Source organism: Gossypium arboreum, chromosome 13, assembly GCF_025698485.1.
Source record: "Gossypium arboreum isolate Shixiya-1 chromosome 13, ASM2569848v2, whole genome shotgun sequence".
Taxonomy (NCBI): Eukaryota; Viridiplantae; Streptophyta; class Magnoliopsida; order Malvales; family Malvaceae; genus Gossypium; species Gossypium arboreum.
Window position 1 is genome coordinate 24,807,953 of NC_069082.1, and position 60,849 is coordinate 24,868,801.

At 34.7% G+C, this 60,849-nt stretch overlaps 1 protein-coding gene and 1 non-coding gene across 2 annotated transcripts; both read right to left on the minus strand.

Annotated features, from left to right (window-relative positions):
- Positions 1-32,713: 32,713 nt before the first annotated feature.
- LOC128287422 (small nucleolar RNA R71) lies at positions 32,714-32,820 on the minus strand. Its single transcript, XR_008278122.1, has one exon. It is a non-coding gene; the product is annotated as a small nucleolar RNA R71 (small nucleolar RNA).
- A 24,382-nt stretch (positions 32,821-57,202) lies between these two features.
- LOC108462854 (26S proteasome non-ATPase regulatory subunit 4 homolog) lies at positions 57,203-58,678 on the minus strand. Its single transcript, XM_053024509.1, has 6 exons — positions 58,478-58,678; positions 58,189-58,398; positions 57,792-58,062; positions 57,554-57,674; positions 57,264-57,349; positions 57,203-57,220 (listed from the first exon to the last, which is right to left on the minus strand). Exons 1-6 carry the CDS (start codon positions 58,582-58,584, stop codon positions 57,203-57,205), a joined length of 813 nt encoding a protein of 270 aa, XP_052880469.1. The 5' UTR covers positions 58,585-58,678.
- Between the last annotated feature and the right edge of the window lie 2,171 nt (positions 58,679-60,849).

A 60,849-nucleotide genomic window follows, 5' to 3' on the forward strand; every position in this document is an offset into this window, starting at 1 on the left:
CTAGTACTACAAATTCCCTTAGCTCTAGGATGCTGACAAATACTCGGATATCTTCATTCAAGCCATCCTCGAACCCCTTACACATTATGGCCTTGGTAGATATATACTTTCGGGCGTACATGCTGAGTCTTACAAACTCACATTCCTATTCCATCACTGTTATATGGCCTTGCTTCAGCTCTAAAAATTCCTTCCTCTTCTGGTCTATAAATCTCTGGCTAATGAACTTCTTCCGGAACTCTTCCTAGAAGAATTCCCAAGTTATCCTCTCTCTTGGTACAACGGACACGAGAGTATTCCACCATTGGTAGGCCGAGTCTCGTAGGAGTGATATTTCACACTTCACGCAGTCCTCAAGCATACACGATAGCTCATGAAATACCCTAATGGCATTTTCCAACCAGAACTCTGCTCTCTCTGGGTCGTCATCAATATTAGCCTGGAATTCCTTGGGCCCTTGCTTTTGAATCTTGTCTACTGGAGGTTTCTCTCTCCTAGCCATATCTACTCCTTGAGGAGCTACAAGGATATACTGAGGAATTGGAGGAGGTGGGGGAGGTGGAGTATTTGGATTCGCACGAATAAACCCCGAGTACCATGTATCCATCATGTGGAGGTAAGCTTCTCTAGCCCCTCCGCCCTGACTCATTTTCAAGGGCCCACTATCTACTGGCGCGGTCCCTTCAGTGGGAGTCGGCGCATTACTCTCCACATCATCTGCCATAGCCACGTCAGGATCCATTTACTATATAAATGAAAACACAATTTATCTCATCAAGAGTCGTCACACTATTAATATACAATTATTCCATGTATAGCCAGACTCGTACTCACGCTAGTTAGTCCTAGAATTGACTAAACCATAGATCTGATACCACAAATATAACATCCCGAACCCACGCCCTACACTGAGATGGAATACGAGGCATTGATAAACTTAAACACATACATTTAAACATTTTCGAATTTTCAAGACTTGATCAAATTTATAACTTTTTCGAACTTTGTTAAAACTCCTTAATATGAGCCTACGGGGCCTCAAACATTGATTAAAAGCCATTTGGAACCAACTCGGGTCAGTAAACTGACTTAATAAAAATGACCCTTGAAATAGGGCACACGCCTCTGTAGAAGGGTAACACGCCTGTGTGTTTATTATAACATGGTCGTGCTGATAGCCCGTGTGACATACATGGCCTAAGCATTTAGGGACACGCTCATGTCCCATGCCCGTGTGAATTAAATCTTAAATTCGAACCTACAACGATTTTCACACATCTTGACACACATCCGTGTCTATTACCCGTGTCTCTCACACGACCGTGACACGCCTGTGTCTTGGCCCGTGCCTAAAAACCTTGACATTCTGTTTCTGATGTCAGCATCCAATTTAGGGCACACGGCCAAGGCACACACCCATGGCCAGAGGCCGTGTCCTCCACACGGCAAACGGTCGTGTCTCTGCCCGTGTGTTTACTACCATTCATTCTGACTTGCAAGTTTTACGTGCAGGGGACACACGGCCGAACAACATGCCCATGGGGCTAACCGTGTGTCACACACGGCCTAGAAAGACGCTCGTGTGTTTACCCGTATGGACAATATAAGGATATCTACCAAGCCTTTTCCACCCTGAAACACAATCTAACATTAACCAACATATCAAAGATTAACTTAATATGATTTCTCAATCAAGCAACCATAGTTAGGACCTATATACATTACGTATATTCAACCATGCTAACAATTTCACATTCATGAAAGACTAGCTTGCATTCACAAATAACTTTCAATATTAGCCATTTTCCATGGCCTTATACAAAATGAATCAAATGCTAAAGTAAGCCAACACATTTGACTAATTAACAATGACACAACACTCAAAAGTCAGGGTCCTATACATGCCATAATCAAAATAAAAGATCTAACTATACCAAGTGCTGTGGGTGATAGTGTGATTGATGCCTCCGACGTCCGATGGTCCTCGAGCTAATTAGGCGGCACTATAAGAAAATGGAAAGGAGAGGGAGTAAGCATAAAGCTTAGTAAGTTGCATGGAAGTAAATATAACAACAACTTTACCATTCATCATAATGCTTATAGTATAAAAGTAGGCATAAGCACAACTTACTCATCACTATCCAATACAATTCACATAGTATATATTGAGCTCACATCTCCTACATTTAAAATAGGTACCTATACCTCTCACAACATGGTTATACTTTCCTCGTTTAACTTAAACTATAACTCTCACAGTTGAACCATTTGGAATGCTATCGAATATTCATTAAACCTCAAACATAGGGTATGATGCCAATGCCATGTCCCAGACATGGTTTACACTGGCTCATCCATCAAGTCGATACCATGTCCCAGACATGGTCTTATATTGGCTATTGAAATCGAGGCCGACGCCATGTCTCAAACATGGTCTTACACTAGCTCTTACATATCTGTGCTGATGCTTGTCCCAGGCATGTTCTACACTAGCTCTTGTCTTAATGCCGTTGCCATGTCCCAGACATGGTCTTACACTGGCTCTCATAATATGGGCAATGCATGTTCCAGACATGTCTTACACTAGCACACAAAAAACCCAAATGTCATGGCATGAATATCCGATTTATTTTCTAAGGTTCAAACGGGAGTTCTACTATCTCAATATTCATCATACACAATCATTTCCACAAACATGCAATTTATGCTATATCAATTCAAACACATATAATAACAATGTAGTTGTATTATTTACATACAACTTACCTCGGTATACAAAATGTAGACGACTAGTTCGGCTTAGTCCACTTATTTTGTTATTCCCCGATTTAGGCCCAGATTTTGTAATTCTTGATCTAAAATGATAGAAATTTATTCATTTCACAAGAATATTAACCTAGACACTCAAAAATTCATAATTGGGCAAATTGACCATTTTGCCCCTAAACTTTCACAAAATGACCATTTTACCCCTAGGTCTGAAAATCAATTTTTATCACATTTTCTCATTAATCAAGCCTAGAAAAATACTTTTAATACTAGGAGAAGCCCACAATTCTCATTATTTCATACATTTATCAACTATTTTACAACTTATGCAAAATGGTCCTGAGTTAGGGTTTCCATGAAAACTACTTCAAAAAAATTGTTTATTTCACAACCATAATTAATTTTATTCCATAAAATTTTAGAAAAAAACATGAACACTCTCATGGTAAAATCCTATAATTTCAACCATTTTGCAAAATAGTCCCCTTATTTGAAAGCTCATGCTACAAGGGTTCTAAAAGTACAAAAATCATTAAGAAAAACCATCAAGTTCACTTACTTGTAGAGAGAATAAGTGCATGAAATTTCAAGCTTGAAAAAAGCTTCTAATGGCTACTATTTTCGTTGGAAGAGAATAAATAAAAGATGAAGCCTTTTGTTTTTATTTTAATATTATAACTAGTTAAAATAGGTCACCAAAACCTCACCTAATTTTGACTTCCTTGTCTTATGGCCGGCCAAGCAATATTCTAGGGTCTATTTTCCCTTTGAAGACCCCCAATTTATGATACATAGCAATTTAACACCCTTAGCTATCAAATTAAGACTTTTGCACTTTATGCGATTTAGTCCTTTTTCACTATCAAGCATGAAATCGCTAAAATTAATTTATAAAAAATTTCATACTCTCATATAACCATGCCACAACACATAAAATAATATTAAAAATAATTTCTCCACCCTCAGATCAGTGGTCCCGAAATCACTATTCCAATTGGGCCTTAAAATCGGGCCGTTACACGGCCAGCCTATATTTAAGGGTCTATTTACACCTTAAAGACCTCCAATTATGGTTCTCTAGCTATTTAACACATTTTACTAGCAAAACAAAACTTTTTCCCCTTATGCGATTTAGTCTTTTTTCGTAATTAAGCTCACAAACAGTAAAATTAATTCACCAAAATTTTCATGCACTCATATAATCATGTTATAATACCCAAAATAATATTAAAAATAATTTCTTCGGCCTCAGAATAGTGGTTCCGAAACCACTGTTCCTACTAGGCCCAAAATCAGGCTATTACAGAGATACCATTCACACGAAGACTAAAAGTACTAGTAATTACTGTCATTCTATTATTTAACCGATAAATTTGAGTGATTGATTAAAACTAAAATTAACTAAATTAATTAACTATGAATGAGACAAAGAACAATTCAGGAAAATAACTGATTAACAAACAAGAAACAAAACAATACCTTGTAAATAACTCACCTAGATTTCATCTGTCATTATCAATCTAAATTACGCAGTTTCTTCACTTAGTTTCTTGATCTATAGAAATCCCTAAATTATGCTAATATCTCTCTTTAAGAATAAGAGCAACTGGCTCTAGGTTGATTAATTGAAATTTCTTTCTAATTAAAACCCCTATTATAACATTAACTCGATTGATGGATTCCCCTATTAGATTTGACTCTAATCCAGTAGATTTATGTCGTCCTATTTCTAAATGAAACTCCACTCAATTACGCATGATCTACTCTTAACAGAGTCTATTCCTCCTCTGATTTAAACACATCAAACATGGATCAGTAGTCTAGAAATATTAAATCACGAATTAAGCACACATAATTGAGAACAAGATCTAAGTCTTTATTGCAGAAAATAAAAACCAAAGTACAAAATTCATCATAGGGTTCATCTCCCCTAGGAATTTAGAAAATTAGTTCATGCTTGCAAATAAAAAAATGCTAGAGATAATATAACTGAAAGAAATAAAGAAACTCATGATAATCTCCTAAGAAGTCAACTATGACTCTTCAATATTCACAGAAATCTGCTTCAGAATTGGCTTCAATGGTGTTTTTCGAGTTTTTTTCTTGAGTAATCTATGACAGATTACTCCTCTCTTCTTACTTTTGTCATATATAGGTCTCAAAATGCCTGAAAAACCATAAAAATTGTGTTTTTTCACTATTCGAAGTGCAATTCACGAAATTGACACGACCTGCCACATGGCTGTGTGACCTTCTATGTGGTCAACTTAGTTGTATGTCCAGGTCATGTGGAATGGTCCAGCCAGTGTGGCTCTTGTAACTTGCTCTGTTTTTTAGTTTTCACTCGTTTGTCGTACTTTTTGCTCCTAAATGCTCTCCTAAGTATAAAAACATGAATTTAAAGGATTAGGAGCATAAAATTCACCATTAACATCAAATAATCTCCCAAAAATGCATTAAGAATGAGATTAAAACATGTTAATTTAGCACCTATCAAGGGTGGTGTGCTCACCATCCCTCAATACCTTCGAAGGACAATGGATCCTTTAACTGCGATGGGTTTGTTGGCAAAGCCATAAATTGGGTTTGCAAGCTTAAGCTAGGCATCCTTGAGCCTTATCTAGTAAAAAGCTTTGGTTATCAGAATATTCACGGAACTGCCTATATCAACTAGGGTCCTTCTAACTTAGAAGGAGGCGTTATTAGCTAAGACCATCAGAAGATTTTAACCTTTCGCTTCCAGAATATCCTTTTCGTATAGCTTTGAAAATCTAAGGTCCTATGGAGAAGGCTTGGGTTTTTTAATTATCACTAAAATCGACAAAACACTTGCCCTGTCATTTTTCCGCTTTGAGTTTAAGGAAACCTATTCTATGTGCTTTCCCCCTACCAGAACATCAATGATTGCTCTAAATGGTTTCTTTCCCCTGTCACCACCCTGCGATCCTGATGTTCTTATTTCTCTATCTTAAGTCATGTTCACGATGTTCTTCAAATGCACACATTGCCTAGTCTGATGTTTTCGAGCATTGTGGTATTTGGAATGATAATTGGAGTTGTTGCTATGCTCACTGGGCGGAAGATACGGGGCCACTTCTAGGATTCCTTAGTTTTCTACCTAATCAAATATATGGGTTGGGAAGTATTTGAGCTCAAGGTAGGTTCTGATAGAGTTGTACGGGGTTCTGGTTCCTTAATCCTAGTATCTTTTATAACTGCAGATCAGTCCCTGGTGTTCATGGCATATACATTGTTCACCCACTGGTTATTCCTTTAGACTAATTGGTTATAATGTCCATACCCATGTCCGCCTACCCCTGAACTAGTCATTGGCTATTGGTAACCTTGAAATATCTTTAGAGGTGATCTTCGTGGATAGTTGTTCTGGCGAATGGCTAGTACGAAGGAATCAATGTGTACTTTTTTTACCTTATCTCCATCTAAAGACTTGTGCACCATTTCGAAGAGATAAGGGAGCTTGGTTGGAGTGTTCCTGATGATAATGTACCTTAGATGCTAATGAAAGGTCCTGACAATGAAGGCTTGAATTGTTTATTCATCACTGGCTTCCTTCGTGACCATGGTGGCCACACTAAATCTTTTGACATAGCCACAGAGGGACTCATTCATTCTGCCAAGGATTGTTGGAGTGTCTTAAGGCTCTACGCTTTCCTCCATCAGATGCCTCCAATATAGCTATGTGGTTGTTATACTGGGCTAAATGGTTTTTTGAATCCCTAATCTATTGTATAGGAACTTCAAAAACTTGAAAGAGTTGGAGATGTGGGTTTCTAAAACTTCAAGTGGCAACGATTCATTGGAGTAATTCCAAATGGATTAATCTATTTTCATCCCTTTCACTCATTGCATTAGTTTTGATATGAAAGCTTTGAGTTGTTCTTCCATAGAGATATTGTGATTACCTTAAGAATTTTGGGATATTGCTGGAAGGTCAGTGTTATTCTTATGAAGGTTTTCTAGATTATTACATTTGTGCTCATAGCAAAGGGTAGACTGAGCTTCATCTTCTCAGTGAGCCGAATTCTCTCATCTAAGAACCTTCCATATGTCCCTTAAGTCAACGAGCTACTCATTTTTGGCATTCTTCAAGTCAAGGATAAGCTACTGCTCCTTAAAGTGATGCTCTTGCTGAGAAAACTTCTCTTTAAAAGTCATAGTTTCTCTTCAATTTTTGAGATGTGGGGTTGAGGACTTGATGCTTGCTAGTGGGAACCTTAATCCACTGGGATCCAAGCCATGATTGGTAAGGATTGTATGGATGTAAGGTGCTGGAAAAATCCAGTTTGAAAAAGTTTTTCTTGCACAGTGGAAAATAATAATTTTGAAACCGACCCAGTTTGTGATATTTATAGTCATAAACCCTAGACCAAAATCATTCCTATGTTTTTGGATAGACGGATCCTTGTCATTCCCAGCTTTCAACCAAACGATTTTCTATGCTATTCTCGTACCATGAATTGCCTCGAGTGTGGGCTTGATCAAATCTAATCAAACACAGAAACTAGAAATAATTTTCTTTTCTTTTAGGGTTAAAACGAAAGTTCTCTTCTCAAAATAGAAATCGAAAGAATTGTTATTCCGAAAAAATATATTTAATAGTTGAGAATAAATTCTCTATATTTTTTGACAGAGTAACAATATCTTAAAGTTGTATGTTAATAGCCCTATCGGTGCCATCTATTTATAGGGAGAGAAGGTAGAACTTTTGTTGAATTAGAGAAGTTTATTTCAAATAGAAAAATAAAATCCTAGTTCAACTAGGATGTAGGGGCGGCAACCCTAGTTAAATATACTAGGGTTTGCCATTCCCCTTTATGAAGGTTTTTCTGCCTCTTCCATATCGAGTTTAATTACAAGTACGTCCAAGGCTTTTAACTCGATACTTTAAAATTTGATCCAACCCAATTTTTTTTTCTATTTCTCAAAAATAAACTTCAATATTAAATAAATTTCTCATCCTGATTTTACTCCTAGTAAAATTATGGTGATTTTATCCCTAATAAAATTTTTGAGAAATATATTAATATTTCACCATTCAAAATTTTTACCATGATCGTGTGGTTTATTTTCATTTTTGGGCTTCAAAATAACTAAAAAAACATAAACTCAATCTTTCGATCATTTTTGAGAAATCCTTGTTCATTTGTTAATGAATTCATTTCTCATTTTCATTTTCATTTTCATTTCCATTTTGAGTAAACCACATTAATTTTCAAATGATTCCATTTTCTCCATTTTCATTTTCATTTTGGAGAAAACCATAATAATTTCTTAAATGTTTTCCATTTCTCCATTTCTATTCATTATGATCATTTTGATTCAACACGCAATTCATTTCTAGTTTCAACAAGCTAGCGGTGGGACCCATTGGACATATGCAATTGAGGCTCAAATGATTTATAATTAAGTTCCAGCTTTTCACTTATTAATTATAAACTCATTTAGTCAAGAAGTCATTCAACTATAGTATCATGACTGAGCTTTCCCCAATGGCATACCATTATGAAAGCAACTTGATTAGCGCTCATCCAACGACCTTGTCATAAGTGTGTTATCCTCATATGATATCCTTAATCTCTTTAAGATAATATCTATTTTCCTAATATGATCATATTTTATCTAATGGTAACCATTACATCTTCCTTCATAAAAAAGTCAATTACTATCAAATAGCAATCAAGTCATTCATCACGAAGATGAATGACTCGTGGCCACATTACTTTTCATCAACCATGTAATGCCAAAAAAATGATATCATCTACCCATGTCTCGGGCTATGAATTCCATTACTGTGAATGACACTATATACTGCAGAAGTCGTACACCCAACGCACTAGCTTTTAGTTCCTTATCTATTCAAACTCATGCTTTTACTTACATAAAAGTGTACGAGTCACGTATACATAGTTCATCATCCACTCAAGATTTAGGTACGTCACACTATGAATGTCATAAGTGGATAAATCCATAAATGGATTCAGAATCTATTCTCCTTGAGTCTAGACTAATATACTATCAGTCCAGTCAGTCATATCTATATCTCTATTCTTTGGAAGTCATTTGCTCCGATGCCTAAGACAAAACATCTCCCCAATTGGACTTGATAGAAGACATATTAGTCTTTCAATTAATTTGCTCATTTTTTATTAAACTAATGACATGTTTAGGTTCGTCTACTAATATAATTTGTCTTTCTGTATTATGATCTGACCATGTAATACCACTTAATATTAGTTAAATATTAGACAAATAGTGAGCAACATTTGCTTCCATTTTACTTTGCATGCAAAAACCATGTGAGGACAATATACAAACTATTAATGTAATTCATGAATAAATTTATAAACCAATCTATTCAAAAAAATTAAAAGTGTACTTAGACAAAAATACTAAACTTAGGGCACCAGATCCAACATAAGGTAGGTTACAACTTCCTATACAAAACGGGCTATATGGTCCAAAGGTCTAGGGGGTGGGTACACCATGCTGTGGCTGAGGCATCGTAACCATTGGAGAGTTAAGGTAACAGGGGAAGTATTTCCTGTTGCTATAGCATAAAAGACAATGTTGGCTAGAGGATCTTTTAGAGTCTTTATCAGTTGCTCCAGGGTAGGGAGGAGAATACTTACGTAATGTAAAAAAGTTCCTGCAAGGGTAGAAGAGGGAGGAATACGAGTGCTATTCAAGTCAATGGAGAATCAAGAAACAAGTAGAATAGGTGTGCTGGTTAGGCAGAGGAGTTGATCCGATTGGTTGGGTAGTTATATGGCTGGTTTGATTTTCGAGGGTGCCACTTTGGGATTGTGAGATCATGTAGCCCACGTTCATCATAGCCCACGTTCATCATAGCAAATGTTAATACAGTGTACAATAAGGGATGGGTACAAATGAGAGAGGGGTGGTTGCTATGAAGGCCAGTTCACCCAGTCTGGGTGAAGAGTTAGAGGTTATGAGAGTGGAAGGAAAAAGAAGGTAAAGGCTGAGAGTTGAAGGAATATTGATAGAGTGCAAGCTTAGTATTCTTGAAGAGTCAATCTCATCTTCATTGTTTCTAGAGGTATTTATAGGCAGAGGTCTCATGTAGGATGGTATTAACGTGTTGGATTTGTCATCTAGCTAATATTATGGAGTGCGTGAGAGGGATATCTTCAATGGGACGAGGATACCTATGACATGATAGATCCTATCATTCACTGACTTGATAGGATAAAGAGGTTAAGTCCACATGATGTTTGGGGACCAACAATTTCATGTTTCTGATGAAGATTAGGTCATGCATTGTCCGGATGGTCACCTCGAAAGGGTGAGCTCGTAGGTGACCTCCAGGCTTGCTGATAGCAAGTTTATTGTTTGAACACTTTTCTTATCTATCACATATCTTGATGCGGATGAAAATTTAACAAAATTCATTCAAAATTTTTATAAAAACCCATTCAAATAGGACCTAATTCGTAGGGGTAAAGTTAAGTCCAACTTTCTATTTCTATCATTTTTCGACTTAAATTAAAACATTAAAATCATACGATTTTAAGGGATCTCTTATCCAAATACTAAATCATACGATTTTATTCAACCTTCGTCATCGTACAATATATCATCTCTATTACATCATCTTATATTATCAGATTGACCTACTTAAAAAAATACATGATATATTGTTTTATATAACAATCACGATACCATGTTATTTGCTGTCTATAGTTTGGGTTTTATATTGAAAATAATAATGGCCAACATCTTGTTACATTGTGAACGTTCCAATTTCCATTAATTTTCATTGATAATAATGTATGAGTGAACAAAAGAAGTTGATAGACACTTGAAAAGTCTCCTTATACAATTATCTAAACCCAATATTAGGGTAACATGCAAAAAAATTATATTGACATCCACCCTAAATGGTGTTATGAAAAATATAAAGTTGGATCGGGTCAAAGAATTTATTTTTTATTCTTTCATACCATTCGTCGCTTATGTAATGAAAATGATTTATTCCACTTACAAAATTATTATAAAAGGTTGGCTCAGCCTACCATTAGAAGCATGTAGAGAACCAAGCATTGTAGAACTCTCTCTCTAACCAAGTATTGTAGAACTCTCTCTCTTTCTCTTTGTTTTAAAATGTTTTCACCATATACTTTCATAAAATTTTTCCCTGTACAATATAAAGTGAAACTACTTTCATTTTATTTACAAAATATGAAGGTGTAGATTGAATTGCTGGCAGTAATATGTGCTAGTTGTTATCCATAGATAAGAAACAACCCTGCATCACTATCATACAAAATGAAAGTAGGGAGGTGAGATTCACCACTGAAGGTGCCAAGAGAGGATAGTATCAGATAGTTTTTAATGAATTGTATGATGCATTGACAAAGCGTGCAGATAAAAGTGAAGTTATACCAGTATTGCAATCTTTGTTGCCGGAGCCTGATGATCACTGACAATATGTTCTGGTGGAACTCTCGAATGAGTACTAATCCATCAAATTAGACTTGAATGTCAGCCATGTGTATATCTTGGGTTATCATCTAGTTGATAGTGATACTTCTTACTTTTTTGATGGTGTTGAGGAGGATGTATGTAATGCTTTATTCCCAGACAACATTGTAAGAAGATTTACTCCATTTGGTTATCCAAGTTTTTCAATGTGGTTGTTTGGCTTTGGATTAAGGCATCATTTTTCACTATGTATGCCTTCAACAAGTTTTCTGAGCCATTGGAAGGTTCAACTTAAGTTGGTTTCTAAATTTTTTGGGTAAATCTATGACGTTAGGTCAATCTGCGTTGTGCATAAGTGTTATTGGGTCCAGCCCATTGGTTACTCCAAGAAAAATTTGGGTGGTTTCGCCAAAATGAGTTATAAAAATTGGATTATAGTTCTTGTCTTCCTCAGTTCTAGTTCTGGTTACCCATGTAATAAACAAATTATGGGTTTGATGGGCATTCTTCAAATAAATGCCCTTCCTCACAATAAACACATGCTACATTTTCGAATTGATGTGGTAGCTGAGCTGCAAAATTATTAAACCCATTAGTAGTAAAGTTTTTAATCATTAAGGGTATCGAATATACTTGAGATGCGAGTGAAGTGAGAATGTACACTTCATGTACTCATGCAACATGTCTTGAAGCTTCTCTATTGGTTGGCCACTGGTAATTGTTGATGGCAATTCTCTCAATTATAAGCCTCATTATAAGACTTAGAGAGGAGAGCACCATTGGCAAAAACATCTACTACTATCCTCATGTCAGCATTGAGACAGTTATAGAAGGTCTCTAATTGGATGCAATGTGGGATTCCATGATGAGGGCACTTTCGTAGCAGTTATTTAAATCTTTCCCAGGCCTCATACAAGGACTTGTCATCTATTTTTTAGAAAGTAGTGATCTCATTCCACAACTTAACATTCTTGCAAGGTGAGAAATATTTCATAAGGAATCATTTTGCTAATTCTTTCCATGTAGTTATGGAATCTGGTGGCAATGAGTTCAACCAGGCCTGAGCTCTATCCCTTAGTGAGTGTGGGAACAATTTTAATCTTAATGCATCTTCGAGTACTCCGGCTAACTTGAAGGAACCACTTACCTCCATAAACAATTTGAGGTGAATGTTAGGATCTTCAATAGGCATTCCACTGAATTGACCCACTGTCTGAAATATCTGGAACATGACTAGCTTTAGCTTGAATTGTTGTGCCTCAATTTTGTGTCTCCTAATACCCATATCTAGCTAATGAAACAATAGAATGGCATACTATCTTAAGGCTCTATCCCTATCATCAATAATAAGGATAGGATTTTGAGCGTGATTTGCTCCATTTCCTTGATTCTGGTTTTAATTTTCAAAATTCATCTCTTTGGTCCTTTTTTGAGCTGTTTTTCTTTTTCGCCAAAAAATTATTTTGATTTCAGGGTCTAACAGGAGTAAGTTGATAATTTGATCAATACTCATAAAAAAACTTGAAAAAATCAAAGAAAAAATTAGAATTAAATAGAAAAATAGACCAAAATCCAAAATTAACAATTTTAAAAAATAATGTATGTAAAAACAGTCCCCAGCAACGGCACCAAAAATTTGGAACGATGGAATTGTGCAAGTGTTCACAATTGTTTCAAGTAATAAAGTGACAAGAATGTCGAGTTATCATACCCACAGAGATTGTGCAAGAAAATATTTATGAAATGTAAGAATTAAACAAATTGATAAGGAAAAATATGTTGGTTTATAAGAGGTGATCTAAAACTAAAACTAATTTAACTAAGTGATTATCTAAGAAAATAAAATTCCAATGCGTGATTTCTAAAAATGAGTTTAATGAATATGACATAAATGTGTTAGATCAATTTTATTCTTTAAATTAGAATTATTAAAACTATGTTTGTATTGTTACAAATAATTTCATGGCTCGATTACTTACTAAAACCCATTAATCTCTTGATTATATCTCTATGTCAATTCAAACAATTAATCAAATTTTATAAGCAAGTATAAGATTAAATGAGGTAGCAATTTAATATTGTCGTGAATATATCTCTATATTGGAACAATTTAATCAAAAAAATCTTACAAGTTATGTATGGCTGATGTATTGTTTAATATTGCCGCGAATTTAATCCTCAACTACCTTAGAAGATTAAACATGCACCAATTATATATTGTGTTAATTAATTAAAATTTCAATTCATTTAATAATTAATTCAATTGTTACCTTACAATTAAAATGCAAGCATAACATAAACATGATTTTATTTAATCGAACAATTTACTTAAGCCTAACAACAACACAAACACATCTTTAACAATCTAAGTGGACAAAATGCAATTAATCTAATACGAAATAAATTTAAGTAATTTTAATTAATTGAATAAAAATAACACAAATATTCATGTTCATGATCACAACATAAACGGGAAAAAAAATAAAGATAAGGGAATTAGAAAATAAATTTGGTGTTTCTCCGAAGCCAGACTAGTCCGATCCTTTCTTCTCTGTTCATTCTTTTGATCCAAGACCTTCACGAACACTTGAATGCTGCTACTCTAAGGGGCCTTCTAGCTCTTTTATAATAGGGAAAATTGACAAGAGAAGGAAGACAAAGAAAACGGGAAAATAAGAAAAAGGAATGGAAGAGACAAGTGGAGAATGATGTATGAAGTGAGGGATGTAAAATGAAGAAATGATGGGGGCTTTTTATAGTGGGAGATGGAAGCTAAAAGTAATAGCCAGTCCCCATTCCCATGGTCGGCCCAGTCCCCATTCCCATGGTCGGCCATGCTTGGTGGAAGGAATGGTTGACTCTAACTTGTTATTTTTAGCTTGTGGCTAAAAATAGAAGGCATGAAAAAGAGAGGGGTTTGAATGGCATTTAGGAAGAGTTCAATGGCTATTTTGCAAGTTTAAAAATCAGCTAAAATAAGCTGATTGGGTCAGCTATATGGGACAACTTGGGCTACTCTTTTGGGCTTGTCCATCCTCTCTCTTTACTTTCTCAATTCAGCCTTTTCCTCTACTTCGAGCTGCCCATTTTTTCCCGATAAAATCAAATCAAACCAATTGATTTGAGGAAGTCCAAAAATGTAAATTTAAGTCCTCCATGGCTGTTAATTCATCACCTTGTGCCCCCAAGGTGCCTCGTAAATTAATCCTTCAGAGGTGACTGTCAAACTGATTTTTCACTCTTTGTGCAAAATTGTTAAAAATAGATCAAATTGTGCAAATTTACTATAAAAATAATTAAAATTCAATAGGTTTCATAAATAAAGTACTATTTAATTATTTTTTAATTGAATTATGAAATTCGACAAAAAATACTTAAAAACTGCATGAATTAGTGCTTACAAGGTGCTAAAAAAGTCTTTATATTCTTATGTTTCCACAATGCCCCAACAAAATTCAAGTATGACAAGGACAACAAAATGGTAAGAGGTCACATGTTAAGCCATATGGCTAACAACTTCTTTGACTTGATTATCAAGAAGAAGTCAGTCAAGTCCATCTGGGATACCTTGGAGAAGAAGTATGAAGCTGATGATGTTGGGATCAAGAAGTATGTCGTTGGAGAATGACTCAAATTTAGATGACTGATGATAAGCCAATAATGGATCAAGTACATGCCTCTGAGAAGATAGTTTCTAACATCCTACCTGAAGGGATGAAGATGTGCAAAATTCTCCAAGCAAACGTCTTAACTGAAAAGTTCCCGAAGTCTTGGTCCGACTACCACAATCTTCTGAAGCATAAGAAGCGAGATATTTCTTTGGAGGAACTAATTTTTATTGATCATAATTTCAACTCAATACTTCAAGAATTGTTGGTGGAATTCTTCATAACTTAAACTTGTCTAATTATCTAGATTAAAGGGTGTTAAAATCTAAAGCTCATAGGGAAATTAGATCATTTATCTTCTCGTTATCCATCCATCTTCAACAATTTGGTTCTTTCTTTCCATAATTCATCTGATTTTGTTTCTTGCTAATTTCCTTAAAATTCTAAAAATTTATTCATCCTAACCTATCTACCTTGATTAATTTTCAAATTTTGTTAATAATTGAAGTTGACTTGTGCTCTAAGAAATATAAATTTTATTCTCAAGATTTAAAGATCTGTCTTCGATCTTGACTTTTGTTTTCTTCATTACTTTTCCATCTTATAATCATAACTAACTAAAATTCTTTTCTAAGATTTTCAAAATTAATTTAAATCTTGCACATCAAGTCATTAGAGAGTCGTTCATCCAGATCGATTTGAGTTTAATATTTCACGTCTTAGTATCTTCGATTTTTTAGAGGATGGGTAATTAGGTGGATATTTTCTTTAAGGAAATACCTTCAGAAGCATTCGTTCATCTTCAGTACAAATGTTGTAACAACCATAACTTGTATCTGTTGCCAGAACAAAGTTACAGAGCATTACCAGAACTTTCAGAACATTTACAGATAAATCATGTCACTCACTATTCATTTTCCAAGACTATTCAAAACTTCCCTTAAATGGACCATCGAGGCCTAAAATAAGTATTAAAATCAAGTCGGGACTTACTTGAAAACTCTAAGAATTTTTCACGACATTTCAAAATTTTTCTAAGTTACAAGGCTCACACGCCCATGTGGTCCAAGGGACACCCATGTGTGACCCTGGGACATGCCCGTGCTGCAGGTCATGTTCGACCCCGTGTAACTCTCTGACTTGTGCACACGGTCATGCCACACGCCCTTGTGGTTAATTTTATTTTTTGAATTTAGGTGCAGGTTTCACACAGCCAAGATACACACTCGTGTTTTAGGCTGTGTAGCACACACGGCTGAGAACAAGCCCGTGTCTCTGCCCATGTGCTAAATCCTAAGCATTCTGTTTCTCAAAATTTAAGGTGCAGGGGACACACGGCCTAACCACACGCCCATGTACCTGGCCGTGTGTCACAACCATTACCAGCGATTCCAATGGCTAGAATACAAACCACATATTTAAGCCATGTTAGGCCAAGTTAGCCTATACATGCCATTATACCAAAATGATTTTACTACATATACCCAAAATAAGCTAGTGGATAGTGTGATGATGCTCCAATAATCTCCAACCTTCGCAAACTTCCGAGCACTATAAAGTAAGAAAAAATAAAACAGAGTAAGCATTACATGCTTAGTAAGTTCGTATAATGGAAATTAAACTTGCCAATCTCGTTATTAAATCTAAGCATACAATGTCATGTTTTCCATCAACTTGGAAAAATTGCCTAAACACATACACTCAATCAAACATGTTAGTCACAAAATTTTCATATACATCAAGTAAACATAGATGAGCTCATCATGCAATATCCTTTCAAAACATTATCATTTCATCTCATAATTCTCTCATCTTGCCAAGAGTTGTATCTATTGAATCATTGAAATTCCGACGGATACTCGAGTAGTACACTCAAGGCGTACAATTCAATAACCCATCAACTTTTATTCAAGAGTACCCAATAGGGAATTTAATCAAAGAACACACTCTCAAGCCACATATCACATTTCAGGATTACCAGTTCAGGATAAATCCTTTATGTAACGTATGCTCAGAAAGGCTCAATTAGGATTACCAGTCCAGGCTAAACCCTAATTGTAGCATATGCTCGAGAGGGATTATATCAGGATTACCATCCAGGCTAAATCCTTTCTATAATGAGATCAATAGGACTACTCGTCCGAGCTAAATCCCGTTAGCAACAAATGCAGGACCTCATTTTATAAGGCAGTCACATTTATCCAATGAAACCCAATATTCAAACGAGACTTTACCCTTTTTCCAACATTTTTGAACATGTAATCATTTCACACATTTATAATATTCAAATAAATACAAATCATATTGCATAAAATCATAACATTAAAGTTAACATATTTACATGCTCGATTAAGTTACATGAATTTACCTCGACACTAGTTCGCGTATAAAATCTACTAATCCGAAACCTTTTCTTTTCCTCGATCTAACCTTGATTTGTGTTGTCCAGATCTATATAAATAACTTTAATCATCAATTTAACACATTTCATATTCATTTGGACTCAATTTATGTCCTAGGTAAAATTACCATTTTGCCCCTAACTTTTCCATAAATTCTAATTTCGTCCCTAGGCTCGGAAAATGAAAATTATGCAATATACCCCCTAGTCCAAGACTAACCAAAATTTCAATATAAAATTCACAGCACATTTTTCTATAAATTTCAAAATTTTTCATCAATTTTCACAACTTTACATTTTAGTCCCGAAATCATGTTTTGATCAAAATTCACTTTGTAGAAGTTGTTTATCTATCAACAACCTTTCATTTTCTACCATAAATTTTAAATTTTCAGCATATACATCCATGAACTAATTTCCATACTTTGATAACTCTTCAAATTGATCCCCCAAATAGATAGATTAAGCTATCTCGGTTTTAAAAATATCAAAATTACTAAAAACGAGACAAGAAAACTTACCCAATTAAGCCACGAAAGTTTCTTCTCTCTCTCCTAGGGTTTCCATGTATTTTTGGGGAAGAAGATGAGAAAAATAAGATGATATCTTTTATCATCTTTTTAATTAATTAAATTATTTCAAATTCTAATTTAGCCCTTGCCCTTTTTCTAAATTTCCATGGATGAGTCATCAAAATATTGACATACTTTTCTTTAATGGGCTAATTACCATATAAGGACCTCAAGTTTTGAATTCCATAGCTATTTAATTCTTCTAAGTACTAGAACTCAACTTTTGCATTTTATGCGATTTAGTCCTTTCCTTAATTAAGCACATAATCAATAAAATTTTCTTATTGGGATTTTAACATGACATTTCTAACATATTATGGACCATGTAATAAAATAAAAATAAATTTTAGTTTCCTGACACCACTGTTCCGATTTTCACTGAAAAATGGGCTGTTACAACTCTCCCCCTTAAGGATTTTCGTCCTTAAAAATCTTACCAGTAGAAAGGTTCGAATATTACTTCCTCATCGAATCCTCCGGTTCCTAGGTAGCCTCTTGTATACCGTGTCGTTGCCAAAAAACGTTTACTAATGCTACCTTTTTATTTCTTAACTCTTTTGTTTCTCGAGCTAAGATTTTTATCGGTTCTTCAGTATATGTCATACTGGGCTGAATCTCTACCTCTGTCGGGGAGATAACATGTGAAGGATTAGATTGATACCGCCGCAGCATAGACACATGAAAAATATTATGAATTTGATCAAGTTCTAGTGGTAAAGCTAACCGATATGCAATAGGTCCATTTCTTTCTGTAATCTCATATGGTCCAATGAACCGTGGACTCAGTTTTCCTTTACGACCAAACCAGATAACTTTCTTCCAAGGCGATACTTTCAAGAATGCCTTGTCACCAACTTGGAATTCTATTTCTTTTCGTTTCAGATAGCATAGCTACTTTCAAACTGTCCCGGATTACTTTCACTTTTTCCTCGGTTTCATGGACTAAGTCAACTCTGTGTAACTTTTTTGTCACTGAGTTCCGTCCAATACAATAGAGTTATACATTTGCGATCATATAAAGCTTCATACGATGTCATTCTAATGCTGGACTGATAACTGTTACCTTCAAACTCAAGTATACAACACCAAAGCATATCCTCCAAGATCTATATAACAGGTTCAGATTTACCATCTGTCTGTGGATGAAATGTCGTGCTAAAGTGTAACTGAGTACCCAGAGCTTCTTGCAATTTGCTCTAGAATTGAGATGTAAACCAAGGGTCTCTATTTTAAATAATGGAGATAGGCACTCCATGCAATCTGACAATCTCAGAGACATATAATTCAGCCAATCTGTCCAAAGAATAATCCATACATACCGAAATAAAGTGTACAGACTTTTTCAACTGATCAACAATTACCTAAATGACATCTTTCTTCTTTGGAGATAGGGGTAATCCTGATACAAAGTCCATGGTAATTCTTTTCCATTTCCATTCTGGTATCATAACTGGCTGTCATAATCCAGAAAGCAACTTATGTTCAGCTTTCTTTACTGACATATCAAACATTTAGACACAAACTCAGAAATATCCCGTTTCATTCCCGGCTACTAGTACATCTTTTTCAGATCATTATACATTTTATTATTACTAGGATGAATAGACATGTTACCATTATGAGCTTCATTCAAAATCTTCTGTGCTAATTTTAAACTTTTCGGTGCACATACTCTGCCTCTGAATAACAGACAATCATCGGTCCCAATCTGAAATTCTGAGTCAGGAGTCGATTCACTTTGTATCCGTTTTGCCTGCAACTTACTATCATTTTTCTGAGCTTCAAAGATTTGTTGCAAAAATGTTAGTCTAGCTTTTAACTTAGCCATAATTGAACCATCATTAGATAATGACAATCGAGTATTCATAGCTCGCAAGGAAAACAGGGATTTTCTGCTCAGAGCATCAACAACCACATTGGATTTTCCCGGATGATAATTAATAACTGGATCATAATCTTTCAATAACTAAAGCCATCTGTGCTGTCTCAAATTTAAATCTTTCTGAGTCATCAAGTACTTTAAACTTTTATAATCCCTGAATATGTGACATTTTTCACCAAACAGGTAATGCCGCCAAATTTTCAATGTAAACACTATGGCTACCAATTCAAGATCATGTGTCAGGTAGTTTCTTTCATGTGGTTTTAGTTGTCTTGAAGTATAGGCTACTATTTTACCTTATTGCATCAAAATACAGCCTAAACCATTCAATGATGCATTACTGTAAACTATAAATTCCTTACCAGATTCTGGCTAAACTAACACTGGAGCTTCTGTCAATAAAGCTTTCACTGAAATTTCACATCTTTTTGCAATAGACGGGTCATCGAAGAAGCTATCGTTGAAAAACCTTTTACAAACGTTCGATAATAACTAGCTAGTCCCAGAAAACTTTGGACTTCAGACACATTCTTCGGTGGCTACCAGATAACAATGGTTGAAATTTTATTCAGGTCCACCCTGACACCTTCAGTAGATACTATATGCCCAAGAAAACTAACTTCTCGTAGCCAAAATTCACACTTACTAAATTTGTCATACAATTTTTTCTTTCACAAAGTTTGCAACACTATTCCCAAATGCTCCGCATGTTCATTTTTATCTCAGGAATAAACCAAAATATCATCTATAAATACCACCACAACTTGCTTATATATGAGCTGAAAATTCTATTCATCAGATCCATAAACACTATAGGTGCATTTTTAAACAAGAATGGCATCACAAGAAACTCGTAGTGTCTATACTTGGTTCTAAAAGCTGTCTTTGGCACATTTGAATCTTTCACCCGTAGTTGATAATAACTAGAATGAAGATCAATCTTTGAAAATACAGTGGCATATTTTAACTGGTCAAACAAGTCATCAATACGAGGCAATGGATACTTGTTCTTTATTGTTACTTTTTTAAGCTGTCTATACTCAATGCACAGCCTCAATGATCCATCTTTCTTCTTTACAAATAGAACCGGTGCACCCCAAGGTAAGAAACTAGGTCGAGCAAAACCTCTGTCAATCAATTCTTACAACTGTACTTTCAGCTCTTTCAATTCAGTAGGAGTCATTCTGTAAGGGGCTATGGATATCGATGTTGTACCCGGAATAAGGTCTATAGAGAATTCCACTTCTCTATCCGGTGGTAAACCAGTTAATTCTTTTGGTAATACATCAGGAAATTCACATACAACCAGCACTGATTGAATCCTTGACTCAGATACTTTAGTATCCAACACATATGCAAGATAAACATCATAACCCTTCTTGACATATTTCTGTGCTGAAATTGCTGAAATCACATTAGGTAATCCATCCAGTTTATCAAATTCAACATGAAGTAATTCACCACCCTGACATTTCAATACAATATATTTCTATTTACAATTCACCACTGCATCATATTGGGTTAACCAATCCATTCCCAAAATCGCATCAAATTCATCAAATGGTAATAACATCAAGTCAGTCGAAAAGTAATAACCATTTACCATTAACGGACAGTTTTTACAGACTTTATCCACCATAACACACTGGCCCAGGAGCTTTGAAACTTTAACCACAAATTCAGTGAATTCAACAGGTAAATTTTTAACAGACACTAAGTTTGTGCATATGTATGAATGTGTGGAACCAGGATCAATCAAAGTAGTAATATTAGTATCAAGTAGAGAAAATGTACTAGTAATGACATCTGGTGCCGAAGCATCTTCTCTAGCACGAACAACAAATGTTCCTACAGGTACTCGTGCCTTAGATTTAACTATTGTATCCCTGGTAGTACCTCGATTACCACTAACATTATCACGGTGACGGGGTGGTCTGCCCCTCGAAATAGGATTACTCGGCTTTGGAGCTAGTTGTATTTCTTTTTCGACTCTTTCTGGATAATCTCTGAGAAAATGGTCAAATGAACCATATCGGTAACAAGCTTCACTTCTCAAATGACATTCCCTAAAATGAAATTTGTTGCAATGCTTGCACTTTGGTCTGGGATTACTGACACTACCCACACTTGTTACAAATGTTGATGAAGACCTCCGGTTGAGAGCTTCACTCTTTTCTAGAATACCCCGTAGCACGATCATAATACTTCTTTATTTTCTTAGAAGTAGATGATTGTGACTTACTCATAATCCTTTTTCCAAAAACTTGAGCCTATCTTTCAGCTTGTTTCTTTTATTTACTCAATTCCTTAGCTTTGTGAGCTTGACTGGCTAACACAGTAAATTCCCTTATTTCGAGAATTCTGATCAATAACTTATATCTTCATTAAACCCTCTTCAAAGTGTTTACACATCTTAGCCTCGGTTAGAACCCATTCTTTGACATATTTGCTCAATCGAACAAATTCTCGTTCATATTTAGATACAGTCATGTCTCCCTGCTTGAGTTCTAAAAATTCTTTCTTTTTCTAATCCATAAATCTTTGACTAACATATTTCTTTCTGAATTTGGCCTTGAAGAATTCTCATGTAACGTTCTCTCTTAGTACAACTGAAGTTATGGTATTCCACCAATGATAAGCTATATCTTTTAGTAGAGATAATGCACATTTCAGACATTCAGCAGGTGTACAAGATAATTCATCAAAAACCCGGATGGTATTTTCTAACCAAAATTTAGCCCTTTCTAGATTATCATCTGCAATAGCTTTAAATTCTTCCACCCTATGCTTACGAATTTTATCTACTGGAGGCTTACCTGTTCTAGCGGGTTCAGCACCCTGTGGTACCTCAAGAACCGATTGAGGAGCAGGTGGGAGAGATCGTTGTACGGCGGGGTTTGTTCTTAAATGCTCAGTAAACCATTCATTCATCAATTGAAAGAAGGCCTGTTTTGCCTCCTCACTTTGGCCCTTAGATGCGAGCCTTTCACAACTAGATGCAGATGCAATTCTTTGAACTGAAGCTGAAGCATTGGTCCCAGCTTCCTCGGATTCAGCTCTAGCTTGGTTGGATGACATTACTATATGAAAAGCACATTTAAAATGATCAGGAGACATCACACTATCACAAATTATATAATGGCATGTATAGCTAAACTCATGTTTGCTACGTTAAATTTGAGAATCGGCTAAACCGTAGCTCTGCTACCACTAAATGTAACACCCCTAACTCGTATCCGTCGCCGGAATAGAGTTATGGAGCATTACTAGAACTTTCAGAACATTTATGGATAAATCATGTCAATCACTGTTCATTTTTTGAGATTATTCAAAACGTCCCTTAAATGGACCCTCGAGGCCCAATATAAGCATTAGAATCAAATAGAGACTCAATCGGAAACTCTAAGAAGTTTTCGCGACATTTTAAAAAAATTCGAAGTTACAGGGCTCACACTGTAACACCCCTTACTTGTATCCGTCACCAGAACAGGGTATGAGGCATTACCAGAGTTACAAATTTATTTATCAGACATTTTATTTCATCTAGCATTCATATTTGGGACCAATTAAAATCAAACATATTATCCCTTAAACATACTTATTTTCCTTGTATCAACGTATCAAATATAATCACATATTTACATGTAATGATAAATATCATTCTCTTACCGTTTCTTCATAAACATAAATCAATTAATTCATTATATCAATATTTCATGTACCATCAACAAATATTTCCTTATATCACATAATTAGGTTTCACGAACTTATCAGGCTAAATTGCAAAAATACCAAGATTCAGGGGCATTTCGGTAATTTTTTATTTTCCTCGATTTTTCAACCAATCTTGATCTAAATTAATAATTTCATTCAATTTATTAATTTAGACAATAAAATAATTCATTTCACTCAATTTGGTCATTTTTGATATTTTTACAAAATTACCCATAAAATTTTACTTTTATTCAATTTAGTCCCTAAGCCTAAAACATGCAAATTAGCCATGCTAGCTGAATATTCATATATATTTTTCTCCTCCTCCTTTCCATTCCATATCCTTAATGTATATATAATTCCACTATTTTCTCATATGTTCATATCAAGCTGTCCACTTAAGTCATAGTCACTAAATTATTTATATCTTGAGTTACAGAATTCTAAATTAAGAACCTCTTGATGTTTCTGAAACTAGACTCAAAGATCTTTCTACCATAAAAATTTCAGGATTTATAATTTAGCCAATAAGTACAGTAAAATCTGCAAACTTACCCCTATTTTGCTGTTTAACAGCTTTGACCTTTCCTTACTAAAAATTAATTATCATTTAGTACAGAATTTGGATGATGTTTCCGTTTGCTTCTCTTGAAAATACACTCATTTTAGGATTTAAACATATATATTTAAGCCCCTAATTATTTTTCTCCAATTTTTTATGATTTTCCAAAGTCAAAACAAAGGAACCCGAAATTATTTTGACATTGTCTCATAAAATTTATTATATCTCACAATTTACAATTCCATTGCTTACATCGTTTCTTCTATGAAAACTAGACTCGATAAAATTTAATTTCATATTTTATTAAACATCTAATTCAATTTCTACAATTTTTGGTGATTTTTTCAAAGTTTAACTACTACTGTTGTCCAAAACTGTTTTAGTGCAACATATTGATTACCAAGTTTATAACACCCTTATTTCCATTCTCTACAATATTTCCTATCATTGTCTCTTATTTCCCTTCACTAATATATCAAGAACATAGAACCTTATATAAGAAAACTCTACCTTAACATCATTTTCATGCTTTTGATATTACCTTACATGAGAAACTCTATTTAAAATATATTGAAGTCTTAAAGTTCTTACCTTGTCCTATTGATTTCAATCTTTAACTTGATTTTTCTCTCTCCTCCATCTTCTATTTCTTGAATCCAACTTGATATTCTAACTCCTCTTAGTCTCCTTAACTTTTTTCTCTCTTGGTAGCTATGAAAATTCTTTTAATTTCTAGGTGAAAATGACGAATTTTTGGTGGAAGGACAAAATTGTAAAGAAAGCAAAACTTTCTTTCTTCTCTTCTCTTCTAACGTGAAATGCATGGAAAGATGATGGATGGTGTGTGTGTATGTGTGTGTGTTTTTTCTACACACACACACACATATATACTAAATAAAATAATAAAATAATCCTAAATATCTTATTAAAATATTAATAAAATAATATTTATCTAATTAATTAATTTAAAATATCATCAACATAATCATTACATTCTAGAATTCTCTCTTACTAATTGACCATTTTTCCCTTCATAATCTTTTAAAATTTCATCATTGAGTCATCACTTAATTTGTGAAAATTACGATTTAGTCTCTCATAATTCTTCACCTATTCAATTTAGTCCTAATTCATCCATTTTCCTTAGTTTCATGATTATTCCACCCCTTAAATATTTGTACTATTGGTCTTTCAAATTTTTCATATTTACACCTTAACACTTCAAATTTTGAGTATTTACTCTTGTGCAACAAAATTTTTTTCACTTTTACAATTTAGTCCTTTCTTGAATTAATAATGTAATATATCATAATATACTTCCCAATGTTGACATAATAAAATTTCCCTTTTTATCACGTTATTTCCTTACTTAACTATATCAAGGATAATATCTTACTTTCTTATTGTAGTAATTTTCGGGGTATTACACACACGCCCGTGTGGTTGAAAGGACATGCCCGTGCTACAGGCCATGTTCGTCCCCGTGTAACTCTCTGACTTGCATGGCAGTGTGGTTAATTTTATTTTTCAAATTTAGGTGCAGGTTTCACATGGCCAAGACACACACTCGTGTTCTAGGCCGTGTAGGACACACGGTTGAGAACACGCTCTTGCCTCTGCCCGTGTGCTCAATTTTGAGTGTTCTGTTTCTCAAAATTTAAGGTGCAGGGGACACACGACCTAGCCATATGCCTATGTATCAGGCTGTGTGTCACACACGGTCTAGACACACACCCGTGTGGACAAAATAAAGTCATTTCTAGCTTCATTTTTCACCCAAAATCACACCAATGACTTGCACTTAAACTCACATCTAAATACCAACCATTTCAAGCATTCAAATTAAGCAAACTCTATCATTCAACATGGTATATCATTACATGCATACATGTTTATAATCTTACCTTGGTATATTCCATATGATAGGCATTATTTGAATAACCATTTAACATGTATATAGCTACCATAGTATGACATTACAAGTACATCAAAAACAACTATTACTAGCTATTCCAATGGCTAGATTACAAACCACATATTTAAGCAATCTATGGCCAAGTTAGCCTATACATGCCATTATACCAAAATGATTTTACTATATTTACCCAAAATAAGCTAGTGGATAGTGTGATGATGCTCCAATAATCTCCAACCTTCGCAAACTTCCGAGACTATAAAGTAGGAAAAAATAAAACAGAGTAAGCATTACATGCTTAGTAAGTTCATATAACGGAAACTAAACTTACCAATCTTGTTTATTAAATCTAAGCATACAATATCATATTTTCCATCAACTTGACAAAATTGTCTAAACACATACACTCAACCAAACATGTTAGTCACAAAATTTTCATATACATCAAGTAAACATAGATGAGCTCATCATGTAATATTCTTTCAAGACATTATCATTTCATCTCATAATTCTCTCATCATGCCAAGAGTTGTGTCCGTTGAATCATTGAAATTCCGACGAATACTTGAGTAGTACACTAAGGCGTATAATTCAATAACCCATCAAATCTTATTCGAGAGTACCCAATAGGGTATTTAATCAAAGAACACACTCTTGAGCCACATATCACATTTCAGGATTACAAGCTCAGGCTAAATCCTTTATGTAACGTATGCTCACAAGGGCTCAATTAGGATTACCAGTCCAGGCTAAACCCTAATTGTACCATATACTTGAGAGAGATTATATCAGGATTACCCGTCCGAGCTAAATCCTTTCTATAATGAGATCAATAGGATTACTCGTTCGAGCTAAATCCCGTTAGCAAAAAATGCAGGACCTCATTTTATAAGGCAATCACATTTATCCATCGAAACTATATATTCAAACGATACTTTACCCTTTTTCCAACATTTTCGAACATGTAATCATTTCACACATTTATAATATTGACATATAACAAATCATATTACATACAATCATAACATTCAAGTTAACATATTTACATGCTCGATTAAGTTACATGAACTTACCTCGACACTGGTCCGCGTATAAAATCTAGAAATCTGAAACCCTTTCTTTTCCTCGATCTAACCTCGAATTTGTGTTGCCCAAATCTATATAAATAACTTTAATAATCAATTTCACACATTTCATATTCATTTGGACTCATTTTACATCCTCAGCAAAATTACCATTTTGCCCCTAACTTTTTCATAAATTCCATTTTCGTCCCTAGGATCGGCATATGAAATTTATGCAATTTACTCCCGATTCCAAGACTAACCGAAATTTCAACATGAAATTTACAGCATATTTTCTATAAATTTCAAAAATTTTCATCAATTTTCACAACTCTACATTTTAGTCCCTAAATCATGTTTTCATCAAAAATCACTTTGTAAAAGTTGTTTATCTATAAGCAACCTTTCATTTTCTACCATAAATTTCAAATTTTCAGCATATACATCCATGAGCTAATTTTCATACTTTGATAACTCTTCAAATTGATCCCCCAAATAGCTAGATTAAGCTATCCCGATTTCAAAAAGATCAACATTACTAAAAATGAGACAATGAAACTTACCCAATTAAGTCACGAAGGTTTCTTCTCTCTCCCCTAAGGTTTCCATGTAATTTTAGGGAAGAAGATGAGAAAAATAAGATGATATCTTTTATCATCTTTTTAATTAATTAAATTATTTCAAAATTCAATTTAGCCCTTGGCCTTTTTCTAAATTTCCATGGATGAGTCACCAAAATATCTACATACTTTTCTTTAATGGTCTAATTACCATAGAAGGACTTCAAGTTTTGAATTCCATAGCTATTTAAGCCTTCTAGCTACTAGAATTCAACTTTTGCATTTTATGCGATTTAGTCATTTCCCTAATTAAGCACATAATCGATAAAATTTTCTTATCGGGATTTTCACATGACATTTCTAACATATTACGGACCATGTTATAAAATAAAAATAAATTTTATTTTTGGGTCGGATTTGTGGTCTCGAAACCACTGTTCTGATTTTCACTAAAAAATGGGCTATTACAAACATGTACCCACCCCATCACTCAACAATATTTTGAAAGGTGAGAGGAAACCATGCATGAATAGAAATACCATAATAAGATATCCAAACCCTTGAAGATTCTCACAAACTACCTCTTTTCCTTTTCAAACCTAGTCAAGTAGGACCCAATATTCCTGTTTCACCACCTTCTTTACGTCATGATTCTCAAAAGCCAATAGGAACACGTTCTGAGATATTCTAAGAATACCTTTCATGCCCACACTGCTCAGTTGGTTGGCTAAGAACTCTACTACTTTGTAATATTTACACCATCTGACTAGAGACCTTTGTAGGATATTGAGTTTTTCCATATCAATGACACCCTTAATAACGTTTTTAATACCATCGCTTTCAACCTATACCATAAGTTTTCTATTCCCAACTCCATTGCTTGACTCACCCAAGTGAGAGTTGCCAACACCAACATTTATTGACTCCTTGTATACATGATGGCCAATCATGATAGGGGCCTTCACGTGTCTAACGCCACACACTACACTTTTTTCATCCTTCATGTGTCTACTGCCACACATTACACTTTTTTCATTCTTCATTGTATTAACCCTTCTCAAGTACAAACTTCTTACATTAAATCTTAGTAAATTTACCTTGGCATGGTAGGTAAACAATCAAGATCCATTCTAATGATGGATTTCCCTCTTTGCATCTTCCAAATTTGAAAACCTCGTGAAATCGAACCTCGTGAAATCGAATCGTCTTCCATCATTACTTTTCTTTAAAGGAATAAACACATCAATTATTTCTCCATGAAATTCAAAGATCTTTCCATTGCATTCTTGGAAGCATGTCTAAAACAAAGACCTTAGATCATCTCCTTTTTGCCATTTTTCTGTTTTTAAAGTTCTTGATTCCTCTTATCCAATACTTCAGTCATACGTTTGTTTTCAATGGTCATGAAAAAAATTCCCATCACGACATCCCTGTTACATCATCGTCCAGTATTAGATTGGCCTACTTAAAAAATACATGATATATACAAAATTCAAGATATCATGTTTTTATAGTTTATTATTTGGTTTTTATATTGAAAAAAATAATGGCTAACATCTTGTTGCAATGTGAACGTTTCTATTTCCATTAGTTTTCTTCGTCACAACATATGCTTGGCATTGATGTTTGTATGAATACAAGTAGTTGCCGCATAAATGGTCATATCTTAGTGGGAATGGCTATTTGTTTAATGTAGATGCTTAATGGCATTGGCAGGAGTAATTGTCATATCAATATTTTAGAGGTAGTGTTGCATATTATTTAATGTCATACCTAATTAGTTAACTATCTTATTATATTGTTTCATTCCTTCTAAACTTCTGGATTTAACTCAATAATAGATTAATTTTGTTATTTTAAGAGGTTTTTCTTTATTAAAAAATGTCAATGATACTTTAATTGTATTGATGATTGACTACAAAATTGAGGTGATATAGGGAATGACTAGAGTTAAACGTCCTATTAGCACAAATTCCATCCCCAATACATGACACTAATTGAATTTTAACAGTTAGTATTGTATCGAAAGACGTATTGCATTTTTACTGAAATTGGTATATATTAATATTGATCTATTTCAAAGTACTAATTCAAATTTATCAATTTTTAAAAATATTTAATATGAGTATATAAATAAATTTACAAATATCAAATAGATAAAATTAAATAAATTTTAAATATAAAATATTCATCAATTATATAAATTACTCAGCAAATAAAAATAAATCACTCAAATAAATCCAAAATTATTAATAATAGAATTCCATCATCGAATATGAAAATTTAATGTTGATTTTTTTTTTAAAAATTTACATGATCCATTTTTTTATTAGTCGCATTTCACTAACTTTTTAGCATAATAGTAAATTTTTATATCTTTTAATATTATTCATGTACAAGCACTATATTCCGGCTGATGCAACTGGTACGGGTCAAAATTTTCACCAATACAAAAAAAAGTTGTTGGACGTTTCAGTTTAATACTGGAACAATGAGCACCAACCGGTACAACTGGAACCGGTGCGGAACCGCGCTATTTTTTCTAAAATCTTTTAGGTTGTGAAATTCTTTTTTTGCTGAAAATATTAGCCATTGAGATATGAAAGAAGTAGCATCGTCACTTGCTGGTTCTTCTTCTTCTTCATGTTACTATAATTTATGAAAATTTTATCCTTTCAGGTGGTTCTATTTAGACAGGAAAGAGATAGGCTATAATGGTGGATCCTTGGACTTCTAAGTGCAAAACCAGATGCGAAATAAGGAAGGAGAAGAAGTGTGCTTTCTTAACATTGGAGGAGATAGGTCAGTTGTCTAATGATACAATTAGATACAAATCCATAAGAATGATATTGAAGCTGTTATTTGGATTTTTAGTATATGGTGACCTTCACTAAATTGCTATTATTATCATTTACTTTAACCTTCGTTTAATACTATAAAATTTCCTTCCTTAGCTTAAAACTTTACAAGCTGTAGAAGGATTCTTTTGATTGTGCTCTTTAATTTACCAAAAAAAAAAAAGTCACTGCAACTTATCAACCTGTAACTAAGTTCATGCATGTTTGAATAATAATGTTCACGAAAAGCAACCAAGTTTACATTATTAATCTCTAACTAAGCTAGTCAACCTATCATGAACCTGTTGTAATTTTATTAAGTATTCCAAGTTTCAATCTATCTGATAAGTCGTAATTTATACATATTTTTATCCCATGCTTAGCATATTTTTGGATGAATTATAATTAGATTTGTGGAATTCAATGCTCCTAATCCTTTAATTTCATGTTTTATACTTAGGTGAGCATAGGAGAGTAAAAAGAACGAGAAATGGGCCAAAAATGGAGACAATGAGTCAACGTGGGAAATCAACACGGCCTGGACTTCCTCACACGGGTAGTTCACACACCGTGTCTATTTAATAGATTGCAACACGGCCTAAGCCACCTCACACGGGCGTGTCCCTATCAAGCCAAAGTCTAGTTCTATTCGGAAAAGGCCACTCTTGAGGGTTTTGAAGCATTCTAAAGCCTATATAAACACCCCAGGAGGTACTTAGAAAGGACACACAGAGTAGGAGGCAAGGAATTACTCGAAGAAAGCCGATTGATCCATCTCCAAAGCCGGATTCTCCCTCAAAATTGAAGATCTCCCTTCAATTTCCTTTAGGAGTTTTTGGGTTTTCTTTATGTTTTGTTATTATTATTCTTCTTAGATGTTGCCTTTTACACTTATGAACTAAGTCCCCTAAATACCTAAGCGGAATGAAACCTAAGACGGATCTTGTTACTATTTTCTGAATTATATGATAAATACTTGACTTGTTCTTAATTATGTGTTCTTAATTCTTGTTTTAATATTTCAGGATATTGATTCAAGTTTTGGTGTGCTTATTCAGAGAAGCAAAAGTCCTTGTCTAAGAGTAGATCTAGCATAATTAAGCGGAGTTGATTGCACCTCTAGACATAGGGGGACATAAATCTGTCGGATTAGGGTCAGACCTAATAAAGGAATCTATAGATCGAGTTAATGCAACACTAGGGGTTTTAATTAGAAATAGATTTCAATTAATCAACCTAAGGTTAGACGTTGTTAGACTCAATAGAGATAATAATATAACTTAGGGATTTCTACGGATTGAGTCAAGTGAATAAATCGTCTGGTTCAGAGTCAAGTAACAAGTGAAGTCTAGGTGGATTTTTCCTTGGGTATTGTCCAAATCAATCAGTTTTCCCAAAAGTATTTCCCCAATTTTCTTCTCGTGCATTCTTAGTTTAGTTAATTAGTTTAGATAAAGTAAATCCCCTTATTTTTAGGCTAGATAATAAAAAGAAAGTTAATACTAGTACTTTTAGTTCCTGTGGGTTCGACATTCCGATCTTGCTATAAACTATACTACAGTTCGATAGGTGCGCTTACCTTCATCGTGATAATAGTTAGTTTTTAAGTACGATCAATCATAAATATAAAACTTATCACGCATACATCAAGTTTTTGGCGCTATTGCCAGGGGACTAAAATATTAGGAACGTTTAATTTTTATTACTTTAGCCATTTATTTTATTGCAATTTAAATTTTATCTTAGTTTTGTGAATTTTACTAAATTTTCTTTAATTTTCTTCTGACAGGTTTTTATAATTTATGACTAGAAGAAACCTGTCAGGACCATTACTTTTTGATAGTGAGATTGAAAGCATAGCTCGTAGAAACCGAAGAGAAATAAGGTGAAACCTAAGAAACATAGAGGAAGGACAAGAGGAAGATATCCATAATACAACCGAGGAGATGGCTGAAAATCAGAATAATCAGCTTCCTCCTGTGGTTGCAACAGATCCAATAAATCAGAATCCTGCTCCTCGTACTATGTATGATTATGCTAAACCTACTTTAACAGGAGCCGAATCGAGTATAGTTAGACCTACTATTGCTGCAAATAATTTTGAACTGAAACCTAACACAATTCAAATGATACAATAGTTTGTTCAGTTTGATGGTTTGCAGCACAAGGATCCAAACACTCATTTGGCAAACACTTTTAAAATCAATGGCATTTTTTATGATGTCATTCGCCTTCGGTTATTTCCCTTTTCATTAAGGAATAAGGCTAAACAGTGGTTGAACTCGTTACCACGAGGGTCAATCACTATTTGGGAATAAATGATTGAAAATTTTTTACTTAAATATTTTCTGCTGGCTAAAACGGCCGAGTTGAGGAATGATATCTCTTCTTTTGTGCAGATGGATCTAGGAACTCTTTATGATGCATGAGAGAGATACAAGGACTTATTGAGAAGGTGACCTCACCATGGGTTACCTTTATGGTTACAGGTTCAGACTTTTTACAATGGTGTGAACCCCTCAACAAGACAACTCATCGACGCAGCCGCCGGTGGAACTTTAAACAACAAAACACTTGAAGAGGCTTATGAATTTATTGAAGAGATGTCACTAAATAACTATCAGTGGCAAGTCATGAGAACAAAGCCAACAAAAGCAGCCGGTGTTTTCAACCTCGACGCGGTTACTATGCTATCTAACCAGGTAGAACTGTTAAATAAAAAGATTAACGGTTTGTATGGTTCTACTCAAGTACATCTAGTAATGAGGTGCAATTCAAATGGAGGAGGAGTACATACAGAATATCAATCCTTCAAGCCTAGCACCGAGGAGGAACAAGTTCAATAAATGGGTAATAATAATTCTAGACCTCAAAATAACCTATACAGTAACACTTATAATATAGGTTGGAGGGACCATCCCAATTTTTCATGGGGTGGTCAAGGAAATCAAAGGCCACAACATTCCTCAAGCTTTCAACAACCACCTTACTAACAGGAAAAGAAACCAAACCTTGAGGAGATGCTAACAAAATTTATCTCGGTGTCAGAAACTCATTTTTAGAATACCAAGACAACACTTAAGAATCAATAAGCGTCAATCCAAGGGCTCAAAACTCAGATAGGCCAACTTGCCAAACTAATTTCTGAACGACCACAAGGTAACGTATCGAGTAATACTGAATCTAACCCAAGGGAACAGCTTAATGCGATTACCATTCAAGATGAAGAAGGGTTAGTTGAACTAGAACCAGAATTGAGGCAAGGAATTGTGGTAAGTAAAGGTAAAGGTGAGTGGGACCACAGTAAGCGAAAATCGGCAAGTAAAGAGTACAAACCTCGTGTACCATATCCCAATGCGACAAGGAAAGACCATACGGATGAACAATTTGGTAAATTCCTTAAATTACTAAAGAAATTATATATTAACTTACCGTTTATTGAAGCTCTTTCATAGATGCCAAACACAGTTAAATTTTTAAAGGAGCTTTTAGCAAATAAATGGAAGTTGGATGAAGAGTCGTATGTAGAGTTGAACGCAGTTTGCTCAGCCGTTCTATAGAATAAGCTACCCAACAAGTTGAAAGATCTAGGGAGTTTTATGATTCCTTGTTTAATTGGTAGTTTGAATGTGAATAATACATTGGCTGATTTAGGGGCGAGCATTAATGTTATGCCTTATAAAATGTTTAAACAACTAGGTCTTGGGAAACCCAAACAAACTAGGATGAGCATTCAATTGACTGATAAAACTATTAGATTTCCTAGGGGTATCATTGAAGATGTTCTTGTTAAAACTGATAAATTCATATACCCAGAAGACTTCGTTGTTCTAGATATAGAAGAGGATAGTAACATACCTTTGATTTTAGGACGACCCTTTTTAGCAACTGCTAGAACCATTATTGATGTTGGCACAAGTGAACTCACACTTCGTGTGGGTGATAAAACAATCACTCTTCAAGCTCGTAATTTGAGTAACACATCAAATATTAAGGGTGGTTGTATAAATCATGATACTAATACTAATCATGTGGTGCAACCTTCTTTATAGGAAACATGTTCGAAGAGCATACATGAGCCATGTTCAAGTAACAACAAATGACCCATCTATGAAGAATGAAGACTTCAGGTCGATGAACTAGATGAATGGCGAACACCTATCAAGGAGAAACCAAAAGCACACGAAAAACTGAAGCGACACCATAATGAACATAGGGATGAAACAAAGCAAATTAAAGTTGGGGACAAAGTATTGTTAGATGAAAATGACCCTCGGATTGCTACTTTAGATCACAATACGGACAGAGCGACCCCCTTCACAGTAATGAACATCTTCTCACATGGTATAGTTGAGACAACACATACTGCATTCGAAACTTTTAAGGTAAATAATACTCGACTCAGACCTTATTTTGATAAAATTGATAGCAAAGGTGAGGAGTTTCAACTCCTCAATCCACCGTAATCACACAAAATTGAGGTAAGTCGAGCTTAGATATAAATAAGCACTTCTTGTGAGGCAACCCGAGCACTAACAGTGTTGATCTTTTTAAAATTTTAGTTTTTAACATCTAAATCATTAACTGAATCCTTGAACACAGATTTTCCAAATCCACACGGCCAAACACATGGGCGTGTTTTAGGCCGTGCTCATACCACAAGCGGCGAAATGGTTGTACGATACTGCCGTGTGAGAATAAAGTATTTTTTCTCAGAACACGGGATCCGATATGTTGCCACGGCCATGAGACATGGCCGTGGGCAATCCTACCAAAACAACACACGCAACACGCCCGTGTCTATAAGCCTGGGTAGAAACTGAGAAATTAACACGGGCGTGCGACACGCCCGTGCACACCACCCGTAGTCGAACCTGTAAAATAACACGGGTGTGTGTATGTATACAGGGGCGTGGGAGAAGCGAACAAAGTAGGAGACGGTCGTGCGACACGGCTGTGTGCACCAACACGCCCAAGGAACATAGACGTGGGCAGAATTCTAGATGCGCCCAAATTTGAAAATCACGAAACACACGGGTTGAAATAAGGGCACACGGGCGTGCCCCAAGGCCGTGTGCCCCCATATCTATATAAACCCCCACAATTCATCACCTCCTTCCCTAAATACCCTAACCCTAGCCGTCGAAATCTCTTTTCCCCAAATCAACCAGCCACCCCTAGCTCCCCTTTCTTTTCTATTTTCTCCCTTATCTCTTTCCCCTCTTCTCTCTTCTCACCTTTGTGCGCCCCATGGCCCCACTGCCCACGCCCATGGCCAACCCACATCACCCTCATACAACCAACGCTAGCACCACCGGCCAGCCCTCCGGCCACCAGTAACCGTCGGTTCCCATATTCTTTAACTTCTTTCTTCTCTAGTTTACTCTATTTTTTTTATTCTTTTGCTTTTGATTATTATTCTTTTAACTTTAGTTTTATTATTGGTATTATTTCTTATTTATGTCTATTGTTATTACATTCATTCTAACAACAAGTATAGAATAGCTTGATTTTTATTCTAATTTTTTATTTCATTTACTGTCCTAAATAATATGTTCTTCTGATGGTTTTCAGTTTGGTTAGTAGTTAATTATGTTATTATTTTCTTTCTTTTTCTTCACTATTAAGTGCATTGGATGGTTTCAATTAGTTTGGTATACACTTAGTTTCGATTCATATACTGTGAGTTTTTTTTTTTTTTTTACAGTTGTGAGCATTAGGGCATACCGAAATAAAAGTTACACGATTTATTTATAACCTTCTTGATACATTTTGCTTGATGCTATGTTTGTTTTTAGTTTAATGATATTGAAATATTTCATCTTTCAGGCACACTATGACAAACACTAGAGGCAAGAAGACTACCATCCCCGCATCGAAGAAGAGAAAAGGAACAGCATCCTCCTCGGGTCCTGCCACTAAAATCAGGCACCCCTTCCTTTAATTTCCACCGGGACCCCAAGAGGAACTATTCCAGATACTACGGGCCCGACCCCTAGGTATGGGCTGTTACATTGATTGGACCACTCTAGAGCAGATCCAACTCGCTGACGCTGTCCAGGCTCTCCTGACTACAGACCTGTTGGGACTCTTCTTCGAGATCATCGAGCCGACGTACTTTGAGCTCACACTCGAACTCTGTTCGATCTTCCATCTTCAAGTTGTTATGATAGAATTCGATGATCCTGGAACGATCCAGTTCCGTCTCAGTGGTTTAGTTCACCAGTTGAGTATGCCTAAGTTTGGAGTCACATTAGGACTATACACGGAGGAGTTCATGGACGACGACGACTTCGATAGCCTCCACCGCCATGTCCACTACTCTCTTTTAAACTGCTGGAAGGCGCTCGTTACTGCTTTGGCCATTTATGATCCTAGCCGCTCCAAGGCATCAGCTCTCGCACCATCCCTGAGATACTTACACGCCATCCTAGCCCATACCCTGACAGGACGACGAGAGAGTACCGACGTCGTCAACATTAATGACGCTTATTTTTTATGGAGCATGGCATATTGGTACGTATTCAACTTCACTATTTTATTGCCCTCGCCATTCGCTATCAGACGGAGCGGTATAGAAAGGGAGTCATTTTATCGGGCCTTATGTGACTCGCCTGGCGCGGTACTTCAGTCTCCTCAACACGGCGATGCAAGCATCTTCCCTCACCGTCATATTTCAGATGTCCCCACAGGGTATCTCGAGTATGCTCCATATAAGGATGATCGAGCGACGGCATGGATTTGATCTTCCCCTGTAACGCCCCAATTTTTGGGAATTCTGTGAATGTTGGCAAAATTTCATGCTTTGATTTTGTCATTTGTGAGTGAAATTATGAAATAGAACCTATGTGAAAATGTTTGAAGATGCTATAGGCTAAATTGAAGTGGCCAAATAAATAGGAGTGCAAAATAGGAGGATTTGCATGACAAACCTCCTATTTTACATGAAGTGGCCAGCCATCATGTTGTTGTAGACAATATGAGCACTTGATATCCATAATTCATGGTACAAATTGATAATGGGTTAGGTAAATGTTCCATGATAATGGATTAGGTAAATATTCCATGATAATGGGTTAGGTAAATGTTCCATGATAATGGTTTAGGTAAATGTTCCATGATGGGCATTTCATGTCTTTTGTATTAAAAAATTAAATGGATGACATATGAAATTTATTAAAAGAAAAAGGGGTGAAAAGAACAAAGTTTTGTCCATCTTTGTTCATCATAGCCTAAAGTTAGAGAAGAGAAAGGAGAGGAGACTCTTGAATGTTCGGTCACTTGAGGAAGAAAATTGAAGGTAAGTTCATGGTAGTTTGCTTCTATCTTGATGTTCATGAGTTCTTCTTGATTCTACCTTAACTCTTGAAGCATATTTTGGTTTTTGGTTGTGTTGTGAGCATTTTGTCATGAATTAAAATGAAGGAAATAGTTGTTGTTTCATGTTCTTTTGATGAAAAATGGAAGATATGTGAAGTTGAGCCAAACAAATGAGCATGCATGTGCTTAGATGCTAAGGGGAAAAATCGGCTAATATGTTGTGCTTTAAAATGATGAAATGGAGATTATACTTAAGTAAAATCATAGATATGTGATGATTTATTGGTGATATACATGTTTAAAAAAAACATGCATGCAAGTTATGTGTGAAAGAGTGATTTGGTAATAAATCTGCTTGGGACAGCAGCAGTAACGTGAATTTGGAAAATCACCATAAATTGTGGGAGATGAGTTAGAAGCTGAATAAATTATGTAATTAAAGCTTAATGAGCCTATTTTCAAATGAAATAAACTAGAACATATTTTGAATTCTGTACAATGAGAAATTTGATTCGTAATGAAGAGTGGTCAGATTAGTCAAACAGTGAAACATGGGAAACTTTAAGAAAAATCTGGTATTGATTGGCTAAACCAAAAATTCTGAAAATTTTATGGATAGAAGATATATGAGTCTATTTTCAGGTAAAATTAAAAGCACTTGATTTGGAGTTTCGTAGCTCCAGTTATAAATGATTTAGTGACTATTGTTCAGGAAGACAGCTTGCAGTGAGATTATGATTATGTGGTAAACATTGACAAAAATTTGTTAATGAGTTGCTTATTGATTTCTTATAAGCTTACTATGATCTGTAGGTGTGGTTGGCTGAATATTGTAAGGGGTTAATACATAATTCGTATTTGAATAGTTAGATTAATGTGTTAGTAATCCAATTGTAGGCAGTTCGTGTGTGGATCTCGTCAGCATATCGTCACAAATACGTGTGTAACTAACACCCTCTTTCTTAGTCTGGATCGCCAAAAGTCGAAAAGTCGAAATGCCGAAAACTGGTATTTTGTAGATTTGCGAGTGTGCGAATGCTCGTGAGGTAAATCGATTAATGTTTTTGGTAAGCTATAAAATTTGGACTGCAAAGTGCATGATTTTTGTGCCCTCGATATTTTTGGGCTTAATGGGCCAAAATTGGAATGATGGGCCAACGGGCCCAATTCGGTAAGAACCCTCGGTACGTGATTCTGTTAGTACGTGAAAAGTAGGAATATGCATGAAAAACCTTAAAATAGATAAATTACTGAAATACCTTTAAAAGTAGAAAATTTACAGTTTTACCCCTAGTAGATAAATTAACGAAATACCCCTAGGGTTAAATTGACCTAAATGCATGTTTGATTGTTGTTATTTACTGCATGCCATGTTGTTATTATCTGATGCATGGGATTGGGATATTGATGGAGGAAGTACTGAAAGTGGCTTGTCCACGTACTGGAGGCTTTGCCTCAATTTATGATAATCGAGCGCAAGGTCGCAATCGTGGAGTGTTGGGTTGGGTGGGTTGAGCTATTCCCACATGGAGTGTAGGGTGGTACGGGTGGAGTGTAGTGGTTGGTGGGTTGAGCAGTCTCCCAAATGGGCTTGCATATGTTATTGATGTTGCATGTATTTTGAAATAGGCCTATGGGCCATATCATTATCTGAATAAGGGCTAAGGCCCGTTTATTGTAATCTGAAAGGACTCGTCCAAGACAATCATTACTGAATGGGCTTAGGCCCAATAGGCTTGAGCTGACTGGGCTTTGAATGGGTTTTCCTTACACATCGAGTTTCGAAATTCACTCCTTTTATTTTCATCCACGCAGGAAATCCCCAACCATAGTGGGATTGGAGCTGTGAAGGAATTCGGAGTGGCCACCCGCTCGAAAGTTTGGTTTTCTTCGTGAATGGACATCTTATTATTTACGTTGAGGTTTGGGTTTTAAATGTAATAAGGCCGCTTAATTATTTTTGATGGTTTTAATATGTATTACTAAGATAGGTATTACTTATTTTAACTGTTGAAATTGGATAGCTTTAGGGCGCGTTTTCAAAAAAACAACAACAACAATTGATTTCAAAATAACACGACAACAAGCAAAGCTTCCAATGAAAGTATTTTCCAAAATTAATCACTTTTCCTAAAAATGACTTAATCAAATCGGTTTCCTAGAAATATACATGACGTTAAGGTGTGGCAATGGCGGTGTGCATGTCTAGGATTGGATCCGAAGGGAGCTTGGTACTTAAGTAGTCCGATAGACTCACCTCCTCTTTTCCGGTTTCCTACCTGGTGCACAGCTTCCATTCACTTTAACCTATAATGAAATTATCTTTTAAAACACTAAGTAGGTTTTTCTAGATCAACAATATAAAATGTTTTGAACGCTTCGATGTGGCATGTCAGATCCGACCATAACGTCTGGGTCGGGTTTGGGATGTTACATCCCCAGTACTGCCTCGTCCAGTCAGCTGAACAAAAGGACCCAGAGGACATTACTGATGATGTCCCACCACCTCATGAGGATCGACCCTCTCAGCCTCCACCTATTCATCGCCCAGTTCATGCGTCTGCTTCACTCTCTGACATCTCTGAGCGCCTCACTCAATTTGAGCAGCAATGTTTTCAGTGCTTTGATCACATTGATGTAACCTTACATCAGATTTGTCAGCACCTTCACATGTCATCGCTACCCCCACCTCACGAACCATCCGGCAATAAAGATTTTTGAAGATTTTTATTTATTATCTTTATGTTTTTACTTTTATCTTTTTAAAACTACTTTTTATTTTATTTCTCTTTAATTTTATTTTTACTTCATCCTTAGGTTTTAAAATTTATATTAAGCAATTTATGTTTTGGCCATTTCTTTACGAGTAATCATGCTACTTTATATTTCCTACAGAGGTATTGATTCTATCGCAATTATAAAGAGCTCTAAAGCTCATTATGACTTAGGAATTTGCAACTCAAGGGGGAAAGGTCCTCCACGACTACCATGTCTTGCTCGACCACCACGATAACCTCTTCGTTAGACACTGTGGTTATGAGACCTAACCTTTACCACCACCAGAGTATCCTCCTCCAATCTCACCCTTGCCTTAGCCGATTACTTTCCATAACTTCAATTCAATGATTCCATCTAACATTTAGAAAGTTTCACTTCTCTCCCTATCTTATGATCTTATATCTATATTTTTCAGTAAGTCCATCTTTGTACATTGAGGACAATGTACATCTTAAGTGTGGGGGGTTATTTATATCATTATCAGAAAAATCCCTAAATTTTATCTTATTCTCACGTGACTACTCATATCACTATTAGAATGAATTTTGATTAATTTATGATTTTTATTGATATGTCTTGAATTAAAACATAGGTATTTATGCATTGATTGTTTAAACTTTAAGGAATTAAAGAATCAAGCATGATAAGTTGAATTTTGAGAATTAAAATTTTTAGGTTGTTTCCCCAAGTTTAGGTATTATCTTGAGTTGAAATTCACAGGTTTAACATAAAAAAGCCATAATTTTTATGAGATCTTGAGCCTTTAGAGCATATATTATTTCTTTCATACTCACTTTTATTGTTGCTATGAGTGCATCAATATTGATTTGTTATTCTAAAACTTACTTCGATTATGCATGTCAAGACCACACCATTTGATTTGATATGTCGAGATGATATAGGCATATTTAGGTTTAACCCACTTACTCCATAAAAGTCTACCCTCATAATTAATCCTTAGTGAACCCCCTTGATCCTAACAAGCCATTCATTGATTTACCCTCAATATGAATCAATAACCCATTATTGTTGAAATCCCCTCATTTGATCCCTATTTTTATCAAGATTTGATCTGAATAAATTGCTTAGCTATGTTTTATTTTGATAGTTAGCAAAGTTCTATGTTATTTTGATTTGTTCTTAAATATATATATATATATATATATACATACATACATATTAGTAGTAATTTTTTTTAAGCTTAAGTTTTTAATTCCATATTACATGAAGAAAAGCTCAATTCTAGGATCTTCTAATTAGGAATGTAATTTGTCAATTTTAATATTTTTCTAATTAGATAATTTTTCAATTCAAACTTGATTCTAACATTTTCTTTCAGCTTGTGACCACACCCCCTAACCAAATCCATGTTACAATCCTCTAAAAGCTTTTTGATTGATGTATCATCTCAATATATAGTGGTGGAGATCTGATTTTCACGCAAGCCTATGGTAATAACTTTTCATATTAACTATCGAGTGCTAAATTTCTTGTCCTTAAACACCTCGAGTGATTTGAGTGAATCTTTAGTGAGGATGTGAAACTCTGTGATATTTTGAATCAAAGGTGATTACTTAGATGAGGGGAGACACCTATATTTTCGTGATAAAATGCTCAACTTGGAATGTTTGAAACTTTGATATTCTTCGAGCTGAATTTTCAATGTATGACTACTTATGGATTGTTTTGAGATACTATTGATGAGAATTATAAGTTGAGAAGAATTTATTTTTATTGTGAGTTGAGGATTTTGCTTGAGGAGAAAGCAAACGCTTAAGTGTGGGAGTTTTTGATAAGTCATAATTTATACATATTTTTATCCCATGCTTAGCATATTTTTGGATGAATTATCATTAGATTTGTGGAATTCGATGCTTCTAATCCTTTAATTTCATATTTTATACTTAGGTGAGCATAGGAGAGTAAAAAGAGCGAGAAACGGGCCAAAAACGGAGAAAATGGGTCAACGTAAGAAATCAACACAGCCTGGACTTTCTCACACTGGTAGTTCACACACACGTGTCTATTTAACAGATTGCAACACGGCCTAAGCCACACCACACGCCCATGTCTATTTAGCAGACTCTAAACACGGCCTAAGCCACCTTACACGGGCGTGTCACACGGGCGTGTCACACGGGCGTGTCCCTGTCAAGCCAAAGTCTAGTTCTATTCGAAAAATGCCACTCTTGAGGGTTTTGAAGCACTCTAAAACCTATATAAACACCCTAGGAGGTACCTAGAAAGGACATGTAACACCCCGTACCTGAGACCGTTGCCGGAGTCGAACACGAGGTGCAAATAGACTTAATTCATTTATTTACACAGTCCATTTTAAAATTTCCAGACAAGCTGGCTAACTGCATCACTGTCACCTTAAAAATCATATCTCAAGTTCCAAAACTCGAAAACCAGTTCCGTAAATTTTTCCTGAAACTAGACTCATATTTCCATCTAAAAATTTTTTTCTAGAATTTTTGGTCGAGCGAATTAGTACAGTTTATTAGTTAAAGTCTCCCCTGTTTCAGGGTTCGACTACTCTGACCTTCATGCATTACGACTTAGATATCTCCCTGTACATGGATTCAATACTTATGCCGTTTGTTTCTAAAGAAACTAGACTCGAAAAGGAATCTATACATATATGGTATGACTTCTAATTATCTCTGGTTAATTTATAATGAATTTCCAAAGTCAGAACAGGGGATCCAGAATTAGCTCTGGCCCTGTTTCACGAAAACTTAAACATCTCATAAAATACGGCTCATATGATCGTTTTGTTACTTTCATATGAAAATAGATTCATCAAGGTTCGATTAAATAATTTATTCACAATTTAATTCTATTCCTAATATTTTTAGTGATTTTTCATATTCACATCACTGCTGCTGTCGGTATCTGTTTTTAAGGTAGACTTTACCTATTTCATAATTTCCATGATTCAACTAGCCCTTTAACATACATAGCACAAAAATATGATCGTGATTAACCATTCCAATGGCTAATCATTGCCAAGCATTTCCACACCTCTCAATAACCATATATATACAAAATGATTATAACGCTATGCTCAAAATATATAAGCCATTTTCGCATGGCTATCCAAATATATACAATACCAAAGTACTTGACTAACAACAAAAGGGCGTCTTATACATGCCATTATCGAGTTCAACTAAAAGAGTACCAAAAGGGCTTTGATAGTGTGGGCGACTTGACTTTGACACTCCGAGTCCGATAGTGATTTAACCAAAATCTATAAAACAGAGAATCAAAGAAACGGAATAAGCATTTAATGCTTAGTAAGTTTTGAGCAATGAAATTAGGCACAATCAAGTATAGCATTCATATGACTAAACGAATAATTTCATATACACATATTCTCACAACCATACCTACTTCACATTTCCAACCCTTATATTCATACATAAGAAATCAACTTGACTAAAGGCCGGAAGCTTGTTAATCGATTGAGCGAATACTATTTAAAAGGAATCAATTATTCCAATGCATATACAAAACATACCTCAACGTTGGGGTTTTACGAGCGTATTAATTGAAATTATTACAGCAAGATTGCTCATTCCCAAACCAAGTACCTTCGGGATTTAGCCGGATATAGCTACTCGCTCAAATGCCTTCGGGACTTAGCCCGGTTATAGTAACTCGCACAAATGCCTTCGGGACTTAGCCCGGATATAGTAACTCGCACAAATGCCTTCGGGATTTAGCCCGGATATAGTAACTCGCACAAATGCCTTCGGGACTTAGCCCGGTTATCATCCGAATATTCATGCACATATCAATAAATCATGACACATCTATATTTCATTTTCATAACTAGAATTCAAACACAAGTCACTTATCAAGCATTATCATTTTCGGCTCAATAGCTACATACAAAGAACATGATTTTGATTTGCTTATAACATGATCTAATCGAATCATAATCTAAGTTCCATTACTCGAAAACTTACCTCGGATGTTGTCAAACGATTTCAACGGCTATTCGATCACATTTTCCTTTCCTTTATCGGATTTAGTTCCCCTTTGTTCTTGAGCTTAATTTAACAAATAAATTGATTTAATCATTTTGAACATCAAAGAGAAACTCAAGGTACTTAGCCCATGTATATTAGGCATTAGAGTCATATGGGTATGAAATCATGAATCAAATTCAACATATTAGCCAATATTCTCCTTTAGCCGATTTTCTAAGTCAAGATAAAGCCATCAATATGCTTACCTATAGCCGAACGCATACAACATCAATCTATGTATTCATTCATGTGGCGAATATGCATGTCTATGGTGAGGCCGATTGTATACTTAATACATTCTACAAATATGGTCACTTGTATTGACTAATTACCATTTTGTTTCAAGTTCAAAGCTCGGCTAAAACACATATATACACTAGTAATCAAATACTAACATTTGCACTTCACCTTAATAGCTAGCTTAGCAACCCTTAATTTAACATATAATTGTTCATAACACAATTAAAGCATCCTCTCCATTCCATCAATTCAAAACACATACATTACTCAATAATATTCAAAGTCACATTCGCCTTAGTACACAACTTCTCTACTTCATCTAACATGGACAACAACTATATTTCTCTTCTACTTCCTACCATGGCCGAATGCTTCATGAAGTTGCTAAGACCTACCTTTTCAAATTCTCACACACTCACATCCAATCCTTTTGTTGAGCACTCAAACTCTATCATCTTCATACCGCATCAACACAACATCAAACACCAACCAAGAAGACAACACCCATGGCCGAGTATCATCTCCCTCACATAGCAAAGATTTAAACCATGGGCTTGGTAGAACTCAAGCTAACAACTAAAAATATGCATGAATCTCATGGAGCAACATCAAACATACCTTAGCCTAGTTACAAGCATGGCCGAACCTCTTCAACCTTTCTTCCTTTCTTTCCTTTGATTTTTCGGTCAAGAAGAGCAAAATGAGAACTTTTTTTTTCTCTTTTTTTTTCATCACCCATGCTCCTTATTTTATTATTCCTAACATAAAACACTAACATAAAATGTTTATAATACCTTTTAACCCATAGCATGGCCGGCCACTAGTTCAAATTTTGGGTAATTTGACATGCAAACCCATCATCTTTATAACATACATTAATAGGCCACTTACATTTGCCTAGCACATTTCTAAATTTTCTCACATAAGTCCTATTAACTAAATTCACATGCAATCGACTAAATCGAAGCTTAAAACTTTCACACATTCATATTCACATATTCTAGACAATAAATATCACATTTAAATACTTCGGTGACTCGGTTTAGCGGTCCCGAAACCACTTCCCGACTAGGGTCAATTTAGGGCTGTCACAGGACACACGGAGTAGGAGGCAAGGAATTACTCGAAGAAAGCTGATTGATCCATCTCAGAAGCCAGATTCTCCTTCAAGACTAAAGATCTCCCTTCAATTTCCTTCAGGGGTTTTTGGGTTTTCTTTATGTTTTGTTATTATTATTCTTCTTAGATGTTTCCTTTTACACTTATGAACTAAGTACCCTAAATACCTAAGGGGAATAAAACCTAAGACAGATCTTGTTACTATTTTCTAAATTATATGATAAATACTTAACTTGTTCTTAATTATGTATTCTTAATTCTTGTTTTAATATTTCAGGATATTGATTCAAGTTTTGATGTGCTTATTCAGAGGAGCAAAAGTCCCTGTCTAATAGTAGATCTATCATCATTAAGCGGAGTTGATTGCACCCCTAGATATATGGCAACATAAATCTGCCGGATTAGGGTCAAACCTAATAAGGGAATCCATAGATCGAGTTAATGCAACACTAGGGGTTTTAATTAGAAAGAGATTTCAATTAATCAACCTAGGGTTAGACGTTGTTAGTCTCGAGAGAGATAATAATATAACTTAGGGATTTCTACGGATCGAGTCAAGTGAATAAATCGTTTGGTTCAGAGTCAAGAAACAAGTGAAGTCTAGGTGGATTTTTCCTTGGGTATTGTCCAAATCAATCAGTTTTCCCAAAAGTATTTCCCAATTTTTTTCCTGTGCATTCTTAGTTTAGTTAATTAATTTAGATAAAGTAAACCCCTTATTTTTAGGCTAGATAATAATAAAAAAGTTTATACTAGTACTTTTAGTTCCTATGGGTTCGACATTCTAGTCTGCTATAAACTATACTATTATTTGATAGATACGCTTGCCTACGATCAATCATAAATATAAAATTTATCACGCGCACATCACTATCTATACCTAAAGCTATCATCATATCTCTGTTTTAAGGCAACAGCATTTTGGAAGGGTATGGACACTGCAAAAGCTGATGATGAAGCTTAGGGATTTGGTGCTCTACCTGCAGTTGGCTGTTGGCTTGCCATAAACACAATACTTAATTAGTTAGTAAGTAAAATGCTCCTACCATTTTTACTATTATTCCTTGATGCATTTTAATTGTTTTATTTTCTTAATAGTTATGCATATTTTCAATTTTCCACCCTTTTGATTTTTTATGTTTTCAATTTTTTGCACTCTATCAAAGGTTTAGGAACGTTTTTAATAGTCACGAAAATCTCTAAATTTTATAGTGGTTCAAGGTTCACTCTATAATTTGTGTAAATTATCCCTAAATTTATTCTAATTAATCATTTCGGATTAAATTAATTATTTAAGAATCAATACTAGCTAAATAAAATAATTGATATGGTTGTAATATTTTTTTTAAAAAATCTAATTGCTTCTGATTAACTGAATTAGAGAAATATATATTTTATAAAAAATCGGATGTGTATGACCATTTAAAAAACATATTTTATTTTTATATAATAATAATTCATTATTTGAAAAAACCATAAACTTATGCAAGTCTTTACCACTAGTTTTCTTTTATTAATAAAATATTACATTGACAGAAAAAAATACAAGTGACCTGTGGAAATCATTAGTGGTTCAATTTTCTTCATTAAATTACTAAGCCAAATAAAGGTTAGCTGATATATATTTTAAGGTTTGTTTAAATTTTGCAAAGCAGTTTATTGAGTGAATTCCATTTTGTTTATTAAGATGTGAGAGATTACAAACTAAATTGTAAGTATTGTTGAGTGTTTATTGCTCAAGTTCTTGTGAGATTTGAAGGTGAGTGTTCTAGTTTTTAGATACAAATGTGAGATTTCTATGCTTGGGGAGTGATAAAGTGTAGATCACTTGTTGTATTTATGAACAAAAATAGTGGAATTACTCATTGAGCTAGGCTCCATAAACGTAGTGAAACTAAATTGTCTAAACAAACCTTGGTGTTCTTTGTATTTCTGCTTATACAGTTTTTGTAATGTCAAGCTGTAGTGACCACTACAATCTAGCACTTCAATTGCATTTTTTATTTTAAGCATGTTGGAAAATATGGATATCACATATATAATAAGGGTAATTTCATGTTATTATTTACTATCATGATAGGTTAGCCCAAATTAAAAGTGATCTAATTTGGTTAGAATTTTATTGGGCTTTAATTATTAAATAAAGTATGGGTCAAATATATGTAGATACTCTAGTAATTGAGTTCTAATCAAATTCTAATTAATAATGGGCTAATTAGAAATTGATTAGAACTAATATGCCAAGGTTATAAATATTAGGGTTATGGTCCCCAAATTATACACGAGATATCTTTTTAATATCCCATCATTAGGAAAGAGAGAGTAGATATTCTCTAAATTTCTTGTGTACTAATTTGGAAGATCAAATTCCCAAGATCCAGTAAAACTTCAAGGAATCCATGGATTTAGGTACACTTCCGCATCTAATTTTGTTCTTATTTTATTCTTGATGATTTGACATGATAGATCCTGGTTTATTCAGTTTTATTATAAATTCAGATTTTGACTTTTAATTAAGGATGTCTGATATTTTAAATAAATTAGCTGAAACAAAATGCTACCAAAGTGACCTCTTTTGTGTACATTAGTTTATTTGAAATATTAAGATGATTATATGTTTTTGTGATTCATGAGGTTATTAATTGACCTAAAGGTAAGTTAATATTAGGCAGAATTTCAACTACATATGTGGTGATAAATGTGTGACAATTATAAGGTATTTTATGTGAGCAATAAGTTAGTCCAAAGATTAATTCATTGTTTGACATAATTTATTGTCAATGTTTGATTGCTACAACAAGAGTACTGCTTACTATTAATATTACTGTCCAAAGACTTGTTATTAATGTTGTGTTTCGTATCTTGAGATGGGATTAACCATTATCTTGAATTTATTATTTACTTATGAATATCGATTTAAGCTTGTTTTTGTTCTATATTCAGCTAATTCATTTTCTGCTGCCACAATATCTTCTAATATAAATTTTATACCCATGCTTAATGGGACTAATTTTAAGGAATGGAAAAGGCACTTATTTATAGTGCTTGGATGTATGGACATAGACCTTGTACTAAAGGAAGAACAACCTGCACCTCTCACTGTGGAAAGCACCCCTGATGTTAAGAGGGATTTTAAGAGGTGGGATCGTTCAAATCGCATGAGTCTAATGATTATGAAACACATCATTCCAGAAGCCTTTAGGGGCACAGAATCTGAAGAGATTACTCAGGCCAAAGGTTTCTTTAATGAAATTGAAAAATGTTTTCTAAAAACGATAAGATTGAGATGAAATCACTTCTGACTTCTTTGATGTCTATGAAGTATTAGGGTTAAGGAAACGTAAGGGAGTACATAATGGAGATGTTCCATATTCCTTCAAGACTTAAGGTACTTAAGATCAAGCTTTCCGATGAATTGCTTGTTTTTATGATTTTGGTATCACTTCCTGCATGGTTTAATTAATTTAAAATTAGTTATAACTGTTAAAAGGAGAAGTGGACCCTAAATGGGCTCATTTCTCATTGTGTGCAAGAGAAAGAAAGGTTGAAGAGTGATAAGTCTAAAAGTGTTCATTTGGCCAATGCCTCTAAAGACAAGGGAAAAAAATATCAGAATGAAGCTGCTAAGGGTCTAGTTCAAAAGAAACAATAGCAAGCTACAGAGAGTTGTTTCTTTTGCAACAAGTCTGGACACGTAAAGAAAGTGTAACGTCCTGATTTTCGGATTTATTCGCGGTTTTCAATATTTTGTAAAGATTTTAAAAAATTTTGTATTTGGATGTGAAATTAATATTTTGAGTAGGTAAATGGGCTTATAGAAGGCCCATGTGTTGGCCAAAACCCGGTTAAATTTTTGAATTTTTAGACTTAGGAGTTAGGGGTTCTGGCTAGAGGGCCCTTGTATAGAGTTATGGGTAAATTGCATCACAAAAAGAGCCTTAGTAAAGTGACAAGGGTGATGCCGCTAGGCTCCTAAAAAGATGGCGTGTGGAGCATTGGGGAAGGCATGGGATCGATTCCCTGTGTTGACAAATAGATGCATTTATTTTTTAAGTGCGGGAGGGTAGTGTTGGAGTCCAAAGCGGATTTCGCTAAAGGAGAGTTTGAATCACCCAAACGCTTGGATTAAGGAGGGATAAGGGAGAGATTTAAGGGATTTGGAGAGAGGCTAAGAGTTGGCCGAATTAGGGGAATTAGAAAGGGGATTTCGGCAGAGGGGTATTAGGTTAGTATTTCGGCACTTAGGGTATTGAGTGGTGCCATTTTCTTCTGCTTAAACACCTTAGGGTTGTTCTTTTCTCTCTTTTTTTTTCCTGTTTAGCCGAAACCACCATTCTCTCTATTCTTCATTCTTCATTTTTTTCTTCTTCAAAACTGTTTATCAAACCTGCTGTTCATCAACACTTGTGCCGAAACCACAAAAGTCGAAACCTCAAAAAATACATTAGTTGTGCCGATTTCTTCCAAGCCAAATCCTTCGATATTTTTGTGCCTAATAAACGACAATCATCTTTTCTAAACCCTAGATTCCTATCGGCAATTCTACATCAAGGTTATAGCCCCACATTGTCATCTCCTTCATCACCCAAAAGCCGAAAAACCATAGATTTGGGGGCTTATAGCCGAAACTTCAAAACTCCGGGAGTCGAGTTTTACCATCGTTTGAAAGATAAATCTACATCAGATTGCATGGAGATCAAAAAGGAGTAAGGGGTGGTCCTATTTTACAAAGTTAGGAAAAGCCGAAGTCCCTAAAATCTAGGGAGGCTGTCGATTTGGGCATGTGGCTCTAAGGGTTTTAATCGACGTTTTCACAATGATTAGTGGCTTCTAAGTGTTGGATTGAAGGCGTGGGTTGTTGGAGCAATCGGATTCGGAGCTAGCTATCGATTTTGGCAAAAAGGTAAGGTTTCAAAGGCTTTTAGGGACATGGTTCGATCATGGATAAGTAGGTTGTGGGTTTAGTGATTATGGTTTGTAAATAAGAACTATGCTAATCTATTGTAGGACATCAAAAGGGATTTCAGTAGCAGTCGTCGCGAAACAGGTGTGTACCGAACACCCTTTCTTAGTTCAATTCGGCAAAAGCCGAAATGCCGAAATTCTGACATTTCATGGGCTTGTGAGTATGCGAATGCTCTCAAGACGTAGAGTAATTGTTAGATCTAGCACCGCAAGGTGGTAAGTAAGTTTGTGTGATGTCTTAACGTACTTCGGAAAAAGAGGGCCTCGATGGGCCAAAACTGGGCCCAATGGGCTTACGGACCAATATGGGTAAGAGATGGGCAAATTAGCCTGTTAGTTAGATGGTGGAACCAAACTACATAAAACTGTTGAAAATTACTGAAGTAGCTTGTGTAGTTGCTAAGTTACGAAAATTACCGATATACCCCTAGGGTTTAAATTGGCTAAACTGCATGATTGATTAATACTGTATTTTACATGATATGCTTTTATTAATATCTGTTGCATGGGATTGGGGTATTGATGGAGGAAGTATTGAAAGTGGTTCATCCACGTACTGGAGGCTTTGCCTCAACCTCATCGATATTTGAGCGGCGTTGTTTAACTCAGAAGTGTAGGGTGGGTGGGTTGAGATATTCCCCACATGGAGTGTAGGGCTGGTACGGTGCAGTGTAGCGGTTGGTGGGTTGAGTAGTCTCCCCAGATGGGTTTGCATACATTACTACTATTGTTACCTATGTTACTGAACTGGGCCTATGGGCCACACTGTTATGTAAAAAGGGCTAAGGCCTTGCTACTGTATTCGAAAAGGGCTTGGTCCATTGTGTATCGTTATCGAATAGGGCTTAGGCCCAATGGGCTCGAGTGATTTGGGCTTTGGATGGGTTTCAGATACACCGAGTTTCCCAAACTCACCCTTCCTCTTCCATCCTTGCGGTGAGCTCTAGTTGGTGGACTTGAGTCAAGGGATTCAGAGTGGCCATGAAGATTGATTGCCGGATTTAATAAGTTTAGCATTTAATTTGGATTATTTTTATTATGCTTAAAGTTGTAATAAGGCCGCTCTTTTTAATTAATTTTATTTTGGGGATTATTAAACTGGTTAGCACTAGGGTTCGTTTTATAAAAACTACTTGTTTTTAAAAGATCACGATGACGCGCAAAGTTTCCGCAAAGTAAATGTCTTTCCAAGAAAATTAATATTTTAAGCAGACTTAAACTTGTTTTAATGTTTGTAGACACGTAACCTGCTTAAAGTGTGGCAATGGATGTGTGCATGTTTAGGATTGGATCCGGGAAGAGCTTGGTACTTAAGCGGTCCTATAAGACTCACCTCTTCTTTTCTGGCTTCCTACCTGGTGCACAGCTTCCATTCACTTTAACTTAAAACAAGAACAGATTTTTGCTAAACTCTAAACAAAGAATTTAGATAAACACATGTTTTTGAAACATCTCTATTTGACATACTAAATTCGGCCGTAACGTCTGGGCCGGGTTTGGGGTGTTACAGAAAGATTGTACCAAATATCATGCTTGGCATGCAAAGAAAGGTATAATTCTTAATTTGGTCTGTTCTGAGATTAATCTAGCTTCAATACCTAGAAACACTTGGTGGATAGATTCTGGTGCTACTACTTATGTAAGTTTTCCTATGAGGGTTGCCTGAGTTACCGAAAGCCAAGTGATGGTGAAAGACACATCTTTGTGGGCGATGGAAAATTGGTAGAAGTGGAAGCAATTGAGCATTTTAGGTTGTTATTAGGAGCTGATTTTTATTTGGGTTTAAAAGACGCTTTTATTATACCGTCATTTAGACGAAATTTAGTTTATGTTTCTTCGTTGGACAAATTTGGATATTATTATTCATTCAGAAACAATCAATTTAATTTGTCTTTAAAGTCAAATGTTATTGGAACTGGTTATTTAATTACTTATGACAACCTTTATTTGCCAAGAACAGTTGCATCCTATAATGAAACCTTACATGTGGAATCATGTGCTATTAAACGCAAATTAAATAAGGAAAATTCAGTATCATTATGGCATAGGTGCTTAGGTCACATATCAAAAGTTAGAGTTGAGCGCCTTGTGTCTGATGGTATTTTAGAGTCCCTTGACTTCAAAGACTTTGATGTCTGTGTCGATTGCATTAAGGGAAAACAGACCAAAACCAAGAGATTGGATGCAAACAAATCTTCAGGCATCTTAGAATTAATTCATACAGATATTTTTGGGTCATTCCCTACGACATCCTGGAATGGTCAATAATATTTCATAACATTTTTAAACGATTACTCATGTTATGGGTCCCTATATCTCATTCATGAGAAATCTTAGTCTTTGGACATGTTCAAAACTTATAAAGCTGAAGTTTCGAATCAACTCAACAAAAGGATTAAAAATGCAAGATCTGATTGTGGTGGTGAATACTACGGTAGATATGATGGCTCAGGTGAATAATGTCTAGGACCATTTGAAAAATTCCTAGAGGAATGCAGTATTATCCTACAGTATATCATGCCAAGATTACCTAGTATGAATGGTGTAGCTGAAAGACGAAACAAAACTCTTAAGGATATAGTAAGGAGCATGATTGCTCATTCTACCTTACTTGAGTCACTTTAGGGAGAAGCATTAAAGACAGCAGCTTACATTCTGAATAGAGTACCCAATAAAGTAGTTGCAAAAACACCTTATGAGCTTTGGACAAGTCAAAAGCCTAGTCTAAAGCATTTTCACATTTGGGGATGTCCAGCTGAAGCAAGGCCTTATAGGCCACATGAAAAGAAATTCGACTCCAAAATAGTAAGCAACTACTTTATTGGCTGTTCTGAGCTATCTAAGGGCTATAAATTTTATGATCCCATAACAAGGAATATTTTTGAGACGGGGACTGCAACATTTTTTGAGGATGTTGAGTTTGGGGGGAGAAACAAGGTTAGAAACATTGCTTTTGAGGAGGAATTAGATTCTAACTCATTTCCTACTATCACTTTTGACGATATGTTCAGGTTCTTATACCTATTATTGATCAAGAAGTGAATCCAGAACCTCTACAAGACAATGTTAAACAACTCCCCATTCAAAATGTGGTAATTGTTCTAGAAGAACAAATTCAACAACCTTAAGAACTAGTGCCATTAAGGAGGTCCAAAAGAGAAAGGAGAAATACTATTCTAGATGATTATATTATATTTTTCCAAGAACATGAGGATGATAATGGAATGATGGAAGATGATCCAATAAACTTTCATCAAGCCATGAAAAGTTTTAATTCTCAAAATTGGATTGATGCCATGAAAGATGAGTATAAATCTATGTAGGACAATAAACTTTGAAAACTTGTCCCATTACATGAAGGTGCAAAACCAATTGGTTGTAAATGGATATTTAAAACCAAGAAGGATGCAAATGGTAATATGGAGAGATATAAAGCGCGTCTTGTAGCTAAAGGATATACTCAGAAAGAAGGTATTGATTTTACAGAGACTTTCTCTCCAGTTTCATTGAAAGACTCCTTTAGGATAATCATTGCGCTTGTTGCTAATTTTGATCTTAAGTTACATCAGATGGATGTTAAGGTTGTGTTTCTTAATGGCGACATTGAAGAAACAATTTATATGGTACAAACAGAAAATTTTGAGTCAGAAGACTCAAAGAATATGGTTTGCAAATTGACAAAATCTATCTATAGACTCAAACAAGCTTCCCGTCAATGGTACTACAAGTTTCATCAAATAATTGTTTCGTTAGGTTTTGAGATGAATATTGTTGGTGATTGTGTGTATCACAAATTCAATGAGAGTAAGTACATATTTCTGGTTTTATATGTTGACGACATTTTGCTTGCTGTTAATGATGTAGGCTTATTACACGAAACCAAGAGGTTTTTATCTAAGCATTTTGAGATGAAAGATCTTGGGGACGCCTTTTTTGTTTAGGAATTTAGATACATCGAGATCGATCTTGAGGTATTCTTGGATTATCACAAAAGAGCTATATCGATAAAGTACTCAAAAGGTTTGACATGCAGAGTTGTAGACTAGGTGACACCCCTTGTCACTAAAGTAGACAAATTTAGTCTTACTCAATACCCTAAAAGTAACCTTAAAATTTAGGAAATGCAAAAGATTCCCTATGCATCAGCTGTTAGGAGTTTAATGTATGCTTAAGTATGTACGCGTTCAGACATTGCATACATTTTTGAGATGTTAGACAAATATTTAAGCAACCCTGATATAGACCATTGGATAGCAGCCAAAAGGGTTATGAGATATCTTTAGAGAACAAAAGATTACATGTTTACTTATAAGAGATCAGGTCTTTTGGAGGTCGTAGGGTATTCTGATTCTGATTTCGCTGGGTGCCAATATAGTAGGAAATTTACATTAGGCTATATTTACCTGTTAGTTGGAGGAGCTATATCTTGGAAAAGTGTCAAATAGACACTTGTAGCTTCGTCCACTATGGCAGCAGAGTTTGTAGCATGCTATGAGGCATCAAACCATGGAATATGGTTGCGAAACTTTGTCACATGGTTGCACATTTTGGAGAATGTAGAAAGACCACTCAAATTATTTTGTGACAATAAGTGAGCAGTGCTGTATTCCAATAACAACAGGATTTCATCTAAGTCAAAGCATATTGACATAAAATTCCTAGTTGTAAAAGAAGAGTGCAAAATGGTCAAATATCTATAGAGCACATTAAGATAAACTCCATGATAGTGGATCCGCTCATAAAAGGTTTACCACCTAAGGTTTTTCATGAGCACGTCGCTCACATGGGTATTACATTGTTTAAGGATATCATGATTTAGTGGGAGTTTATATTTTATTTGTTTTTAGATATTTATGTATTTGGGTTATTTTCTAATCAGAAAGAAAGTATTCAGTTTATTCACTCTGTTTATTGTTTTGAAACTAACCTCACTTAAGTTTAAAGACGACCAGTTGAAAATAGACATGTTTAGATCATATGGCATGTAATTTCCATGCTACACATCCATACTTGATCTATGTCATTTTGTTGTGTTAATATACGTGATTATGGATGGATTTAGTTACGATATATGTAACGAAAGTTGCCTTGGTTCTATGTTAACATAATTAATGGACGAGATTGTTCGGAATACCTTTTTGATATGATAGAAAAATTTTGAGCTCATAAGGTTATATAATGACATGTAATTATAAAGTAATTAGTATATATATGTGGTCCAAGTGGGAGATTGTTGGAAAATATAGACATCACATATATAATAAGGGTAATTACATGTTATTATTTACTATCATGATAGGTTAGCCCAAATTAAAAGTGATCTAATTTGGTTAGAATTTTATTAGGCTTTAATTATTAAATAAAGTATGGGTCAAATATGTATAGATACTTGAGTTCTAATCAAATTCTAATTAATAATGGGTTAATTAAAATTGATTAGAACTAATATACTAAGGTTATAAATATTAGGTTATGGTCCCTAAATTATACACAATATATCTTTTCTAATATCCCATCATTAGGAAATAGAGAGTAGATATTTTCTGAATTTCTTGTGAGCTAATTTGGAAGATCAAATCCCCAAGATCCGGTAAAACTTCAAGGAATCCATGGATTCAGGTACGCTTCCGCATCTAGTTTTGTTCTTGATTTATTCTTAATGATTTGACATGATAGATCCTGGTTTATTCAGTTTTATTTTTAGATTTATTTTACAAATCTAACAAAGCAAACAAGCAACTTAAGGTAATAACAATTTGCATAAGAATAAACACTTAACGTATTTAGTGATGTATCTTGGTGGTGTTGTTTGCTAAGAGTTTTTTATATGAAATTATTAGTCTTGTGTACAATTGCCAAATAATGTTTTTCCATTGTTTTATTTGAAGATTATATAAAAGTATGAAAAGATGAAAATACCTCTATAATAATATTAATTACACTACAGCAAAATTGATTTTTAGCGGCGTTTTTTAAGGCCTTTAGCGGCGCTTTTAAACGCCGCTAAAAATATTTGTGGCGCTTTTGCAAACGCCGCAAAAAACGCCGCTATAAATAACGCCGCAAAAATTTACGGCGTTTATCTAAAAAAACGCCGCTAAAGGTCATGACCTTTAGCGGCGCTTTCCCCACAAACGCCGCTAAAGGTCATGACCTATAGCGGCGCTTTCCCCACAAACGCTGCTATAAGTCATGACCTTTAGCGGCGCTTCCCCACAAACGCCGCTAAAAGTCATAAAATTTTAAAAAAATATATATTATAAAAGTCATGAAAAATATAAAAAAATTAAATTTCATTATCAAAATATTAAGAAGAATAATATCTATAATATAAATATATATGCCACCAAATAGAAAGTTTATCAATAACAATCAAACAAAATATCGCACTTATCATACTACACCAGAAATCTAACAAAATACAAATAGAACAAAATAATGATAGAATGCACACTTTAAGATCAGCAGTTAGCTCAAACAAGTCGTCACTATGTATGAATTCAGCTAATCCTGAACTATGCATCCAATAAAAACTCAAACCTAAGAAAAAAGAAACAAAAGTTTGTGGGATTCAGCAAGATAATGAAATTGTAGACCAGCCGGAAACCAATATGGCTGCAATTGTGCACATCGTAAATGTGAAACAGAATCTATAGAAGCATTTTGTAATTCTTCAGACCATAAGTAGTTTGACAAATATACACCTTTATATGTTAAGACAACAAACAAATAACAGAGACACACCCATGGCCAGTTCCTGATCATTGGTAGCCTCAGACATCTCAGCATCACCCGCAGAAGAATCAGATCCTGGGATATTCATCGATAATACAAGGGCCTGCTTTAGCAAAGCATCATCCTCATCCTGCCACAACATCAGTTAGCCAAAACCAATTTGAAACTTAAGTTGCATTATCCAATGCTAACGGATATTAATTGGTGGAATAGTAAAATATTTTGACTTCAAAACAACTAATACAACCATGGGATCAGTAACTTGTTCAGTTGCATTCTGCGAATCGGACTGTGGTTGCACTTCCTCTTCTTTTTCTTGATTAGAAGATTTCTCAGCAGCCTTCTTGGTAGCAGCTTCTTGCCTTGCTCTCTCCTCTTCCATAGAAACCCTTACGGCAAGAGCCAGCTCTGGATCTATATTTGGATCCACTCCGAAATCAAAATTAGTAACACCTACTGATGCTGCATGAGCAGCAAAGCCACCTCCTCCTTCCCCATCCCTAGTGAACATAGGTGTGCTGCCATAGAAATACAGAATCACTATTAAGCAGCAATATAACTATATGACTAGAATGTATTATTTCCCCCTCAAGAATCCAAATACTTGAAGAGAAAACAAAGAATAAGGCGGAGCAACATAAAACCTGATGAGCACATCAGAAAGTGCATTTTGACCAGGAGGAACATGAACTATATGACTACTGTCATTATTATTAACAGATGCAAGAAGAGCCTCCAACTTGTCTGGCTTTCCATCTTCATCCTCACTAAAGTCAACAATATCAAGAGCTACACTGTTCTTTTTCAATTTCTTTCCTATCATCTCCAGGACCTTCTTTTCATACTTAATGGGACTGAAAGCATAAACATAAGGGGAAAATAGTTATATTCAAATTGAAGTAAATAAGGAAATTGAAGATCAACCAAATATACCTTCCAGCAAAAACTATAATCCTTTGGTGTTGAAGTTTGTTTTGGCGATGCTTTAGGGCCAGCTGAGCAATCTGAATTCCAGCTGCTAGGTTCATCTCACCCCCCATTTATAGACCTATGTTAAAACACAGAAAATTACATTAAGAAGAAGTGGAAGAAGGTGATGTGGATGGGGAAAGTAAGAAAGCATTTATGACCTTGAATCCGGAAATACTTAAAAAAAACACTAAGGGACTAATCATTAATCAAGCTGCTTTTGCATAAAATGACAAACTACACTAAAAGTTAATGCAAAACTCAATCAGCAAGAACAAGTCCTTAGAGCTGTAAACGAGCAAATAATCTGATGGACAGTTCATAAACAATTAAATTTCTGTTCATTTATCAAGCTAAATAAATAAACATGAACAAGATTTTGAAGCTCATTTGTTAAATGAACCTCACAAACAAGCTTATTTATATTTGTTTAAAACTCATTTAATAAATCATTTAAGACTAGTTTAGATCCATTTGCAGTTTAATTATCACATAATTAATATCATTGAAATTTTAACTGTTTATGAACATGAATTATATATTCGCAAACAAGGGATAGCTCAGAAAATCTATTAAACATCATATGGACCACCCCGAAGAAAAGGCATGAGAGGTAGAGGTTGCCATTAATCTTATCTACCGGATGCAATTTTGTTCTTAAAAAAATTATGCTCGTGACAAAAGCCACAAATGCAACTTTAAACACGTAATGCATATATTCAAAAGTGAAATACATGAGAAAAACTTCAAAACAAAAATTAATGACAAAAAAAAATCATAATATTTAGTCATGTATAATACACAGAAGTTTATTACTGAAAAATGAAAAAGCATAATACACAGAAGTTCTCACTTCATATATCATCAAACTATAGATGGTTAAGAATGTCAGTGTCAAATCAAGAAGGAAAAACTAATATATTAAGAACTAAAACTCTACAAAATTAAGCTTAGTTAAAAGTAGACATGGTTGATAGCAGAAGATGATGTAACATAAGTCACAAACTATACACTGTTTCTTAACTTTGTCATAAATATCAGCACAAATGAAAAAAGGGAAATGCAGTTAAACAACTTGCTATTTACATTCAAATTTAAAGACCCATACGATAGAGTCTAAAATAGCAAGCATACCCAACTCTCCTTTCCTGAAAGGTTCTAAACAATTCATTTTCTTCTACTTCGAACCCCACACCTTTGTGTTAATAATTCACAAGAACTGGATCAAATTAAAGTTTATTTATACAATTGCACACTAAATCCTAAACCCTAAACCCTAAATCATAAACTTTAAAATAGTAACTCATAAACCTTAAACCCTTAACCATATACCCTAAACCGTAAATGCTAAACTGTAATGATAATTAATTCAATATTTTAAAATTAATACTATCTCTTTTACAATTATATAAGAAAATATTTATCATATAAATTAAAAAACACTAATTAATCTAATCTCTAATCTCTAATCTCTAAACCCTAAACCCTAAAACATAAACCATTAACTTTAAACCCCTAACCCTTAACCCCTAACCCTTAAACCATAAACCACTAAAGCTTAAACCCTGACCCTTAAACTATAAACCATAAAACATAATCCCTAAACCCATAATCCATAAACTTTAAAATAGTAACTCATAAACCTTAAACCCTTAACCATATACCCTAAATCGTAAACCCTAAACTATAATGATAATTAATTTAATATTTTAAAATTAATACTATCTCTTTTACACTTATATAAGAAAATATTTAACATATAAATTAAAAACAATCAGTCATATACCAAAAATCTTTAAAATCATTTTAAATAATAGTATTTTAATTTTTTTCATTTTAACAAATATTTTTACTTTCAAATTTTTCTACGTGTCATTATTTTTTCTCAAGAATTTAAATATTCAATTAAAATAGATTGCATTTTAATATAAATAAGCCAGTTAAATTAAATAGATAGATGAAATATTTTTTACAAGTGTTTTTCAAAAGCGCCGCTAATACTCGATATATAAAATGACGGCGTTTTACAAAACTTTTTGCGGCGTTTTTTGAAAAGTGCCGCTAAAGCTGCGAACATAATTTTTTGCGGCGTTTTTTTAAAAAGCACAGCTAAAGGTGACCTATAGAGGCGTTTTTTAAAAAGCGCCGCTAATGCTTGATCTTCAGCGGCGTTTTGCAAAAAACGCCTCTAATGCTCGATCTTTAGCGGCGTTTTTCATTAAAACGCCGCTAAAAACCTGTTTTGGTGTAGTGTTACCCCTTAAAGTAAGGGTATTTTAGTCAATACACAATTGAATTGATATCAAATTAACTCATGATATCAATTCCAGATACTT

What these genes read in the sequence shown, in the direction of transcription:
- LOC108462854 (XM_053024509.1), bottom strand. Translation starts at nt 58,584, where the DNA reads ATGGGGGGTGAGATGAACCTAGCAGCTGGAATTCAGATTGCTCAGCTG. An exon ending in ATTATAGTTTTTGCTGGAAG is followed by an intron (nt 58,399 to 58,477) that starts GTATATTTGGTT and finishes TTATGCTTTCAG; the next exon opens with TCCCATTAAGTATGAAAAGA. An exon ending in TGATCAGGAACTGGCCATGG is followed by an intron (nt 57,350 to 57,553) that starts GTGTGTCTCTGT and finishes CTTTTTTCTTAG; the next exon opens with GTTTGAGTTTTTATTGGATG.